The 61,473-nt window shown below is 54.5% G+C and overlaps 4 protein-coding genes and 2 long non-coding RNA genes across 17 annotated transcripts; 2 read left to right on the top strand and 4 right to left on the bottom strand.

Moving 5' to 3' along the window:
* Window positions 1–1,066: 1,066 nt before the first annotated feature.
* On the bottom strand, window positions 1,067–13,944 carry Mdc1 (mediator of DNA damage checkpoint 1). 11 transcript variants are annotated; one of them, XM_013147105.3, is made up of 16 exons: window positions 13,805–13,944; window positions 11,010–11,148; window positions 10,009–10,392; window positions 9,850–9,925; window positions 7,662–8,980; window positions 7,481–7,543; window positions 7,257–7,349; window positions 5,997–6,755; window positions 5,855–5,898; window positions 3,894–5,498; window positions 3,696–3,815; window positions 3,412–3,594; window positions 3,036–3,161; window positions 2,834–2,944; window positions 2,137–2,345; window positions 1,067–1,310 (listed from the first exon to the last, which is right to left on the bottom strand). In XM_013147105.3, exons 2-15 carry the CDS (start codon window positions 11,143–11,145, stop codon window positions 2,178–2,180), a joined length of 5,187 nt encoding a protein of 1,728 aa, XP_013002559.2. In that variant the 5' UTR covers window positions 11,146–11,148; window positions 13,805–13,944; the 3' UTR covers window positions 1,067–1,310; window positions 2,137–2,177. The 11 variants fall into 11 exon arrangements, with proteins under 11 accessions (XP_013002559.2, XP_063095324.1, XP_063095326.1 ...); XM_063239254.1 differs by lacking the exon at window positions 13,805–13,944 and adding an exon at window positions 13,711–13,792; XM_063239256.1 differs by lacking the exon at window positions 13,805–13,944 and adding an exon at window positions 13,772–13,792.
* On the top strand, window positions 1,276–11,309 carry LOC134473765 (uncharacterized). The gene is made up of 4 exons (XR_010044195.1): window positions 1,276–1,384; window positions 2,155–2,325; window positions 8,847–9,049; window positions 11,027–11,309. It is a non-coding gene; the product is annotated as an uncharacterized LOC134473765 (long non-coding RNA).
* A 2,112-nt stretch (window positions 13,945–16,056) lies between the features above and the next one.
* Window positions 16,057–19,455, top strand: Tubb (tubulin beta class I). Its single transcript, XM_003460999.5, has 4 exons — window positions 16,057–16,285; window positions 17,496–17,604; window positions 17,867–17,977; window positions 18,242–19,455. The coding sequence occupies exons 1-4, from the start codon at window positions 16,229–16,231 to the stop codon at window positions 19,297–19,299; spliced, it is 1,335 nt and encodes a 444-aa protein (XP_003461047.1). The 5' UTR covers window positions 16,057–16,228; the 3' UTR covers window positions 19,300–19,455.
* A 1,946-nt stretch (window positions 19,456–21,401) lies between these two features.
* On the bottom strand, window positions 21,402–29,012 carry Flot1 (flotillin 1). 2 transcript variants are annotated; one of them, XM_003461010.5, is made up of 13 exons: window positions 28,908–29,012; window positions 28,708–28,764; window positions 28,544–28,619; window positions 28,366–28,456; window positions 28,092–28,235; window positions 27,884–28,003; window positions 27,705–27,800; window positions 27,368–27,520; window positions 23,019–23,200; window positions 22,893–22,938; window positions 22,545–22,682; window positions 22,188–22,352; window positions 21,402–21,796 (listed from the first exon to the last, which is right to left on the bottom strand). In XM_003461010.5, exons 2-13 carry the CDS (start codon window positions 28,748–28,750, stop codon window positions 21,767–21,769), a joined length of 1,284 nt encoding a protein of 427 aa, XP_003461058.1. In that variant the 5' UTR covers window positions 28,751–28,764; window positions 28,908–29,012; the 3' UTR covers window positions 21,402–21,766. The 2 variants fall into 2 exon arrangements, with proteins under 2 accessions (XP_003461058.1, XP_063095333.1); XM_063239263.1 differs by having other exon boundaries at window positions 28,708–29,011.
* Window positions 29,013–29,236: 224 nt separating this feature from the next.
* On the bottom strand, window positions 29,237–30,161 carry Ier3 (immediate early response 3). The gene is made up of 2 exons (XM_003460998.5): window positions 29,908–30,161; window positions 29,237–29,815 (listed from the first exon to the last, which is right to left on the bottom strand). Exons 1-2 carry the CDS (start codon window positions 30,115–30,117, stop codon window positions 29,567–29,569), a joined length of 459 nt encoding a protein of 152 aa, XP_003461046.1. The 5' UTR covers window positions 30,118–30,161; the 3' UTR covers window positions 29,237–29,566.
* Window positions 30,162–49,206: 19,045 nt separating this feature from the next.
* Window positions 49,207–54,300, bottom strand: LOC134473764 (uncharacterized). Its single transcript, XR_010044194.1, has 3 exons — window positions 53,313–54,300; window positions 52,912–53,098; window positions 49,207–52,789 (listed from the first exon to the last, which is right to left on the bottom strand). It is a non-coding gene; the product is annotated as an uncharacterized LOC134473764 (long non-coding RNA).
* Between the last annotated feature and the right edge of the window lie 7,173 nt (window positions 54,301–61,473).

Here is a 61,473-nt window from a genome sequence, read left to right as displayed (position 1 = left end):
TACACAGCATAAAACTGTTTTAAAGAGTATACAGGCAGACATGGTGGTGCACACCTATAGTCTCAACACTCAGGAGGCTGAGACAGTAGGATCTGGCCACAAAGCAAGACTGTCTCAAAAAGAGGAAAGAAAAAACAGTACCGAGGCATTTAGTACATCAACCATGTGTACAACCACTATTTCTAGCTTGTTCTAAAACATTTCTATTACCACAGTCAAACTCTGGTCCCCTTAAGCAGTCCGCTACCGCCAGTTCTCGGCAGCCGTGAATCCCGTGGTCTCCGGGCTTACCCAGCTTGGTGTGTTACAAGCAGAACTGTACAGCATGCATCCATTTGCATCTGGCTTCTCTCATTTAGCAACAAGTTTTCAAGTTCCTCCTCAAATGTAGCAGCCGTTTCAGTTCGTCACCCCTTTTATGGCTGGGAAAGTCTATTGGGTGGACACGTCCTACCTGTGTGCCCGGCCTTGGTGAACTTGTGTATTGTTCCTGTTTCCCATGCTGCTGTGAAATGCAATGATACAACTTTCATGTACAAGTATTTTAAGCTTTTCTATTCTGTGTATCTATGAAGGAGCAGAACTGCTTCTATGGTACTCATTAGTATTACTTATTTTTTTGAGACAAGGTCTCACTATGCAGTTCAGGCTGGTCTTGAACTTGCAATGACCCTTCTGTCTCAGCCTCGATAGTGCTGGGTTCACAGGCATGTACCACCACGCCTGGCTCACTTTTGGGAATTGAACCTAAGCCCTTTCTATTGAGCTATACCCCCAGATCCTTTTTATTTTTTTTGAGGCAGTTGTCTTTCTAAGTCACTAAGTTGCTTAGTCTGGGCTCAAATTTATGATTCATCTTTATCCACCTCCCAAGTAGCTGGGATTGTAGGCAAGCACCGCACCCATCTCATAACTTAAAGACAAGTGTGGGCCAGGGATTTAGCTCAGCGGCCCAAGTGCTTACTTGGCAAGTGTGAGGTTATGAGTTCAATCCCTGGTACAAAAAAAAAGAAACCAATGTGTGTCTCAAGCTGACAGATGGAAACAAGCACAAACGGCACCAGCCTTAAGGCACAGAGTGACCATTTATTTGTGAGTGGGATCATGCTGAAGCTCATCTTATAAACACTGGGGAAGTGGGTCAGATGTGTAGAGATTTACTCAGCTTCGAAGCTGAAGAAGGAAGCTTCCACCTGGGTGGCGGGAGGGACGAAGACACGCACAGTAGGCACATCCCATGACCTGCGTATCTGCTCGTCCACACATCCCCTCAAGCTCCTGCCGTAACAGCTGCGTCGACGAGGGTCAGTCTGAGCCCATGAGGAGAGAAACGGTGTTGGATCCGGGCGCCACGGGGCAGTGACACTGCAGCAGCCAGCTAGAGGTGAGCGGCACTTAACACTGCGGTAAGTCACACCAAACCCCTGTTCTTTCTGTTCTGAGGCTGTGCCCAGGCTGGAATCTAGGACATCCTAAGTGCTAGGCCAGACTTACCATTGAGCTACCGCCCAGCCTAGGATCGGCCAATCTGAGTAGCTACTTCATTTTGCTGTCCTGGGAACTCAATCCAGGACCTTTGCACTGAGTTATATCTAAGCCCTTTTAAAACATGTATTTTGAGGCCACTCGTGGTAGTGTATATCTTATAATCCCAGCACTCAGGAGGCTGAAGCAGGAGGACTGCTGTGCTTTTTGAGGTCAGCCTAGATAGAATACAAAGTGAGTTCAAGGCTGGCCTGAACTACATCGTGAGACCCTGTCTCAAAAACTTAAAGCAAAAACAAAACTTAAGTTTTATTTTGAGACAGGATCTTGTAAAGTCACTGAGGGCTGTGCTCAAACTTGGTCTTCCTGCCTCAGCCTCTCAGTGCCAGGATTACAAGTGTGTACCACCCCTAGCAGTTAGGACCACTTTAGAATATGTTTTTTTTGGATTTTTTTTTTTTTTTGGTACCAGGGATTGAACTCACAACCTACTGCTTGCTAGGCAGGCACTTAGGCCACTGAGCTAAATCCCTGACCCCACTTTAGAATGTCTGTGACTCTAAATTTTCCCAGAAAGCCTTGGATCCCACCCCTTCCAGCACAAGTGCCACCCGCACACCAAGATCTCCTACAGCCCCGAGCGCCTCTAACCCAGCTGTGTTCTGACAGGAAGCAGAAGCGCACTGGTATTTTCAAGTGGAAGCCGGTTCCTGCGAGGAGAGGACGAAGGCCTCAGGCCTGACCTCCTGCTTCAGGACCCCCGTCAGGAGGAATTCTGCAGACAGGAGGGGCAGACCGGCCCGGGATGCCAGGGAGCAGCGTGGCAAGTCCTGGGGGCAGGTGATCACCACTCTCTGGGGCTGGGGAGATAACGCAGAGAGGAAGCTCAGGGTGAGAAGGGGTCCTAGAAACATCGGACCTAGGGACAGTCTCAGTGCTGCCCAAGGCGAAGCCATCCGAAGCACACTGCACGATCTATCAGGTATTCTTGCCAGAGAAGCTGACCTAAAATGTATTCAAGCTCTTAAAACTAGCCAGGTGTGGCGGTGCACACCTGTAACCCCAGCACTCAGGATGAGGCAGAAGGATCACCAAGAGTTCAAGGCCGGCCTGAACTGCATGTGGAAACCCTGTCACCCCCCAAAAAACAAAGTGAGTTGGGCTTCGCTCCACAGTCCACAGAAAAACAGGTAATCAAAATGCAGTAATGCATGGGCCTTATGCTGGCCTAAAACTTGATTCTTCTGCTGTTCAGCCTCCTGGGTGCTGGGCTTGAGGTACCAAACCCAGCAGTAGCCTTGTATTTTTCCCCTCTCTTCTCATCCCAGCCATCACATGTCAGCCATACCTTATAGGAGCGGGGCATGCTGGGTAAGATGGTGCCGCCACAGCAGCTAATAATCTCTCCCATCTGCAGTGGTGGGGGCTGGACCCCAGGGGTCACGTAAATCTCATAGCCCTAAGGAAGAAGCGAGCCAGGTGGTGACTGCGCTGCAAGGCCTGACTCCGAGACCACTGGGTGGTGGAGTAGGCGGGAGATGGGCTCTGACCTCTAGCAGTCTTCGCTCCCGAGCCCGGCTCAGGGCATCCTGGAGGCTAAAGCCAAAATTCCTCTCCTGTTCAGGATCGGTCACCACGTACTGATCCGGGGGCAGGAAGTGACCAGCCTTGCGGGACTGAGGACAGCTGGCAGTTAGCACCAGGGTTCAGGCCACCCCACCAGGCGCTCCTGCCTGCACTTGCAGAGCGCTGTCGCACCTGAAGCCTTTGAATGGGTCTGGCCCCACTAGCCCAACCCCTCCTCCTATCCTATGTATATGCATGCGTGTGTGTGTGTGTGTGTGTGTGTGTGTGTGTGTGTACGCATGCATGCACACGTGTGTTTGTACCCGCTGTCTTCTCCTGCTTTTTCGACTGGCCTCTCACCTGATGCAGCCACTCCAGGGAGAGCACGGGGATGCCCTTCCCCAGGGCACACAGGAACTTTACTGTCCGGCGGACGCGATCAGTGACCAGGTGAGAGGCCTCTGCCACAGAGCTGGCCAGGCTGCCTCCCAGGGCTAGCACAGCCTGCTCCCCACGGGCATCCAGCACGCCCGTGAAGAGGACCTGGCAGGGTTGGACTGCACTGTCACATGACCCAGGCGACATTACACCTCCCTGCCTCATCCAAGTCCCCCCTCCCCAGGAGCCCTGGGCCCCTCTCCTACTTTGGGGGCTGCTGATGGTTGGGTAGATTTGGTCCTGCGGAGGCCCCGTTTCGGAGCTTCCTGGGGCTCCTCCTCTGTATGTGATCTCTTCCTCTTGCCTGGTTCTGGAGTCACCACATCCTGGCAAGAAGAAATATTTTGGTGGGCATCTCTGACCTTGAAGCTCTGGCCCCGATATGGGTGGTCCCACCTGCTCACCTCTGCCTTCTCTGGCTTTTCTAAAGCAACCTCCTCCTCCTCTTCCTTGGGGACTACTGTCTTGTGGGAGCCTTCTCTTTGGGGCCGCTTTAGGAGAGGGGCTGGATCTGTGCCAGGGGAAGGCCTCTTGCGCTGCTGAGAGGCTGCAGGCTGGGGCTCTTGGGTGGACCCAAAGCTATCTGCTGCTTCCACCTTTGGGACCTGGGGAGCTTGAATAGGTGCCTCAGGAGGCTGGGAAAAGGAAGGGCCCGGGATGGCCTTGAGGGACGCAGCTGCTCTCCGCCTGCCTGCTCTCTGGTCCCCGAAGGATGGCTCAGATCGAGGCTGATGGTTAGTGGCAGCCGAGCCAGAGCCGCGTTTCCCAGCAGTCTTCTGTCTCTGGCCACGCCCTGTGTGAGGGCTGGGTTTCCAGGGCACATGCTGGTCAGTGGTGACAGGAGGCCAGGACTCAGGGGCCGCCCCACCGTGAGCTACGCTCTCGGGGTTGACAGGCTGGCCTGTGGCAGTGGGCGGCTCAGGGTCCCTGGCTGACAACTCTGCTGGCTCAGTAATCTCAATGGGGGCCTTACCCGTCCTGCCCCGCAGGGCCCACCGCGTAGGTTTGGGGGTAACGGGCCGGTCTGCAGAGCTGGACGGCTGCAGCTTGGGGGCTGCTGGTTCAGCTGCTTCAGGGGTCCTTACAGAGGTCCTGCTTGTCCTATCCCGAGTGGCCCGAGGTGTGGGCTTGGGGGTGATGGGTCGGTCAGTGGAGGTAGGCAGCTGCTGCTCAGAGCTCGTTGGCAAGACTAGTTTGGGGCTCTTGACAGACGACTTACGAGTTCTGCCCTGAGTGGCCCAAGATATGGGCTCTGGGGTGTCAGGCTGGAGCTTGGAGGCCATAGGGACAACTGGCTTGGGGGTCTGGATGGAGGACCTGTTCGCCCTGCCCCGAGGTGCCTGGGGTGCAGGCTCTGGGGTATCGGGCTGGTGTGTGGAGGTGGCCGTGTGTACAAGCGCTTCAGGTGTCTGGACAAAGGACTTATTTGTCCTGCCCCGAGTGGCCCGAGATGCAGGCTTGGGGGTGATGGGCTGGCCTGCAGAGGTGGCCGGTTGTGGCTCAGGGGCTGCAGGTTCAGCTGCTTCAGGCATCTGTAAGGAGGACTTGTTCACCCTGCCCCGAGTGGCCCGAGACATGGGCTTGGGGACAACAGGCCGGTCTGCAGATGTAGATGGCTGGAGATTGAGGGCTGTCACCACAACTGCTTCAGGGGTCCTGACAGAGGACCTCTGTGTTCTGGCTGGACTGGTCTGAGCTGAGGCTGAAGGCTGCTCTATGGGAGCAGGAAGGCAGAGTACATGGGCGGCGGAGGGGAGCGCAGCAGATGTCATCCTGCAGCGGGGTCGGTGCCTGCCACTGGGCTTGGGCCGGGAAGTCTTCAGCTCTGAGGACAGGGCGGGCTCTGGAGCCTCCTGCCTCCCAGCACGCCCCGGCCCAGGAACGGGTGGCTCGGAAGACGGCAGTGGAGGAAGCAGGGGCTGAGGTGCGGAACATTTTTGGCTCTGAGAGACAAAGGGGCCCAGGTGTGGGACCAAGGCTTGGGGTGCTGCAGCAGGCAGGGGAGCATCCTGGGGAGAAAGAAGCAAGTGAGCATCGAGGAGAGGGGTGAAGCACAGGTCATTCCTGGTCCACGTTCCAGTGAGGGCCCTGTCCCCGTCCCCGCCACCTCCACGGGTGGGTGCTGTCAAGGGAGAGGAAGAAACACAGAAGAAGGACTCCCCTGCCAGGTTGGGCAGAGGGAGAGACTGCTTGGGCCCCAGGCACAGAGAACACTGGGTGCCAGGGCGAAGGGGTGGAGGCTGGCTAAGGAGGTGGAGAGTAGAGGGTGTGGGCAGAGGGCAGACCAAAGAGCGGCCAGGGTAAGGGCACTAGAGATGCTGGCGGGTGACTGGGCAGTGGGGAGCATCTACAAAGCGGCTCTCACCCTGGAAGCACTCTCAGCAGGGGGCATCTTGCCATCCTCCAGGCCTGGACAGAGAGAAACAGGGACGCTGAGTTCCCTAAAGTCAGGTTTCAGGGATATTGAGGGCTGTACACCACCAGGGCTCCCCACTACCTTCACTTACCTCTGGGCTGCCCGCTGGGGTTCACTGGGGCTTCCCTTGCTCCACCTGACTGGTGCCCCTCCCCGATTCCAGGCTCTGGGCTTACTGGGGCATCATGCCCTTCCCGGGGGCCCTGCCCTTTTGGGTCCCTGTACCCTTGCTCTGACTCTCCTCTCTCCAGGGCCACTGCTAACCCAGCCTCCACCCCACACTCTGCATCCAGCACCCATTTCTCTGCGACTCCCTTGAGAGCTCTTCTCTCGACAGTCTCCCCAAGACTGTTGCTTGCACACATGTATGCATCCTTGGGTGTCTCTGCTTCTTCCTTCAGGCTCCCCCTGGCCTTATCAGGACTCATGCTGTCCACCTTTTTGTGAGACGCTGGTGTCTGAGCAGTTCCAGCTAACACCTGCATCTCCGGCTCTCTGTCCTTTATCCTCCTAGCTAATTTTTCCTCCTCCAGCTGCTCTGTGCTCTCTCCTGCTCGCTGCTCCTTGATTTCCCTCTCTGATGTCCCTCTCTCTGGGGTTACCCTCTCTGCTATTTCTCTTGCTGTACCCCTGTCTCTCTTCACAGTCTGCAGCTCTCTGCCTTCTGTCCCCAACGGCTCCACATGAGCTGGGGTCCCTGGACGCTGATCCTGTGGTGCCACCCTTGGTGGAGACAGATGAGACCTGGGGGCCTGCAGGCAGGTGGCAGTGAGTCGGGGCTCAGGGTGCTCAGACTCTCCCACACAGAATGGCTGCGTGGCCAGGACTTCCCATGGCTCATCCAGGGCATCTGAATAAAGACAGAGCCGAGAGGAATGGGAAGGAGAAAGGGAGACTTAAAAAGGTTACACGTTGAAAAAAGATTAGGAAAACTTGTGAACAACACATCTAAATAAGTTTCTAAGGAAGGATGGAAAATAGGGTGGTAGTTATAACATTTAGCGTTATGAAAACAGCATGCTCTTATATGTGAGATCCCCTCATAGGTTATTTTAATCTAGCTGCATGTGGTGGCACACATCTATAATACCAGCATTCTGGGAGGCTGAAACAGGAGGACCTAATTTTGAGGTCAGCCTGGGAAACAGCAATTTAACAAGACTCTCTCTCAAAATCAGGAAAAGGATTGGGGATGCAGTTCCATGTGACGACCCTAGGTTCAATCCTTAGTATAGTACTGGGAAAAAAGTGACCTAGACACTAAGTTGATCTATGGATCTGGTTTAATATGGGATTTTTTTTGAATGAGATGGAGAAAACAAGAAAGCATGCGAAGTTCAGAGCAGAGTACCTGGGGCCTGAGAGCTGCAGTGGGAAGGGCCAGGCTCCGGGGAGAACATACACAGGAAGGCCTGGGTGGGCTCGTCCTCCACACCTTGGATGGCTGCACGAGGAAGGACAGCTGAGAACAACTCCTCATGTGACCTTGGGCCCATCCCGGCCACAGACACCCTCAGCCCCTCTTGCCAAGGACCGCCCCCAGCACCGGGGCCCTAAAATCCCAGGTGTCCTCACCTTCCAGGCTCTCGCTCTCCACAAAGCACTGGGTGGCTTGAAGGTCCAGATCTTCACAGCCTGCTGGGGTGTGGTACAGAAGAGACAAGAAAAACAGTTTCTTCCCCTTTGCTCCTTTCTCCCCAGTTCAAACACTTGCTGTGTGTTTCTGGGACCCAGGGAGAAACATGGTGACACTCACCATCATGGCTGTCTTTGGAGCTTCTGGTCCTGGTCAAATAGGACTTCTGCTTCCTTCCTGCGGGGGTCCGTGCTCCCCCTCTCTGTGGCAGGGTGGGGTTTCCTGGGGTAACAGTGTGTACCACCTGTTCCCCTTGCACTGCAGGTGCCCTGCCAGGGGTCCCCACTTCTGGAGCCATCTCCTGAGCATCCCCTCCTGCCACACGCTGGATCTGTCGCACAGCTGCCACTGCTGAGGCAGAGTCCCCCTCTGCATAAGCTTTGTCAAAAGGCCTGGCTTCTAGAGGCTGTACAAGCTGCTTTGTGGTGTGGTTTGTCCCCTCCACAGGTGCCTGACGGCTCTCCAGATGTGCAACAGCTAGCCCCAGTGGGGCTCCCTCCTCCACTTCTGTCTTGATGTGCACTGTGGTGGAGGAGGCTTGGCTGCTCTCTGGGTGGGTCCCATGGGAGCGCTTACCTGCTGTCCCACCCGCGTTGCTGTCCCCATGGGGAGGTCTGCTTGCCCCCAGCTCTGCTGTACCCAGGGCTTCAGTCTTCCCTCTGTGAGCACTGGGGAGCGTTTCTTTCCTTCCCACTGGGTGCCTCTTCTTTAGGGCTGAGTTGCTATCTCTGTCCAGGGAGGTTTGGTTCTGTTCCAGAGGGACCTCAGGCTGGGTTCTGGTCCTTTCTGTACCCATGCCTCTGTTCCACAAAGCAGCTCTGCCCTCCTTCAGCCGTGCCAGGGTGAGCGCAGCGGAGACCTCCTCCTCATCATCTGTGTCACTGTTTATCACCAGGGAGTCCTGGCTTCCTGCTGCTGGGCACTTCTGCTCCTCCACATCTGTGTCACTACCAGCTGGGCTCTCCTGCGGATGTGCCATGCCGTGGGCACCAGGGCCTCCTGTGCTTGCTGCGCCTAAGATCAGCCGCTTTTTCCCAAGAATGGCAGCGGGGGTCTCGGGGACGCCCTCTTCCTCCACATCAGTGTCACTGTCCTCAAAGCCAGAAGGCTGTGCTCTTTCCAGGTGGAGCTCAGCTGGCCTGCTGTCTTCGTCCACATCTGTGTCACTGTCCTCTCCAGGAGGGTTGCTCCTTTCTAGAGCCACCCTGTTCTCTGCATCTTTCCTGGCTTCTGTGTCTCTGTCTCTTTTCACTGCAGGTAGAGCCTTTACCAGCCGAGGGTCACGTGTGATTCTGTCACCTCTAGGCTGCTCTGCCTTTGTTGTGGCACTGTTCCTCACTGCTGAGGCCTTCCCTGCTTCGTCTTCATCTGTGTCACTGTCCAAGTTGAAAGCTGAAGATGGTCCAGAGCCACCTAGGGCTGAAGGCCCCTCATCATCACTGCAAGGGATCAGAAAGAGTCAATAGCACCTCCTTCCCAGGAGAGGACAGCCTACTGCTTGAGGGCAGGTACAAGGAGCATTTGTCTTTCTGTCCCTCACAGTTAGTTCTCTACTTGTTGTATCAAGGGTGGTCCACTAAAATGCATCTGAGAGCTGGGCATGCCTATAACCCTAGCAGTAGGGAGTCTGAGGCAGGAGTTCCAGGCCAGCCTGGGCTACACAGTGAATATAAGTCCAGCCTAAATTAAAGGGAGGGCTGGGAATATAGCTCAGTGGGACAGAGCCTACCTGGCAAGTACAAGGTCCTGAGTTCAATTTCTAGTACTCACCAAAAAAAAAAGAAAAAAAAATTACAGAGACAGATCCTGGCTCACACAAACAAATGAAACAGCAGAAATTGGGAATGGTAACACACCTGTAATTCTGGCACTCTGGGAGGCTAAGGCAAGAGAATTACAATTCTAAGCCTAGCCAGCGCAACTCAGACTTAAAAAGACACTGTCTCAAAATTAAAAACAGGGGCCAGGGATCTAGATCAGCAGCATAGCACCTGCCTGGCCAGCACAAGGTCATAAATTTGATTCCCAGTACAAAGAAAATTAAAAACCACCAGGGATAGCCCACTTTGGAGGCTTTGGGTTCAGTCCCCAGTACTGGGAAGGAAAACAACAAAACAAAATACAAAAACCCGCTGAGTGAATGAATGATATATATGGTTCCCCAGCCTACCTTTTAAGATAATTGGCTCTATAAAAAAAAAAAAAAAAAAAAAAAAAAAAAAAAAGTAATTGGCTCTGAGAGACTGACCTTCCAGGCCCTGGTTCTCCCTGCTTGCCAAGACTTAGGAGTCCAGCCTTTGGTGCTCACCTTTCTGGAACCACTGTTGTCAAAGGGGATGATGTGATCCTTGATTCTTTCTCCATACACCTCTCAGAAAGAAAATCTGGCAAGAACAGGAAGGAGTAAATTGACAATTTACACTCATTATCTATCACAAACCCTCCCAACACACAAGCATGCACGCACCTGCCTCCTCCTCATCTGAATCCTCAGCCAGTGGAAGTCTGGAGGCGTGAGCATCTCCCGGGATCCTGGGGGTTTCCTCCACACTGAGAGGACCCCGGGAAGGCATGGGCATGGGCTCCTCCAGGTGACGGTACTGGCAGGGCAGGTCAGCAAAGAGGATCAGTTCATGGTCCCTCAGACGATGACTCACCCCTGGCCTCAGGACCATAGGTGGCCTCAGGATTTGGGTACCATTGAGGCTCCCACAATCCTGAAGAACAGGTGCTTTGTCCCATGCCGAGATTTCAATTACTGCATGTTGTTTGGAAATGGATGGAAAGGGCAGGGCTACAGAGCAGTCAGGCATTCGGCCTACCACGTTCTTCCCAAGGTACAGTGGGAAATCTAAAAATGAGAGAGGTTGAGAGAGGCCAAGGTCATTAAGACCCCAAATGTTGTAACAATAAAGAGCCCCAAGGACCCAAGCATTGAAGAGGACATATAATCCACAGACCACACCCTGTCCATTCATGTGGGATAGACTTAGCTGTAGTAAAGTAGATATAACTTTATGGGGGGTGGTACTGGGGATTGAACCCAGGGTGTTTATATTGAGCTACAGCTACAGCTCTGGCCCTTTTTAGTTTTTATTTTGAGACAGTATCTTGCTAAATGACTAAATTGCTAGAACTGAACTTGTGATTCTCCTGCTTCAGCCTCCTAGGGTACTATGATTTCAGGTACACACCACTATATATGGCTACCTTTTAATCACGTTAAGTGTAAAGTTCAGTGGCATTAAGTATACATTGCCGTACAATCACTGCCACAGCCCATCTTCAGACAACACTGAATCTCTTCGCATTGTGCTACCAGAGTGCAAATCACTCTTAGGGAGTGCAGGGCTCTGGCCTTCTCCATTTCCACTAAAACAATTTTTTTACCTCCTTGAAATGTATTTCTTCTAATACCTTCCATGACAAAGACCCATGTTAACCCTTCAGTACCTAATGCCCCCTGACCTTTTTCTGGTCCATAGGTACTGCCGAAGACACGCAGTCGCCCTACAGGCTCCAAGCTATACCCCAAGGATTCACCAGATTGCTCTGTTTCCTCCTCTTCTTCAGCAGCCCAGTCAATAGCCTGGGTGTCTTCCATGGCCTAAAAAGAAACACATTGCTATCATCCATCTCCAGTTTGTACACTGTGTCAGAAGAGGGTGGTACCTGGAGTAAACCTGGGGAGCGACAGAAGTTGATGCTTCTCTTTCCATCATTCTGTTGTTATGCTTCTGAAATGTTTAAATAAAATTCTGAAGCCAAGTGTGGACACCTATAATCCTGTCTCTCAATTCTGCTGAGGCAGAATTGTCAGGAGTTCAAGGTCAGCCTACATAGTTCAAACCAGCCTGCACTACATAGTGAGACCCTGAAAAAAATCAAACATAGGTAGGTATGGTAGCATATACCTGTAATCTCAGCACTAAGGAGGCTGAGGCAGGAGGATCACCATGAGTTTGAGGCCAGCCAGAGCTACATAGTGAGTTAAAATCCAGCCTGAACTACATATTGAGACTGTCTCAACTTCAACCCAAAATAAGAAACAAATGAACATAATTTTGAAAGCCAGGCTTGGTGGTACATTCCTGTAGTTGCATTTACTTGTGGGGCTGAGGCAAGAGGATCATGTAGGCCCAGGATTTTGAGGCCAGTCTGGAAAACAGCAAAATGCTGTCTCAAAAATTTTTTTGGAACCCACTGACAGAGCCCTGGTCTAGCATCCACAAGGTCCTAGGTTCAATCCCCAGCACTGTACCAATTAACAAAAAAAGTTTTGCTTTTTGCTTTGAGACTATAGGTTTCACTATGTAGTCTAGGCTAGCCTTGAACTCATTATGTAGTCCAGATTGGCCTCAAAATCATGGCAATCCTCCTGCCTCAGCCTCCTGAGTGTTGGGATTATAGGTGTGTGTATGCCCCCATGTCTGGTGAAAAAAAGGTTTTTTAAGAAAACTGCTATGGGGGCTGGGGATTTAGCTCAGCGGCATAAGCACCTGCCTTGCAAGCAGGTGGTCGTGAGTTCGATCCTTGGTACCGATAAAAATGAAAAAGACAAAAAAAAAAAAAAAAAAAAAAAAAAGAAAAGGAAAAAACACTGCTATGGGGGCTGGGGATTTAGCTCAGCCAAATAAGCGCCTGCCTTGCAAGCAGGCAGATAGTGAGTTTGATCCCTGGTACGGATAAAAAGACAAAAAAAACAAAAAAAAAAAAACAAAAAAAAACCCACTGCTATGTACAATATTTCCCATTCTCTCTACATTATTTTTATTTTTTGGTACTGAGGATCCAACTCACAACCTCATGCTTGCCTGGAAGGCACTTATACCACTGAGCTAAATCCCTGGCCCCTCTCTCTATAGTTTTGACATGCTAATTTTCAACTTACTAAATTAATTTTACTACCCATTCCTGGGTTACAACCCATAGTTTGAAAATCATCATCTTAGCCAGGCCTGGTGGTACATGCTTGTAATTGTAGCACTTGGGAGGCTGAGTTAGGTGGTTTGCTGTGGGAGCACATACTGAGTGAATTTAATGCCAGCCTGAATTAACACGGTGAAACCCTGTGTTAAAGAGAATCAAACCACTCCCGACCCCAGTTTTGCTAACAAATGCCAAGCATGTGTTGAGCACTGTTTTGTAACAGGCATAGTAGTCACATGATTGGGCATTTAGAGGACTAGTGTTAAAAACGCTAGGATAATGAAGCAAGTATGTGGATATACAGTAATACACACTGAGGCCTACGCTTCTTTATCATACCACCTCAGCATAATCAGGCTAAAGCACAAAGAACCACAATATATGACTAGATATAGGGACTACACATGTTGAACGTTAATCTATCTCCTTTATATTGAGCCCCCCACCTTTCTGGGGATTGCACTCGGCAGTTTGTATGACTACATGTTCTCAGCTCTTAAAATTTTCAGTGACAGTCTTGCAAAATTGCCTAGGATGGGCTTGAACTTGCAATTTTCCTGTCTCTGCCACCCAGGACACTGGGATTACAGGTGTGATGCCTATTCTGACTGACTCATTCAATCTTTTCAGGAACCTTGTAAAGTACGTGTTATTCTCTACTTTTCCAAATAAAGAAACTCCAACATAAATGGGCTAAGGGACTCGCCCAAGCGCACCCAGATAATCTCTATCTGTTTAATATTCTTTTATGGCTTTCCACGGCCACTGCATAAAACAGAACCCGAATTCCGCTAGAGAGCCTCTGCCGCATACACCCCGCCTGCGGCCTCTCCCGCTCGGGCCGGCACGCTCATTCTTTAGTGGCCTGGCGCCGGGACTCATCCTGAACCAAACACAAAATGAGTCCTGCCTTCGCGGACTGACGAGAGAACGAATAGAGACACACACTCCAAACAGCACGGCTGGAATTCATCCAGAAAGATGCCGCCCTGGAGGAAAACTATGGACAAGGAAACCAGGACACCCGCCGAGAAGTGTCACCCACCCCTGCCCTTCTGTCGCGCCAACTCAGTGGGCGCCAACACCCTTGGCCTCAATCGACGGCCACCATCTTTGACCCCACGTTCGTGAGTTGCCTCAGGGTCAGCGTCTCCCGGGGGCCTTCTTCCTTCACTGGCGCCAGGCAACGAGGGCCTTTACAATCTAAAAACCTCATTTCCAACTTAAAGTTCCCAATTACCTCCGCCCAGTCGTACCCAAGGCACGCCCCCTCCCGCCCTCTGGAGGAGTCAAGATGGTACCAGAGCAGCTGTGGGCGAGGCCCCCGAACTCACCTATTTGAGTCTCCGCGCGCGCCACCAGTAACGGTCGCGTCCTGTGTGGCGCGAGCGCGTCGCTTAGAAAGAAGTCGACCCAATGATTGGCTCCTGTTTCTGTCTTTCACAGCTTCCTGCGCACTGATTGGTGAAACCTCACGAGTCGCGGCACATTCAAAGCTTCCCTCCCCGCCCCCACTCGCTCCCTTTACCTCAAAGTCCAGGCTATTCGGAGAGCCTTAGATCAGTTAACCGCAGCGTATGGTGATTGGTCAACTCCGAGGACAGCCCACCAATGCTTCGCCGTCCAACGCCCACTTCCCGCGCTGAGTTCGAAACCGCGACCAGAGAGTCTGGCGCCAGAGCCGGCTGTGTGTAGAAGGGCTGTACCATAGATGTGGTGCATTGCGTTTGGAACGCCAGAGCGTCCTTCCTCGGTCCTCCAAGACATGGTGTTCGCTGACTCATGAGAAATGCAAACGGTTTGCGGGTTGCAGTCGTGGCTGGAGGCTGCAGCTTGGAAAACAGCCCGCAGGCGTGGCGCTTGAATACTCCTCATTGCAGTGGAATTTCATTTCGCCTTGATTTGGCTTGTTTAGTAGAAGGCACGTCATTTCTTCGTTAGACAGCCCTGACGGACATTTTGAGGTCATTTTCCCTAAATGGACGATCCTTACAGAAAATGTAGGCAAACTGAAAACCGGTTTGGTAAAAGTCCTCACCTTTCAAGGGACAAGGGAAGAATGATAAAATCGTAATTTCATAATAAGACGAGAAGAATGTTAAGAATGTGATGCGTGTTAGAGGAAGCTCTTTCCTAATAGTTATTTCAACCATTTCCACAAGAATCAAATAGGGTGAAGTAGATCTTACAAACGAGATATTTGAAACTGAGAAGTTAAATGCCTAAGTTCCTACAGCTAATGTAAGGCAGAGACAAATGGAAACAATTTTGAGTGCTGAGCTTTTTCCACTAATGCATGGCTGCTTTCATTGTGGGCATGGAACCTACATCACAAGATTCTACTTTAAATGAGTGTAGGAGTCTCACACAACTCCATGTTCCTTTATTTAGGTGACTTACAAATGTGTGTTCATCTGTGTATTAATTTAGTGAGTTAACAATGACCTCGATAACAAATCTGTGTGTAGGCTTAGCACCACTACCTTAAACACTCTCTTTTCAACAAACTGCAGTACCCTAGAGGCAAGAGAGATAATTTGTAATCATTTTGTAGTGGTTACTAGGTTTGTACTGGTTATTGCTTTGGTGGCCACTTAGTAGCTTTGAAATGAGTGAATTCCTGGAAGGAGATGGGTTGCCCATCCAATTTACTCCTTCCTCTCTTTCTATCCTGAGATTCTACACTGGCCACTCCTGGTCAGTAAAATCAGCTAACTCAACGACTACTGGCCTCATTAAAAGTTTCTGAAAGAGGCAGGCTGGAACAACACGGATACTCTTATCAGGTCTCTCACCTCCATCGTTCCCTTTTGTCGAGATGACCAAATGATCTTCACATTCTGTCCTAAGGCCCAGATTCCCTAAATGCACGGAGATGTCTGACTTCACAAATTCTAGATCTCAGATTCTCCGAAACCTTCAACCTATTTTTTGAACAAACCCTGCAGATATATCTATTCTGAATAACCCTTGCTGCAATTTTGTTTCTTTTTTGAAACATTATCTTTGGAAAACCAAGGAAATTGGAAGACTCTGTACTGAAGTTTATACCGTGGGTCACCAAAAGACCAGATGTTGTGTACCAGAGCAGAGTCGCACACTTGTTCGTTTTCGCTGAGCTAAGCTGTACTGTCCTCCAGAGAGCTTCCGCAGCGGGGAGTTTTCAGGGCGTGGCTACCCCACCTCCCAGCTCACGGCACACCCGACTTCCCAATTTATGCATCCCCCAAAACTATTTTTTGTCCGCAAATTTTAAAAAAGGGAAAAAGAAAAACCTTCGCATAGAGGAAAGCAACCTTCTCCATCGCTGTTTTTCATTTAAAAAGCGACAAAAAAGAAAAAACCCAGTACCCCCCCCTCCTAAATTCACTTTACAGCGTGGACAACAATAGAGGACTACAACTCCCAAAGAGGACTGCGCTCAGCGGCTGCGCAGCGACCAATGGGCGCCTGGTACATGACTAACACCAACCAATCACTGCCTGGATCGGGAAGGCTTTGTCTCTCTACCCGGGCGCGGGCGCCGATCTCCCGCCTCCCAGCGCTGCGCACGCGCGCCCCGCCCTGCCCGCCTTCCCTCCTTTGCCCTCCCCTGTGGTCGGCCTCTCAGAATCTTTCCGCCGTCGCGTTCGGATCGCGCTGCTCCAGTTGCGGAGCACGATCCAGCCTTCCAGCCCGCGACCAGCAAAGGAAAGAATCTTACAGATTTTCTTGCCCCGTACATTCCTGGAGGCGAGCAAAACAAGTTAATTTGGACCATGAGGGAAATCGTGCACATCCAGGCCGGTCAATGTGGCAACCAAATCGGTGCCAAGGTAAGACAAAAACCTCCTTTCGCTTATGTTTCGCCTTAGAATGAAAAATCCATAGTTAAGCGGGAAGAATCATTGTGGGGCGTTTGTATTCCATTCTTAAGCTTTGCTCCCCTCCCCCCAAAGATTTTGCCATGTGAGTGTAGTAATCATTTGTATCCTGGACCTAGTCTTGGACAATGGGGAGTTATTTTTTCTGCAGCACATTTTGGGGCAGCGATACAAGGGCTTGTTGGGCTCGGAGCACGGGGAGCCTAACGGTCCGAGGCCAGGAGGAAGCTCCCCGAGACAAAGCGAGCGAGGTCCCATGTGCACCCCCTTTCCCCGCCCTGCCGGGCCTCGGGGCGTCCAGCGGAGGCGGAACGGGCGAGGCCGGGCGCGCAGCTCTCGTGAAGAGCTAGGGGACTCCCGGCGCCCCACGCTCACAAAGGATGGAGAGCCTCGCGCGGCCTCGGCTCCCGAGGGGCGTTCCCGCAGCCTTTTGTGGCGCGAAGAATAATAGGTTCCTTGGACTTTTTTCCTTGCTCCTTATGAGGATCATCTTAGAGCGAGGACTGGAAAAAGAGCAAAGAGAGGAGGTAAACCCTTCTTTTAGTGGGTCCCTCCCCCTCGATGTGGGAGAAAGCCAGTGAGGAGGAGAGTTAGGGAAGGGAAGAAATTCAGAGGCCATGGGGATTTTTTTTTTTTTTTTGCGCGCGCGGCTACAGTGTAGCGGGAGGAAGTGCAGCCGCTACGTTGTAGCAGCCGGGCGGAGCGGGAGCGGGGGCGGGGCCGGCGCTTGGCGCGCGGGGACAATGCGGCGGGGGCGCGCGGGCTCCGCCCTCCGCGCGGGAATGTGGGCCAGGCCCCGCCCACGCGCGGCCCCTTGGCATGGGCGGCGCCGCGTGCGCCTGCGCCGCAGTCACGTGGCCGCATCCGCGGTCTGCTGCGGCTGCCGCGCCTGTCTGCCCCACGCCCTTTGTGCGCCTTGCGGAGGGGCGGTGCCCACGCGCCGATCCGGGCGGAACGCTGTTCCTGAGGATGCCTGTGGGCTCCAGGCTGCCGGCAGTGCACACGATGCTGACCTGGGCCGCGAAATCTGCGGGCTCAGGGATTGCGCTAGGGCGAAGGCGTGGCAGACACACCCCGAGGCCGCGCTGGAGACACGGCGGGCGACAAGGAGGGGGCGGTCGGTACGGTTGGTTGCAGGGGGCTCATTGCACTGCCCTCGCAGTTCTGGGAGGTGATCAGCGATGAGCACGGCATCGACCCCACCGGCACCTACCACGGAGACAGTGACCTGCAGCTGGACCGCATTTCCGTATACTACAATGAAGCCACAGGTGAGGCAGAGGCCTGGGGACTCAGGTTCCTTTGCCTTCCCCGCGTTTTTGCGGGCAACTTTTGTGTTCTTGGGGGGTCCATTTTTCCGATTGAATGAATGCAAAGCCCTGTGCCTCTAAAGGGGGTGGGGCGGGGGAGGTGTCTGGACAGCTTTGCTGCCATCTGGTGGCGGAGCGTGTGTTAACTTGGGGTGTGCAGTTCCCAGGCCCTTGATTAACCTTTTCCAAGCCAGCTTTCACGCATCTGCTCGATTTCCTGTAGGTGGCAAATATGTTCCTCGAGCTATTTTGGTGGATCTAGAACCTGGGACCATGGACTCTGTTCGGTCTGGTCCTTTTGGCCAGATCTTCAGACCGGATAACTTTGTTTTTGGTGAGTTGAACAGAAAATGGGATAGTGGAGGACACAGTTCAGCTTATTTGGGTGGGAAAGAAGGTCAGGAGATTATTTAGTTAGAAATGCAGGGCTGTGTTCTGTGGTGTGGGGTGAAGGCTGGCCCTTTGGTTTAGATTATGGGGAGCCTGCACCACAGGTGAGAACAGAAACTATTCAGGTCAGTGGCAGCAGAGGTTGAAGGGTAGAAATGGCCTGTCTTATATCCCTCACATACTGAGCCTTCTCCCGACCCTATTCCAGGTCAGTCTGGGGCAGGCAACAACTGGGCCAAGGGCCACTACACAGAGGGGGCTGAGCTGGTGGACTCTGTCCTGGACGTGGTGCGGAAGGAGGCGGAGAGCTGTGACTGTCTCCAGGGCTTCCAACTGACCCACTCACTGGGGGGTGGCACCGGCTCGGGCATGGGCACCCTGCTCATCAGCAAGATCCGTGAGGAGTACCCTGACCGCATCATGAACACCTTCAGTGTGGTTCCCTCGCCCAAGGTGTCCGACACAGTGGTTGAGCCCTACAATGCTACCCTCTCCGTGCATCAGCTGGTGGAGAACACGGATGAAACCTACTGCATTGACAACGAGGCGCTGTATGACATCTGCTTCCGTACCCTCAAGCTGACCACACCCACCTATGGCGACCTCAACCACCTGGTCTCGGCCACCATGAGCGGCGTCACCACCTGCCTTCGATTCCCAGGCCAGCTCAATGCCGACCTGCGCAAGCTGGCTGTGAACATGGTGCCCTTCCCGCGCCTGCATTTCTTCATGCCCGGCTTTGCCCCACTCACCAGCCGTGGCAGCCAGCAGTACCGTGCCCTGACTGTGCCCGAGCTCACCCAGCAGGTCTTTGACGCCAAGAACATGATGGCTGCCTGTGACCCGCGCCACGGCCGCTACCTCACGGTGGCCGCAGTCTTCAGGGGCCGCATGTCCATGAAGGAGGTGGACGAGCAGATGCTCAACGTGCAGAACAAGAACAGCAGCTACTTCGTGGAGTGGATCCCCAACAACGTCAAGACAGCCGTGTGCGACATCCCGCCTCGCGGCCTCAAGATGGCCGTGACCTTCATCGGCAACAGCACGGCCATCCAGGAGCTGTTCAAGCGCATCTCGGAGCAGTTCACGGCCATGTTCCGCCGCAAGGCCTTCCTGCACTGGTACACGGGCGAGGGCATGGACGAGATGGAGTTCACCGAGGCCGAGAGCAACATGAACGACCTGGTGTCCGAGTACCAGCAGTACCAGGACGCCACTGCGGAAGAGGAAGAAGATTTCGGGGAGGAGGCCGAAGAGGAGGCTTAAGTCCAGCCACTTCTGGCTTCTCACTTCCTCAGCTGCTTTCAGCTGCCCCTTCAGTTTGTCTGCTGCCACTGTCCTGTTTTTTTTTTTTTCCCCCCGAGAGTGTGGAACAGTGCCTGGCACATAGTAGGCGCTCAAAATAAATACTTGTTTGTTGGATGTCTCTGCTTTCTCTACTCTGACAAACCTAGATCTTTTATCATTCTAGGTGACCCTGTATCTTCTGCTGGAGCCCACTTTTCACATCTGTCTAGTTAATTTCCTTTCAGAACCTCCAAGAAGTTGGGTCTCTCCCAGATCCCCTGTAGAAGCAGCCAGGTGCTGAAAATGCCCAGGGAAAGAGGCAGAGGGTGGAGATGGGAAAGGATGGGACTCTGCGTCCCAGCATAGCTGGGAAAGGGGAACCCAGGCAGGCTGTCATTCACTCCAGGTGTTTCCCGTTCAGCTTCTTGAGATGGGTAAACCGCATCAGGTCTGCTTCACCCACAGCTGCCCAGGGCACCCCCACGCCCTTTGAGGGGAAGACCCCACCCAGTGCTGCTCCAGGCACACTTCCCACTAGCTTCCCATCACCCGTGGATAATGGCGTTGGGTGGAGGGGTTCATGAGTGGCCCTCATTTGGGGGACCTTCTCAGGTGGGGGACCCTCCAGGCTCATTGCTTGCTTTTGCCTTCACTCTTTTGTCCTGTCCTACACCCAGATTTCTATTTTGTGTTGAACTTGCTTTTTTTCATATTGAAAAGAGACAATGCCCCAAGAGCCAAAAATAAACGGGAGTCCAGAAAACCAGCTGCCGTCCGCGTGCTCACTGAGGGGAGGCTGCTGGGGCAGGCAGGGCCCGGGTCAGCGTTGTGCCCTCAAAGCTGGAAAGCCTGTGCTAAGCCCTGTATCCAGAGTGCTGTCTGGCAATGCCAGCTGCATCTCAGCCAGAGGTAATTCAGGATGGCAAATGTGACCCCCATGTTGTCACTGTTTTACCTGCATCTCCTGGGACCAGAGGACTCAGCCCCACTCATGTTCTCTGGCCCTGCAATCTGGTTTTTTTGAGACCGGGTCATTATCTAGTTCAGGTTGGCTTGAGTAGAGTCCTTGCTTCAGTCTGCTGAGTGCTGTTAGTCTACCATCATACCCACCTAACTGGCATCATCTGCAGCGCTCTTGCCTTGAGTTTATTTCTTGGTACTGGAAGTTGAGCTCACAGCCTCACACTGGCAGGTGCTTGTGCCGCCGAAACAAATGGAGATTTACATTTAATACCCAGTGCAGAGCCCACCCAGGATCCCTTTGGGTTTCTGTGAGCTTGGGCCTCTGCTGAGAGCCCAGAAGGTACAACAGGAAACACCAACTCCTTCAAACCTAAAGAATGCACCAGAGGAGCTTTGTCCCCCACGTCCCTTTGTGTACAAAAATGCCCAGGTTTGGTTCTCAGCTCGTAAAGAAAATACCTTTTTCTTTTTAGGGGGAGACTGTCCCCATGTAGTTCATTTGGCCTCAAACTCTTCAGTCATCCTGCCTGAGCCTCCGGATCACAGGTGTATTGTACACCACACCTGGCTGGAAATGCCTTCAGAAAGGCGCCTGTAGCAGGTTTTTTTTTAAAGTCTTTGACTAAGGCACAGCCTAACACTGGGTCACACTTAACATTGTAACACTGTAAGGCTAACAAGCTTACACAGCGGTTACATTTTAATAACAAGTAGAGGGTACTTTTTGTTTTTTAGCACTGGGCATGATCTAGAGCCTCTGTACTGAGCTAGGTCCCCAGCCCTTGCTCACACGGAGGCAGCCTCAGTGCTGGGTTCCAGCCTACAGCACCACACCTAGCTGAGAGGTGACCTACAGGGGACCTGTGCAGGTTAGGTACAGGTCCTGTGCCTTTTTGCACCGGGGGGATCCTGGAGCTCATTTCTGTATTTACGATTGTCATATGGCTGTCACTTCAGTCATTTTAGGAATTATGCAATCCTCAACATTATTTCTAACTTAGCCCACTTTTCTGACCAAAACCACCTTTGGGGGAAAGATGAACTCTCCAGCTCTGAAAGTCCAGAGAGGACTTGTTTTTCCACAGAGTCTGGAAAGCCAATTGGATGTTGGGCCGTGCTGGGGCACTCACTCTGAACTGGTTCGGCTTTATTACTTTTTTCAAGGATCAGTACTTGCTGGCAGCAGTGTGGAAGGCACCTCCAGGCTGCCCTCCTGTCCTGGGGGGAGGAGAGGCATGTAGAGGGCAGGGCCTCTGACTCAGGAACTTGGATGCATGGTGGGTGGGGGGCCCTTGGACACTGGCTGTCCAGGCCATGCGGGTCAGAACGGGCAGCTCCAACCAAGGCAAGGCACAGGCTGTGCGGTAAGGAGGACGAAGGACCCCCTCTGACAACATGCTGAGGAGGTCCCGGGGGACGTGCAGCAGCAGAAGCGCCACTCAGACAACTGCACCTCGAGATGGCACTATTGAGGGCTAGGGGCTCAGGCCATCCTCAAAGGCTTGTTGTTCACCTGGGGAAAGACAAGAGGTGTGACACCTGGGAGGTAGGGTCTCTGCCTGCCCAGCTCCCATGCCAGTCCCCATGCCAGTCCCAGAGGCCTCTGTCTAGTGCCCATCTCAGTCCCTTTCCTCGAACTATGCAGTTCAGGCTGGCCCTGAACTCACAAGGTAGGCCAGGCTGGTCTCGAATTCACAGCGATTCTCCTGCATCAGCTTCCCGTGCTGGGATTGAAAGCATGGGCCACGATGCCCAGCTAGTAGGTTTTTTACGCTGTAAATTACCTGCTCTAAAGCTAGCTTGACTTAAGACAAAAGCTCTTGTGGACACACCCGAAGCAGTTAACCCAGTGACCCCAACTGGCCGACTGCATCCTGCGGCACCCCCACCCGCCTGGGCCTCACCTGGGCAATGCTGACGCCTGTGAGTCTCTCCACGCTTTCGGGCAGGCGGCTCAGGATGTCCAGCACTTCCCCAGTCACCTTGGCAGCTCCCATGGCCCCGCTTCCACTGGACACCAGTGTGATCTTCTTGGCCGAGGTCAGGGGGCCGCTGATCTCTTCTGCCACCTGGCAGAGGACAGACGCTGCTGGGTGTCCATACTCTGCCTAACGCAGCCTGTGCATAAAGCCCTCGACCTACTGACCCTTCCCCGTGGTCCTGGCTGGTCATCCCCATCTGTGATTCATAGCCCTGGCTGGTCTGGTCTCTCAGTCCCCAGCTCCAGTCCCTCTGTCCCGCTACCCACACCAGCCCCAGACCTGAGGCAGCTTCTCCAGCAGCATGTCCAGCTGCGCGGCCTCCTGGTACAGCTGGAATGCTTCTGCCTTCTTGGCCATCTGCTCAGCCTCGGCACGGGCACGGACCCCGATAGCAAAGGCCTCAGCTTCCCCACGCATCTGAGGAGGGGACAGGGTACTGTGCGAACGAGAAGCAAGAAGACGGTGCAAGCCAGGCATAACAGTGCGTGCCTGGAGGCTGAGGCAGGCCAATCGCCCTGAGTTCACAGCCAGCCTGGGATGCGTAGCAAAACTCTCAGAAACAAACCCAGTGCGACCTGTAACCCACAAACCACCTCTTTCCACAGCGGAGGAGCCACCCCAACTCACCCGCACGGACTCTGCCTCGGCCTCTGCCTGCATGATCAGCTGGGACCTGGACGGTGAGAAGAGCAGTTGGGTGAGGGTGCCCAGCGTCCAGGAGCAACAGGGCACGGTCGTGCGAGCCGGTCTCACCTCTCCGCCTCGGCCAGGCGCTCCAGCCGGAATCGCTCGGCCTCGGCGGGTTTGCGCACCCGGGCCTCCAGCTCCTTCTCGCGGCGCGCGATCTCCTGCTCCTGCAGCGCCACCTGCTGGGCGCGCTCCACCACCTGCACCTGCACGCGCTGCTCCTCAATCTGCTGCTTGGTTTTGGCCACCTGCGGGCGGGGCGCGCGTCAAGGCCAGCACGGCACCCCCACGCCGCACCCTTCACGCCAGCCCCAACCACCGCGTGGACTACTGATGGACTGGGGAAGGGGAAGCAAATTCAGGAGGAAAAATCAGCAAGAAGCAAGGCTGGCTCCACCTCTTTCCCAACGCCTGGAGAAGCAGCCCCTGTGATCAGCTTCCTCCAGGGGCTGGAGGGGTCTGCCAGCCCTTTCACTTCCGGGAGTAGAATTTATGGCCTTGCGCTTGCCAGGCCCAGCTTTCATTTATTTATTTATTTGCAGTACTGAGAATTGAACTGGGTGCTGCATCCTCAGGCCTTTTTGCTTTTTGTTTTGAGGCACAGTCTTAGTACGTTGTTGAAATCTCCAGGCTAGGCTCAAAGTGGTGATCTGCCTGTCTCAGCCTCCTGGAATGCTAGAATGGCAGGCCAAGTTCCTTTTCTCTCTCTCTCTTTTTGTCTTTCTGAGACAGGGTCTCACTATGCAGTTTAGGCTGGTCTTGAGCTCACTTTGTAGCCCAGCCTGGCTTCAACTTGCAACCCTCCTGCCTCAGCTTCCCAAGTGCTGAGGTTACAGGTGTGCACTGCCACGCCTAATCCCAATTTCATTCTTATTCCCCAGAGTTCAGGGATCAGAAGACCGGCCCAGCCAGCGGAGGAAGAGGTAACAGACAGGGGGCCGGTCTCCTGGCCCACTGCACTCTACTGGCTCATCATTGTGGGAGGGACTACGTGACCCACGGACAGTGCCGTTGCCTGACCTGGGTCCATCTGTGTGCTCCAGGTGTGGCCCCAGTGTGTGTGCGGTCTCCAAGCTCCCAAATCTGTCCCAAACTGACAGGTTTCCCTGGTCCACCCAGGCTGCAGGGTCCCTTCTCTCCTGTATGCCACCACTTCCTGACCGTTGTGAAACTGAACTCCCAGGGGCTCCCATAGAAAGAGTATGAAAACAGTAATTTTTTCCTACTCTTGCATCTCTGAGATGACTGTCCCTGAACGGTTCAGCTGAGTACAGGCTGCCACAGCAGACCTCACTTCCCAGAGTGATTTTTTGCAGGGGTGAAATCTCATGAAGTCAACTGGGTGCCCAGCCTTTTTTGTTTTTTTTTTTTTACACTTCTTTTTTTCTTTTTTCTTTTTATCGGTACCAGGGATCGAACTCACGACCGCCTGCTTGCAAGGCAGTTGCTTATGCCACTGAGCTAAATCCCCAGCCCCCAGCCTTTTGTTTTGAGATCTGTTCCTTCCTGGATGTTTTTGAATTTGAATTTTCTCTCAGTGCCGGGAATCCAAACCACAGCCTTGTGCACTCGAGGCAAACCCTCTGCTCTGAGCTGCTTCTCCAGTCATCTCAAACATTTTACCTTTACTAATTTTCCCATTTGAAAACCCATTCTGGGAAATTTTGTAGTTTTTCACTTCCAACTTAAGTTCTGTTTTCCATGTCTGCCATCTTGCTAGTTCCTTGTGTGCTGTTTTTGTTTCTGTTCTGTTTTGATTTCCTGTGTGTGGACTCTTCATGACTGTTTTCTTTTGGTGCCAGGCACTGAACCCAGGGCCTTGTGCATGCTAGGCGAGTACCTGACCACTAAGCTACATCCCCGCCCTTTAGTGAAGCTAGGTCTCACCAGACTGCTCAGGTTGGCCTTGGCGTGATCCCCCACCCCCAGCCTTTCATGCAGCTTGGGCTAAAGGTGTGCAACACCATACGGCAGCTCAGCGCGTGTCCTTTGATTTCTGCCTGGCTGTGGTCTCCCTCCCATGGTTTTGGGCTCATGGTGAGCAAGGCCTGGACACGGAAGCAGCTCTGAGGCTCTGGGGTGGCTGCTGGGCTTTGGGCTTCATTCAGGATGACTCAGCAGATCTGTACAGAGGAACCTCTAGGTCTGGATATCTGCTTATGCACTTTGTGGTGGTGGGGACTGAATCCAGGGCCTTGGCTCTGAGCTACATCCCCAATCCTTGTTTATTTATCTGGGACAGGGTCTCGATACAAAGCCCAAGCTGGTCTTGAACTTGCAATCTTTTTGCCTCAGCCGGGATTATAGGTATGAACCACCACACCTCACTTGATTTTTTTTTTTTTTTTTTTCTTCTGTAAGTGGGATCTTCCTAAATTGCCCAAGACAGGGCTCAAATCTGCATTCCTCCTGCCTTACAGACTGCTGGGCTTTGTAACAGGGTTTCATTAAATTGCTCAGGCTGGGATGAAGTGTGTAATCCTTCCTCAGTCGCCCAACCTTGAACCATCACATGTAGCTCAATTCTGAATCTTTAAGCCTTTTTTCTGAGACAAGGTTTTACTAGGTAATTCAGGCTGGCCCTGAACTCTCTAGGAAGCCCAGGCTTGCTAGGATCCTCCTGCCTCAGCCTCCTGAGTGCTGCGTTTATGGGGCTGCACCACCATGGCTGACTCTGTTCCACCGTTAGCAGTCTTAATGTATCAGATACTGCTTTAATACTCACAAAATAAGGATTCATTATCAAATATCTATTTTGTACCTATAGTGTGCCAGGACTTGTTTTGGAGGTGAGGATTAAGTATGAATGATACACAAAAGATCGTTGCTTCTGTGGAGCTTATGTTGTAACACAGGAAACAGCCAATGAAGCCAGGCATGGTGGTGCAAGACTGTAATGCCAGCTACAAGAGAGAGGCTGAGGGAGGAAGGAGGATCCCAGGCCTGAGGCCACAGCAGAATTCTAAGCACAATGAAAAGCTATTAGAGAACATTAAGTGGGGCATGCCATTGCCCAGTCTGCACTTTTATTGGGGACCAGTCTAGCTGACTTGTGGAAAATACACTGGCAGAAGAGAGGCAGCCAGGCTGAGTGGTGCTGCAGGCCTGTAATCCCGGCACTTTGGGAGGCTGAGGCAGGACGGGATGAGATCCACTGCAGCCTGAATTACAGAGCAAGCCCTGGTCTCAAAAAACCAAAACCTGAACAGAGCCCACCCAGTCTGATCCTTTGACTTGCAGGTAAGGAAAGCCACGCTAACAAGGTTAAAAACTGCTCTGGTTTGGACTGGTGAACCTCAAAGGGCCAGGTTTTCATGCCTTAGTTGCCAAGGCTGTGCTGGTGGGAGTCATGGAACTGTTAAAAGGTGAGGTGCAGTGAGACGGTCCTGTGTTGTGGGGCGTGGCCCAAAGACCGCTGGGCCTGGCCTTCCATGCTGTCCTCGTTGCTGGGTCCTGGGCTCAGCTGCTCCACTGTGCACTGAAACCACGACTCCAGGCAGCCCTGGTTGTAATGGACTGCACCCTCCAAGACGCTGAGCCAGAGTGAGTAAGGCTTTTCTACTTAAATCTCCAAAGACCTTGAGTACTGTTACAGTGACAAAAACTGACTTCACAGGAGCCTTATCGAGTCTGCCCAAAAGCCAGCGATTTCCACCCTGGTAATGGTCTACTGTCCATACAGGTCACCTCAGGATGTTGTTACGTTACACATTCCGATTCAGTTTGGTCTGAAGTAGAATCAGTGCTCCCTAAAACTCCCTGTACTGGGGACTGAACCCAGGCCCTTCACACTGATCTATGTTTCCACGACTCTTTTGTTTTTCATTTTGAGGCAGGGTCTCCCTAAATGTCTAAGTTACCCAGGCAGGGCTTCAAACCGTCCTGCATCAGTCTCCCAGAGTTCTGGGATTATAGGCACCCACCACCACACCTGGCTAATACTTATTTTTTTCCAGAAATACTGGATTAGGTTCCTATGAACCTCTGATCATAATATATTTATCTACCAGTCAATATATGACCTTGTTTTATGTGTTTCTGTTTAGAGATCCTATGTAATATGATCAACTCACTAAAGCATCTCTTGGCAGACAGCCTTTCAAATCAGGCCTGAAAAGAGGTATTGGTGGGCTCTCCACGGACAGGGCACTGTGCTTGGGAGCCATGCTGGTGGCTGGGTTTTGTTTGCTGTTTGTTTTTGGGTTTTGAGACAGCATCTCACTGTATGGCTCAGGCTGACCTTGAACCTGTGATCAGGCTGCTACTCCATCAGGCCTGCCTACGTTTTTTGTTTTTTGCATCTCTCCTTATGTGGGGGAGATAGGTCCTCACATAAGGAGAACCAGAACAAGCTCAGAACTGGAGAAAAGGAGGTGGCCTGAGAGGCGAGGAAAGGGGCGCTTGGCGGCTCCTACCTGAAGCTGATAGGCCAGATCGGCCTGTGCTCGGCGGGTGTTGACCTCGATATCATATGCAGCCTTCTTCAGCTCATAGTCCCTCTGTGCCTTAGCCATTTCAATCTCACTCAGGTACTGGGCAGAGACCTTTTCCTGCTTGGCCTTGGCCTCCTGTCGGTGCACGATTCAGGCAGGAAGTCAGGGTGGAAAGGAAGCCACTGCTGTGCCTGTCCCCAGCCTTACCCCACCCAGCTCAGCTGTTTCCCCATCAGCTCAGCCCAGCTGTGCCCTCCTGTTCCATCCTCATCCAGTGGCCAGCGCATCTGTGGTCACCAGGTGACCCCATCTCTCTCACCCGTATCCCGGCATCCCTCTTGGCCTCAGCTTCCCCGATCCGAGCGTCTTTTTGGACTTGTGCTGTCCGAGCTTTCCCCAAGGAGTGCAAATAGTCCTACGGGGAAGAGGCAGAGGCCAGAGTCCTGAAGATTTAGGAGCTGGGAGGAGAGTGGCCAGGAGGGGGCAGCCCCATCTTACCTGGTCATCGTGAATGTCCTTCAGAGTGTAGCTCACCACGCTAATGCCCATGTTGACCAGGTCAGAGGAGGCTACTTTGAAGACCTGCTCTGAGAACTTCTGCCTGTCCTTGTAGATCTCCTGGGACAACACAGCACAGGAAGAAGGCTCTTAGCGCTGGACTCGGCTGACTGTCCGCGGGGACACCCCGTCCACACCCCCAGCCCACCTCCACGGTCATGTGAGCCATGATGGCCCGCTGGTGGCCCTCCAGTGTCTCCAGCGCGATGTGGGCTATCTCAGCCTCGGTCTTCCCCAGGAACATTTGGCAGGCGGCCGCCAGCATCTCCTTGTTCTGCCCCTGGATCTTCACCTGAAGCCAGAAGGGAAAGAGAGTCTGGGCGAGGGCTGGGGGGAGAGGGGGCATCTGGGGAGTGGCTGCTTCTCTTTCCCATGGCAGGAAGAAGACTGAGCTGCAGCTTGGGGTGGTGTAGGGAGGGCACCTGGGCAATGCCGGTGACGGAAATGGGCACCCCGTGGCGCGTGTACACCTTCTCGCTCTTGACGTTGAGAGTCAGGGTGTTGAGGGAGATCCTGAGGGCAGAGGGGCGCGGCCGTGAGGACCACGCAGAGCGGCGAGGGCCTGGCCGCCTCCCTCTCTCTCCTTCACTCCCTCCCTACCTCTGGATCTTCTGGATGCAGGGCAGGACGAAGACGCGGCCTCCGGCCACCATGACAGGGGGGCTCCGGCAGAAGCCTGCGGAAGGGGGCGCGAGGACAGAGTTGGGTGCAGGCCGCGAGCCGTGGGCAAGGGGCACAGCGGCCAGTGCCGGGGGTGCACTTACCCGAGACCACCATGGCCTCGTTGGGGCCGCACGTGAAAAACATGGCTCAGAAGGGAGCTGCAAGACACAGGCTGCGCCGTTGAGGGCGGTGCTGCGGCGGCCGCCGCCTCCCCGCCAAGCCTGCCTGGACGGTCTCCGCACGGATTCCCGCCTCCGCCCCGGCTCGGCCCGGCTCAGCCCGGAGCTCGCGGCCCGCTCACCGTCCAGACGCGGCCTGGTCCGGGGCAGAGCGGCCCAGCGAGCGCCCACGACCTCCACAGCCACCGCCCCCCGCCCGGCCGCGCCCAGCTGCTGCAGCCACGGCCCGCCCCTTCCCAGCAAGCTCCGCTCGGGCCCGCCCCGTCCCCACCTCCAGCCCTGCCCCTCTCCGCCCCCACTCGCAGGACCCGGAGCCCTGCTCCTCCCCGCCCCGCGTGGCGCAAGCCCGGGCGCCTGCTGCAGGATCGGGCCGAATCGCAGGCGAGGACGCGGCTCAGGCGCCGGGAGGGGGAGCAGGCGAGTCGGCGCTCGCAAGGACTCACGCAGGACGCTCGTGTAAACCATTTATTTGTGTTCACAGAACATACTGTAGGGCGCCCCGACCCACGACCCCCTGCCCTCCCTAGAGACCGCGGGCTGAGGGGCGAGCGACGGCGACACTGGTAAATCCCGAGATCGGCGTCCGCCGCGGGCAGCGCCGCGCATAACTTACAATAAATATTACATAATCCCCCGCCACTCGGAGGATCCATAAATACACATAAATATTAATCAGGGGCAGGAGGAATAAGTTAGTGTTCGTCCGGGCGCCGGTCCCACTGTGGGACACGCTCGCGCGCTTCAGGCCGCCCTGTGCCTGTGCGGAGCCGGCTCCCCGCGCTCAGAAGGCGGCCGGGCGCGGCCGTAGGAGGGCGCTCAGTTCCAGTGCGTAGTCCGCCGGTCGCGAGGTCAGGTTCAGGGGCTCCAGGGCTGCGTGCGCGGGGGACTCGGTGCTGGGCGCGTCCTCCGGGACCAGGGGCTCCGACAGGCCCTCCTCTGCCAGCAGGACCTGGCAGAAGACCACGGCGAGCAGGACGAACAAGAGTCTCTTGGCCGTGTTCGGCTCCTCGGCGGGCAACTGGCGCCGGACCTGCGGGAAGACAAGGCGAGGGAGGAGGTCAGGCCATAGCCCCGACGCGCAGGCGACCCCATGGCCCAGGCGGGCGTCCCGGCGACACTCACCGCTCGCGGGTACAGGACCCGGCGACTGCGCTTTCTGTGTCCGCGGGAGGCGCTGAGACGCCCTGCGGGAGAGGCCGCGGGCTCTGGCAGGGGATCGAAGGTGAAGATCTCCGGGCCTGAGCCGCGCCGGAGCGCCGGGCTGGATGAGGGGGCGGGGGCCGGCGACCGCAGGCCGGTCAGAGCGGGCAGCGAGCTGCGAGAGCGACACATTGTACGCGGGTAGACGCGACCGGAGTGCTGTCAGGGGGCGCGCCAGCAGCTTAAATAACCCTGGCGGGGGCGGGGCCTCGTGACCCCGCCCCCGCCGCAGGGGAGCGGGGGTTGGACCAGGCTGGAAATTCCGAGGGTTGAGCAAGGGGTGGGCGGGGCTTGGGCCGGGGAGTCTGACCAGCCCATGCGGAGGTCTCGCCAACCCCCTCGGCTGGCACGTGTGAGGACCTGTGGCCGGTGGAGCGGGGGCGCACCTTTTGGATATGATTCGGCCGAGGATCGAGGGAGCCTGGGCGGGGGTTGGGGCAGGTGAGCTGGCGGGAGGGTTTTATGGCGGATACCTGGGGTCTGTTGTAGTACCCACTTGGTGAGTCGGGGAGCTATTGGAAAATGCGTTCCCAGTGTGTAAGTGCACAGAGAAAACGGGGTGCGATGGAAGGCATCGCGGAAACGGCCTAGAGGACTAGGAAAGTCACATTACAGGCCACAGACAGCCCTGCCCGGTGATCACACATGAAGTCTTGTGCACACGAGGCACACACATGCCACGGTGTCACACGCATGGCTGATGCGTGGGGACAGCCACACCCTTAGGTATGAGGAGGTGGTGTCCACACAAAGCTGCTGCGGAGAATTGTGAGCTACAGGAGGTTAGGGGTCAGCCATGTCGTGCTGGTGTTGTGTGAGTTAAATAACACAATGCGTGTGGAGAGCTCTGATCGGTGAGGGATTGTACAGAGTGTAATGATGGCCATTACTCAGCACGGAACTGACTCACTTGCATAGCTATCTGAGGGCCAGCTGTGCATAGATGTGGGATTTAACGTTTCTTTTTGAGCATTCATCTGTGGCAGGTGCTTTGTTAAACGTAATTTTTTTTCCTGTATCGAGAATTGAACTTGGAGCCTTTGCACTGAGCTTCGTCAACAGCCCTTCTATTTTTTGAGGCAGGGTTTACCTGAAATTGCTGAATTGCACACACTAGGTTTGGATTTGGTGATCCTCTTGCCTCAGCCTCCCTGAGTGATGAGATGCGTGTGTGTGCGCATTACTTATAAGCCATGGTGCCTGGCTTATAAGTAATGTTGGAGCCCAGCACAGTCTGTGTCCCTGTGGTCTCTGCGACTGGATGGGGGACTTCTTGTGCCCAGGAGTTTGGGACCAGCCTGGGAACAGAGCGAGACCTAGCTTAACAATGACGGCGCAGTACTGCGGGTCTATGTTGCTGAATGCGGCAGGCGCGATGCGCTGTCACTTTGGCTTCCGAGGGCCTTGTTCTCTGGTGTGAGGTAGGGGGTTAGGGGCCACATAACCAGGAGGGCTGCCCTCAGCTGAGGGCCTTAGAGAGCAGGTGTGAATGTCCAGGTTCCTCGGGAAGTATGGCATTTGGAAGGACCGTGAGTAGCCAGTGAGATGTGATGAATCCAGACCAGAAGGAGGACTGAGCAGAAGAATGGGATCCGCAGGGCCTGGAGCTGGAAAAGTACAGGGTGTGTTTGGGGATGCCACGTTCACACTGCTCTCAGAGTAGGTTTCCCAGAAGGGAGCAGAGGGAAGTACTGACGGCAGGAAAAGGAAGAGTCTGGCAGCGGGGAGATTTGGGGGTCACCCTGACCTGGTGATGGCAAACCTGTCGGAGGCTGAGTGCCCTGGCTGCAGCTCCAAGCCCACCTGTTTATGGCACAGTGTCAGCATGGCCATGAGCCCTGAATACTGAGGTTTTAGTTCAGAAAAATCAACTCATTCATTAATATTTGTCTTAAAAGAAAAACACAACAACAGAGTTTTCAATGATATAGTTTTTACCAAAAGGTAGTTTACATTAGGTGTCACTTTGCTTGTTAATGTGACCTTTGCCTTTGTGTGTGTGCTGCTCATTGGTCCAGCCTCGGGTCATGTGGCCACAGAGTGGGACACAGGGGATGTATGCTACAGGTTTGTTGCCACCAGTCTAGACTGGGGAGCTCGTGGGTCAAAGGATACGATGCTGGGAATGCCTGTGATGAGGGCGGTCTGGGTCCAAGCCGGGGAGACCATGGCTTGGGACGGGAGGCTTCTGTGGGGGCTCGCATGAGAGGAACAGTGACGGGAGAAGGTGATTGAAGCCACTGCCTGCATCAGATCTCTAGGAGTCGGCAGCGGGCTGGGCATCCTCACTAGAGGAGGGCTGGTCAGGTCTCGCTGACACCGAGAGGGTGGATCAGAGCTGACTCCTGGGCCCTGAGGTGCATCTGGCCTGATGCTGCAGCATGTAAAGCTTGTGCTTCGGTGTTAAACCTGGTGAGCAAGGCAAGTAACATCTGGCCTCTTCTGCCAGAGGCTGTCACCCACATCTCTGTGGCCCCCCTAGACCCACAAGTGGTGCCTTGTGGGGAGGAGTTGCTCAGTAATCTTGTTAAATGAAAGGTTAAAAAGCAGGACATGCACATGGTGGGTAGTTACACTCTCCCTGGGTGTTCCCAGACTGAGACAGGGATACATTCCTCCAAATCCCCAGTACACATTTACAATGTCTTCAGAAAAGCTGCAACAGTTCTTACACAGACATCATACAAGAAACAAGAAAGCATTTTCCAATAGCAGTGGGAGGGCCGGGGATAATCCACTGTCCTGGAAACTGATACACCGTTGCTGTGTATACAGTTGCTACCTGGGTCCAAAAGGTCCTTTATTTACACTTGTTACTCCTGTATAAAACACCAGAGACGCCTGCTTTTTACACATCTCTTCTACAGACAAAAATATACTTTCCATGTCTGTCTTTCATGCCCATTCTTAGATTTATTGTTTGTTTTTTGAGACGAGGTCTCGGTATGTATTCAGACTGGCCTTATACTCACTGTGTACTCCAAACTGCCTTCACTGCCTACGAAATGAGCTCCTCCTGCCTCTGCCTCCTGAGGTCTGGGATTCCAGGAGTTGCCACCACGCCTGGCTCATCCTTAGATTTCTACCCAAGCGTAGTGAAGCTTCGAGCTCCGGACAGCTGGAGTCAGGCTACACTGCTGAGACCACCGCACTGCTGGCGCATGCAGGCAGAGCCGTGCACACACACTGGGGTGGGGGGTGCACACACACTGGGGTGGGGGAGATGCGCCGATGGATGGAAGAACACTGTGGCAGGAGAGCTGGGGAGGGATCCGGGAACGCACAACTTGTTTATAATGGAAAATTCTGCAGGCATCATGCAGGGGATGAGAAACAATCTCGTTTCTCCCACATCTGTCTTTGTGGCATCTCAGATCAGGGGAGGGCTGGACGCACAGCTGGGCTTGCTCCCCACTTTTTCGCTGATCTCATCCCCCTCCTGCACCCCTCCTCCTGCCACCCAGATGCTGGGGAGGGGTGGGCCTGAGCTGAGGCCAGGAAGGCCAGGATGATACCAGCAGCAGCTGGACTGGTTCCACTGCCCCGGCCCAGTCCTGGCCCTGGCCTTCCGCCCCCTGTGCCCCTGTTTCCGCGTCCCTGGAGATCGGCCAGCATCCTGTTTCCTCCCATGGACCGGATGTCTCGGACTTGTCCCCTACCTCTTAGTTCTCCTTTGTTCTCTTCACAGCAATCAGAGAATTGCGTGTGTGTGTGTGTGTGTGTGTGTGTGTGTGTGCGCGCGCGCGCGGTGTGTTGATGGAACCCACACTCCTGCCGAGCACGCGCTGTGTGAGTGACTTTCAACCGCAACCTGTTTCCGATTCTTTTTTGCTGTTCCTTCCTCTGCCTTCCCAGATGCAGGGGTGCTTTGCTTCATTGGGCTCTTACGGCATCTCCAGGGCTTGGCCAGGGCCCTAGGCGGGATTTCACAGTCCTGATCCACCTCGTCCAAGGAGCTGAACTTCACTTCTGGAGGTGCCTGTGTAACCCCTCGTTCCTCTTCAAAGAGGAGGCTGCGCTGTGTGTATTGGCTCACTCCTGTAACCCAGCACCGGTAAACTGAGGCAGAAGATCGCCACGAGTCTGAGGCCGACCTGAGCTCCGAAATGAAATCAAGACCAGCCTGGGCTACATAGTGAGACTCTGCCTCAAACACAAATCAAGAAAGGCTGTGGAAGGGTGGGATCAGGAACTTGCATGCTGGAGACAGGCGCTGCCCTTTGCCCTGGCCAAGCCCCTGGCACAGGCGTGCTGCCCTCTGGAGGACTGCAGCGTTGCTGATCCTGGCTGCAGTGGGGGGCAAGAGTGGAGAAGAGGGGAGATAGATGAGGAGGGAAAAGGGGGTCCAGGAAGTGGAGCCCTTGGGAAAGGCCTGCAGGTGGGGAGATGGCACCCAGGTGCTAGAGCCAGGGACAGACTGCTGAAGGCCGTTGGCTGCTCCTGACTCTGAGATAACTCAGGTTTCAGATGGGAAAGAAGCGGGTGGCAGAGAGCAGAGTGGACTGCAGTGGTGTCCCGGACATCTGGCTTCAGTTCCAGCTCTGCTGTTCATTGGCTGCTGTACTTGCTACCCAGGGGTTACCTCTCAGAACCCCCTTCCTCGATGGACAGATGGACACCCTGGCCTGCAGGTTATGGCAGGCGCTGCTCTGGGTGCTCCTACCTGGAGCGGGGGAGGCAGAGGGCAGAAAGAGGCCTCAGTGCCAGCCTGACCAGTAGCACCCCACGTCTGCCACCATGCCGTCCCTCAGTGTCTCCTCTCGGCCCATTTTGTGCTCTTTGTTTACTCTGCAGAGGCTGGGACTTGTGCATTCCTGGTTCCCTTTCAGCCACCCTCCTGCTCCCTGAGCCGCCCAGCTGGAACAATTCTGGCCAGAGGCTTGGGACTGGTTCCGCTGCCCCACGGTGAATTTTAGCAGAGGTTAATCAGTGACCCTTTAAAGATGTTTGTTTAGGCCTGGGAGGGCTAAGCTCAGCGCCTTCTAGTTTTCCTTGACGCAGAAGCAAGGATCTTGGTCACAAAGGGCTGAGGCCCCACCCCGGCCACACTAGAGGCCGCAGGGGAGGGGGCTGGCAGCCTTCTGCCTCCTCAGCCTTCTTGTGCCTGCTTGGGGCCCCCAGGCTCTGGCTTCTCCCTCTGGCCTGTCCTTCCCTCCACCAGGACTTCCTCCTTGTTGGCTGGCGGGGACTGTGCCCGTCTGAGGGTCCAGGTGGCTCAGAAGCCCGGCACCCAAGGCCCTTCACGTCATTAGGTCGATCATGTGAGCTTGGCCTGCAGCTGTGTGTCCTCTCCCAGCCAGCTGTCAGAGATTTTAACTGAGATTGATGTGGAGGGAGAAAGACTTCCCCTTTCGCCCACTCTGTAGAGCCCTGACCCGTGTGGACCGATGACTCCATCTGTAAAGTGAAAGCCTGAGGTCAGGCGTCTGATGCCGTCTCTTCAGAAACCCCAGCATTCAGCAGCTGGATGCCGCCCTCCCCCTTCAGAGCAGCTGCCAATAGCACTTGTCTTGCAAGGCTGGGGGTTTTAGGGGGCCGTCCCCTCGGTGCCCTCCGGAGAGGCCCCAGGCGGGGGCGGGCGGGGATCTCGTGTTAGGTTGAGATTTGATGGCAGCCAAGGGTGAGCCCACGGTGGTTTTCTGGGAAAAGTAGATGGCACATGTGACTCAGAACCAAGTTAGGGAAAAGCAAGCTCATTCAGTCGCCTGGCTGGCTCCAAGTGTGAACTCATGAAAGAGGAAGCCGGCTGGCAGACGCAGCTCTGCTTTCCTTTGGGTTTTCTCTCTACCGTCTGGCCGGCTGTGTGGATTCCCAGAGCGTCTGGGCCTTCATCCGTGGCTGTCTCCCTGGCTCTGAGCTGCTCTGGCCTCTTGGTGACACTTTCCGTTTCCCTGCAGCTGGCCACTTGTCTGCCTGGGCTGGAAATACTGCCTGCCTGCAGGAGAGGCGCTGCTCCCAGCCAGGAGAGGCCAGGAATGACGCACACCTGTGTCTCTGCTCAGCCATGCTGAGGCCGGGGCCTTGGTGGGTCCCCGAGCACTGCTGACCTGGGAGCCTGAAGGAATGGGCCACCTGCTGGCCTGGGATTCACCAGCTCAGACAGAAACCAGAGCCCAGGATTTCTGGGAGTGGGCTGCCCTAAGGTGGCGGCAGTTTCCGGTTGGAACCAGTTTACCCAGTACTTTTGGAGAGTTTGTTGCCACAGGGCTCATCTCATGTGAGCAGAAATAATTATAGTAAGGGACTCCCCCACCCCACCTTGGGGTCCCCCCAGCCACAGCTGCCATGGCAACTCCCACGGCTCCAAACCCTGGCAGGGCCTATGCTGGGCCCCGAACCCCGATCCAGACTGGCTCATGAGCTCTCTGTCTCAGCTTCTGCCACTCTGCATATGCCCTCACACTGGCCACGCTGGGACCCGCTGGCTCTGCTTCCCGCTCCTCCCTGCAGACCCAGGCCTGCAGCGCCAGGCAGAGCTCTGCCCAGACTCTCCTGGCTCATCGGTGTCCTGTGTTACAATCGTCTACCTGTTTACCTTTCTGATTGCCTGGAGGGGCGTGGGCCATTGTAATGTAGCCATTTGGGTGCTGGGGTCCTTTTGACAAGGCCTAAAATTTATTAAATGGTCAGCATTTTAGGGACAAAGGTGTACCATGGTTCAGCGGTACAGCACTTGCCTTGCATGTGCAAGGCTTTGAGTTCAATCCCCAGCACTGTAAAATAAATTTAAACATCAGCAGTTAGAGCTGGGAGTTGTGGCGCATGCCTGTAATCCCAACACTCAGGAGGCTGAGGGCAGGAGGAATACTGTGAGTTTGAGGTCAGCTTGGGCCACATAGTGAGACCCTGTCTCGAAAAAGCAAAACAAACACAAATAATCAATTTTAAAATATAGTTAATTTATAAACAACATTAAGCTCATCTGACTACCTACCTTGGCCCTTGCATGTATATTTGGTAGTAGTTGGTGATGTCTCATTTTTTAGAAGCCAGGTGTACTGGAGTGTGATTTATGTGTGGGAACATGGCTCATGGCATTGACTGGGTTTTTGGCATAGGGCAGCATGCAGCTCTCACGAGTGCTTAGCTTGTGCTCTGAGCCACCTGCACCCAGCGCCCCACTGCAGGCCCCCCCATCTGCACCAAGCCGCACCCTAGGCTCGGCCGTGGCCTTGGCGGCCCTCCAGTGTTGCGCTGGCATCTGAGTCCTGTCCTTCAGCACTGTATTATCACACAGTAATTCATCCCGTCCCTCTATGACTCAGTGGTTCTTTGAGTTCTAAATACCCCATTGTGTGAACAGACCACAGTTGGGTATGAGTGGGTTTTTCTGGCTCCAGCTGCTGTGAATCAAGCTGCCGTGACAGTCCACATGCAGCCCTTTTTGTGCATACATGGTCTCGTTACTCTTGAGTGTACAGCTCTGGAGGAGTGAAACGGGAGTTTGTGACTCGGAAGAAGCCACTGTGTCCCCCTGCAGTTCTCCATTTCACACCCAGGCCTGACCTCTTTGTGAGACTAGGTCCTCTTACAGCCTCCTTCAGATCCTACCAAGCTCATGGAGGCCGCCTGCAGGGACAGAGGTGGCTGGATGCAACAGCAGCCTGTCCCCTGTGAACGCTGGGCCTCGAGAGCCACAGCACTGCCAGCACCAGCCGCAGCTCTGACTACTGCCCAAGCCCCTGTGGTCCCCAGCCCTGCTTCACAGAGGCACAGTGAGGCCACCCAGGCAGCTTACACCCTGAGGGTCGTATAACCACGCTGTATCCAGGTCTTGCTCACTTGAGTCCGAGTCCGCAGTGGGCGGCCGGATCAGAGCTCAGCCGCTGCAACTGGACTCCCGGGGCTCACATCCACGTGCCCACCTCTCCTTTGATTTTCCTGGTGAAGCTCTGAGAGGAGGAACACTGCTGCCTCTCCTTGCAGGCTGGGGACACAGTGGCTGTGCAGGGCAGGGGAGCGACAAGCAGGGGTTGGCGTCCTGGAATTCTGGCTCTGGAGAACAACTAACCCCAGTACTTTCCAGCCTCTTGGCAGCTGCGTTGTCCAGTTACCAGCTCCCGGCTGGAGTGACAAGGGTCTGAGCTCTGACTCTGCAGGGGCTGAGCACATAGCCTGGGATCCGGGCAGTAAGGTTAGACTGGCAAAGCCTGAGCCACCCCCGGCTCCTTCCCCCAGGGCAGGGGGAGTCTCTAAAGTTTTGGGGTCTTCTCCAGACTGCCTCTGTTCCTCAAACTGATCCGAGTCCTTTCTGAGGAGACGCATCACTGAGGCACTCAGAGACTTTGGTTGATGAAGAATCAGTGAATGAAAGACTCTGAATTTTCTTAATTTACAGGAGCGCCGGGCTGTTTTAATTTTAATTAATTAAAATACAGTAAAATTTAAAACCCACCCCCTCAGTTTATCAGTCACCTTTCAGGGGTGCACGGGCCATATGGGTCAGTGGTTGTGTGGGAAAGGTGGGGTGTAGTACATTCCCACACCTACAGAAGGCTCTGCGGGATGCCGTACGGTCCTGTTCTCAGTGAGTGGGGTGGATTGTGAAGGATCCAAGTTGGACGGGGCAAGAGAAGTCAAAAGGCTGCTGGGAAAACTGTGTAGGCTGATTTTATTTATTTTTTTAATGATTTTTATTTGTATTTCATTTTTTAAGGACATCTTCAACACACAAGATGAAGGGATTTTGAACGGAGCCTTTATGTGGCCGCCCCTCTAATAAACCTTAACCATTAACAGCTTATCTAACTGACTTTGTCACATCGATGCCTACTCAGGTTACTCCGTAGTGTGGGTCTTTGCTTTAATAGACATGAAAATTAAAACTAAAGCTAAAGCACACAGAGGAGAAAGATGTGGAATGTTAGAGGTGAGATAAGAAAAGCGCCCCCAGCTGAGGTAGCCACGGGGGAGTGAACCCTGAGGCGGGGGTTCAGGGCACCCCCAGAGTGGGTTAGCAGCTGTGGAGGGCCGCTGGGGGTGGCCTGGTTGAAGTCACCTTGATCCTGGTGTCACAGTTGTAGAATCTGTGACCCATGACTCTACCTTGCTCTGGACACCTCGGGAAGGGTCAGGATCGGATCCTCGGTGTTAGATTACATCACAGAAAGCTGGGTAGGAGCGGAAACCACTTCCTAAGAAATCTCACTGAGAAGCGGAAACACATTTCTGATCTTATCCATGACCTACACTTCTACGAAAAGGCAGCTGGGGGATCGAAGGGGAACTCAGGCCAGCAACTTCCCTCACTGAGGTGCTCTGCCCCGGTAATCTCAGCGGCCCCCTGGCGGCCCTGCTGGACGTGGAAGTATGGCGAGAATCCGTGGCCACAGGCCGTGGGCTGATCCCGGCCAAGCACTAGCTGGCCGCTTGTCCAGTGCGTTCCAGTTGAGAGCAGCAAAAGGTAGAAAGATGGATAAAAATATAGGTCTTTAAAAGTCTGGAACCTGGGTCAGGGAAAATAAGAGAAAAAGGCGTAGAATGCACGTGTCCGCCACTGTATCCGTCATAACATGTGTGTTCTAGCGGCACCGTGACTGCGTCTGTTGGTGCAAGCAGCTTAACAAGCACTTTTCCTCGTAGGAGGACCCAGCAGATGACCATCGTGGCTGTCCATGAACGGAATGCTGACGCCCCGCCAGGCGCTCTGGGAATGCAGAGCAGGTGAGATCATCGTGAAGTGGGATGGGACATTAGGTGGAGGCGGAGAATCAGTGGGAGTCTGGGTGACACAAACCTGGATTCCACTCTCAGTTCCCCTTCTAGACACTTGCCGGTCTCCGGTGCCTGCAGTTTTCCATGAGGTAACCAAAATGTCATTCTACTTTCTCGAAGAGAAAATGCTGAGTAGGAGTACTTACTGATCTGTGTTCTCTCCGGCTCTCCTGCCAAATGATCCACACGCTAAAACAGAAAAGGAAAGCCTTCCCGCGTTTCACAGTGATTCTGTAAGCAGAGGAACTTGGATAAGCTTGGCGTGAAATGGGTCGAGTTGTCTGTATTTACTCACCCTGGATGAGTACCGGGTGGACCTAGCCCCGCGTAACGCTTGGGGCTGTGCAATGTGAGCTCTGCCCTGATTACAGGGAAGCTGCCACCGGCCCTCTGGCGGGGCTGGCTCAGGTCGGCCTCACATCACTGCTCTGGCTTTTTTCCAGGACCGACTTAGAAAGGCTCGTCTCAAACTTGGGGCTCTTGGCCTCTGCTTCCCTGCATTTTCCTCAAGCTTTCACTTTTCTGGCCTGGCACCCTGGTTTCCGTGGACTCAGCCACAGAAGGGCGTCGGGCAGGGCCTGATCATCCCCAGAATCAAAGGAAGGCTAGAGAACCAGGCTCAGGAGGAGACCCGGGAGCCAGGAGGCTACACGGGGCTGGGGGCAGGACTCGGCTGTCCTGTCCTGTCCTGTCCTGTCCTGTCTTGTCCTGTCCCAGAGCGCATGAGAGACCGTCCGCTTCTCCCTGCTCCCGGTTGTGTTCACCACTCAGAGCCTCCCAGGCAGAGTCTGTTCGCTGGGTTTGGGAAGGAGGAGAGGAAGAAGGAACAGCTCAGCGGTCAGCTTTGTGAGGCTGCACTGGGTCAATTTCCCAAGAATCCAACGTGTGTTTATCAGAGGAGGAGGGCGTGGACACAGGACAGTGGAACTCTAGAAAATATTTACAATGTTCATGTTTTCCATTCCTGACCGCCATTTCCTTGTCTTTCAGATACCCACAACATACTCTGATTTCTCTTACAACATGTAACTTTCATCTTACCAAATATCTATGATAGGAATAACTTGATTACCTTCCAAGGTTGTAAAAAAGATATATAAAAACAGATTATCGGTTCTGGAATTTCTTTCTTGAAAGCATGAATGGTTGAAGAAGTTTGGCTTCACTTCCCCTCAGGGTTAGACCCTAGGATTAAGGAGTCGTGTGTGTGTGTGTGTGTGTGTGTGTGTGTGTGTGTGTGTGTGTCTGTGTGTCTGTGTGTGTGAGACCAGCCTGTCACAGCCTGGCGTGGGGCAAGGCCCTCCTGGTCTACCGGTGCTGTGCCCACACTGGCTGGAGAGAGCAGACCTGACACAGCCCTGGCAGCTTCCAGTTGGCCTTAATGGGGATGTTTACACCACAGAAATCGGAAATAATGCAAATCAAACCCCGCAGCGGCTGTGGCGCATTTCCTGGCCACTGTTCGTCTGCTCCTTTCTTTCCTTCACAGGATGCGAGCAGAATCACGGAGGCCGGGGTACTAGTCATATCAGGCTTTGCTGCAAGCCACAAGGATGCCCACAGCACAGTGGCTTCCTCCATGCAGCTTCCACTCTCTCTGACAGAACCCAGGTCCCAACCCGGTGGACGCTTGGGGCTTGGGCAGGGACCCCGCTCCTGCCTCTCCCTCCTCAACAACCTAGGGTGGCGGCTGGAGCGCCCCCTCCCAGCCGTAGGACAGAGGGTGACAAACCTACTCCTCTTCCTCCGCAGGCTGCCGCCAGAAGCCTGGTCCCCTGCTGGAGACCCTGCCTGGCCCAGCTGTGCAGGGGACACTGGGGACCTCCTGGGAGGCGTGGGCCGGGCCAGGCTGGGGTGATGTCCATTCCACAGCTGGTGGGTGGAGGTGCAGGAAGGAGAGACTCAGGAGAGTTTGTGCTCTGGAAGAGCTGACAGGAATAGAAAGTTAGAAATACTGATAAATGAGGCTGAGTAAACATGCGGCAGGCCAGGGCCCAGCGAGGGTCCAGGAAGGCACACAAATGAACCTTCATCTCTGGCCAGCAGACCCGAGGTCCTGGCTCCCGCGGGGAGCTGCAGCATCCCCGGCAGTTAGGGGATGGGTGTGTGCAGCACGCAGCAATGGGGAAAGGAGAGCGAGAGGTAGCAGGGGTCAGAAAGGAGCTGTTTCACAGCCGTGCGGAGGAGACTTGTGGGGCCATGGAGAGGAAGACGTGCAAGGCAGGAAGCTGCGGGAGCGTGTTAGGACCAAGGGGCGGCTCAGGGAGACTGGGCTCCCAGAGGGGGGTGCTGGGCAAGCTGGCGAGGGCAGGTCAAGGGCTGGATCACCACGAGCAGAGCTGGGGCAGGGCCTCTGCACAAGCAGGCTCCAGGGCTGGGACATAGTGCGGAGGCAGAGGGATGGTCTAAGGCCCTGGGCTCCATGCCAGTCCCGCCACGAGGTTCTCCGGCTTGGCTGGAGGATCAGGGTGGGGAAAGGGAGGAGCAAGACGAGGGGTGCAGGATGGGCTCCTGTGTGGGCCCTGGGGAAAGCAGGCCTGCAAACTGCAGCTGGGCAGATGGACCCTGCCTCAGTGTCACCAGCGAGGGGCCCTGTTTGAGTGTGGCAAGGAAACCAGGAACTGGTACTGGGCTGGTGCAAAACGGGGGGCACAGCACCGGCGGTCACTGGATAATAGATTTGGGGGCGACAGGCGGTGCGCAGGTGGAAAGGGAAGGCGTGGGCTCTTGGGAAGCCACCAAAAGGCAGAGCGAAGGGCTCTGCGGAGGACGTGGGAAGGCGGGCAGAGGATGAGGAATCAGAGGAAAAATGCAGGTGGGGATCAGAGGAGACGCTCACCAGCGTGGAACTGCACTGCCGCCAGGACTCCAAGTCTAGAGAAGTTGAAGAGCAACGATGTCAAGAAAGGGTCGGTGTAGTTTTGTTTCTTTGTGTTTCAGCTTGGGCTGCCAGTGGCCCTCAGGCAGGCGCCCAGTGGCACAGCGTGAGAAGCCTTAGCGAGGGCTGGCCGTGCTCTCGGGCGCCCAGCGCTGACTAAGTCTCCGCTCCTTCAGGCACTCAGCTCTGACCTCGAGTTACCTGTGCTCCAGCTGCCTGGTGCTGCCCATTAATCCCCAGGACTTGCAGCCCGAGACGGCCTTCATCATGTGCATGGGTCCTGGGGTGAGGACTGGCTAGAGGCCATGGGAGCGGCTGCTGCTGGAGCAGCGAAAAGCCAGGCCTAGAATCATCTGAAGGCATGTTCACTCCAAAGCCACTGGCTGGAGGCCACTGTTCTCCTCCCTGTGGTCTAGTCTGAGTTTCTATTGCATAATAACAGGGCTGGTGAGAGGCATGAATTGGATGCCTTTTTCTCTCCCAAGGTGCTGGGAGACAGACCCAGGGCCTCACACATACTCTGCCAAGGAGCCACCCCAACCCCTTTTCCTTCTGCCCAGTTGGCAGGAACAGTCACAGCCCTACCCAGATTCCAGGAGGGTACGTGGCCCCCACCTGATGTGCCAGTCATGTGACAAGGAGAACCCTGGGGTGTCCTTTCTTTGCAAAATACAATGCCCCCAGCCAAGGAGGATGCATTCCATGAGCCCGGAGCCTGCTTGCAGCGATGGTACCAAGCCCTACCTGCGCTGTTCTCCCCTTGATAATATTTAATTTACATATTAGGCACACCAAGAGATTAACAACTGTAACTACACTGAAGTAGCGTAATTATGATACATTGTAGCGAGAGCTGTGACAGTGGCCTCTTCCTTTCCAAAGGGCGCTCGTTCTCCCTGGGTGATCTGTGAGGACACCACGCTCTGTGATGAAGTAAAGTGAAGAACACGGCATTGCCACGTGACGTCAGGGCCTACTGATGTGACCACGGATCAGCGGGAAGGCAGCTGCTTCTGGGGAACTTGGAGCACAGGGTCACGGGTAGGGTATACAGCACGGATACACTGGACACAGTACTGATTCACATCCTGGTCTTGGCAGAGTGGGAGAGCACAGGATTTCATCACGCCCTTCAGAACAGATCACGATTGAGCACTTGGGCATTGTTATTTTTGGAATTTTCCATTCAGTATTTTCAAAGGCTGCTAAAACCACAGAAAGCAAAAGTATGAATGGGAGACTACTTAAGATAACTGTGGAAGGACTCCTTTTAGGTCTTTTTTTTTTTTTTTTCACATATGCTCGTCATTTGGTCCTAAAGTAGCTCTCATTACCATCGTACAGTTCAAGAAACTGAGGGATAGAGGGACAAATGGCCGACCCACATAACTCAGCCAGTGCGGCATCTGTCATGCGACCCAGGTCTCTGGCTGATTTTGCTTTTACTGAGCACCTGCTGCCTCCAAGCAGCGCACACAGTCGCCAGGGGCTGGGCTGTTTCTGCCTCCTGCATCCCGCAGGCAGCAGCACCGGCCCACCACAGCACTGTGGACAGAAGCCCTGCGGCCGCTTGCCAGCTGGTCCTGTGCTTGATGACTGACATGAAGTGATTACATGAAGCTTTCGCATGATTTTGCTTCTCTTTTCTGGGGAACAGACAAGGGCTAGCACAGGATCCTAATGCCAGATTCAGCTTCCTGGCCCAGTAGAGGGCCGGAAGCTGCCACAGCTGCTCTCAGCTCCCACCCTGAGTGGGCAGCACAGGTAAGGGTGGGGAGCCGGGGAGCAGAGGAGCGGAGGTGAGGGGCACAGCCCAGGAGGGCACACCAAGAGGATAGCCTGATGTGCACAGGAAGACAGAAACCCAAAGGGGGAAGTGTCACTTCCTGTGGGTCTAGCTCACAAGGACAGCGGTTGGCTCCCAGCCTCTCCCCGTCACCTCCCAGGCTGATAGAGCTTCCCAGTGTGGGGGAGGGGACCGTCAGGGCCAGGGGCGTGGGTGGCGGCTTATTCTTATCGATCGATCGATTGATTGATTGGAAGGAGGGTTAGGCCGCTGGATCGCCAACGCCCAGCGGGCCTCAAGTTTCCAGACCTGCCTGAGCCTGGCCCTTGCCATGGAACCCATCCCCAACTTTATCTCTAACATCTCCCTCGCTCAGGGCTATTTGGAGATTACAGACGGAAAAGCCTTTGAAACCACACTTTCCACTTCTGTTGTGGGCAGGAAGCAGGGGCTCTTCCGCCCCTGGGTGCCTAGGAAGTCACAAGGGCTGCTGCCTGTCCGGCTTCCATCGTGTGCCTTCCCTGCTAGGACTTTTAAAAGATTTGAGACAGGGTCTTGCTATGCAGGGCAGGCTGGCCTTGAGTTCACTGTGTAACTCAGGTTGGCTTCAAACTTGTGGCTGTCCTCCTGCCCCAGCCCCCCCAGTGCTGGGGTTCCAGGCGTGTGCTACGGTGCTTGGCCGAAGCAGGAGCTTCTCAGCTGTGGTTTCTCCTGCTCTCCCCTCTCTGAGTGCGTGCCTCCCTGCACCGCCTGCAGGGTGGCTCTCTGCCTTCTCCCCAGGCCTCAGCTCTATCTTATGTGAGTCACTGAAGCTTTGCTCCCACCACACAGGACTTGCTCAGTGCTTAGGTTACCAAGCTCTCTGGAATGCGCCCTCTCCCTCGGACACCCTCTCTCCCCACATCCTCGATTCCTTTGCTTAAACTAATAATGTTTTCCCGCTTCTGTTGATTACAAATGCTTGTTGTGGAAAATTTGCAAAACAGGAAATGTATACAAGGGCCTTTCTGGAGGATCCCAGGTCTTCCCTCCACCCGAAGGGTGCTTTCCCCCTGTCCCCTGGCCTCTGGGTCCCCGAGGTCCTTCCAGGGACATCTGCCATCTCCTGCCCCACAGCCAGAGATGAGGGACTGCGTGTGTCCTTGGGTTTAGCATCTGTCTTGGCTGCTTGACTGGACACAGGTTGACACGGGCCTTCTGGGGCATTCTTGAGACAGGACAAGGGGAACACAAAGCAGATAAAAGGAGACAAGAAAATGGAACTTTCAAGGTTGTATTTTAAGAAAAACTCCAGCTTCAGAACAAGCCTTTCTTCCTGCTTCTGGGGGCTGCCTGGCGCGTGCCTGAGGGACAGAGAATGCCATCCTGGTCGCCGGTCCGGAAGACACCTCGCACTGTGCCCTCTGCACTGTCTCGCCAAGCATGGGCTCCCCCCCCCCAGGTCGCCTGTGTCTCTGTCCCCAATAAATCCTCTCCTCTTACAGGTGCGTCCTGGAAATTGTTTTTCTGTGACGGTGTCAGCAGACCCGGGAGCTTATCCGGAAAGGGTGGGATGTGCTCTTCCTTTCAGCCCTGGGGCCTCACACACCTAACTGGGGACCTTCTAGAGCACTAGTGCCCACCGCGGTACTCTGTAGAGAAAGCTCCCTGTGCCTCCTGGTGGGCTGCTGCCTTTGGAGCCCTGGGCCTGGGGTTTAAAGCCATTGGTTTCACACGTACAGCTGACCAGCAGCGCTGGGCTGGCTCCAGGGCAAGACGCAGAGGGAGAGCCCAACTGTTGCTCCGGGGAGCCTCAGTCTTCCGAGGGACACAGATCGTGGAAAGGTACCGGCTCGCCTCCGGCAGGAGCCAACCAGGAGCATCCAGGGCAGAGGAAGCATGGAGGGGTCACATCACTGCTTTCCTCTGTCCTTGATAATGTGTCCTGCATGGAGTCAGGGTCACACGATTGGGCTTCACGGTGCTGTCAGGCCCCACCTGTTCCGCGAGGAGGAGCCACTAAAGCAGTCAGAGCTTCGAGGCAGCTGGGCCAGAGCCCGCGGCTGTCATCTGCGGCTGGTGGAGCTGACATTCGGACCTTGGTCCTTGGACTTCTAGCCCAGGCTTTTCCCCTCGGGCCTCCCCGGGCTCTGAGGTCTTCCCTCCTGCTCCCACCCCTCTGTGGGACTCTGCCTCTAAGCGAACTCCGCTGGGACACCTGTGTGTTTGGTTTTCTGTCTCTCCCTCCCTTCCTCCCCCTTCCCTCCTATCAGTCCTTCTCCTCTTTCTCCTTCTGATCAAACTCAATGCCTCACATATGCTGGGCAAGCACCCTCCTCCCATTGGGTGATGCCCTGGCCATGGCTGACACTTTCAAGTCTGTTTAAACATCGGTTTTTAAGAGAGAGGGACCCTGATACCCCGTTGAGGCCTCTGACCTTGTTCCTGTGACACCCTGGCCCCTCCAGTTTTTTTGAGACAGGAGAGCCCCAGCTGGCCTCCAACTCTCTCGGATCCTCCTGCCTTGGCCCACCTCCCAGTGCTGGTATTCCAGAGCTGCCGCACCAGGCTACAGGCTACGTTAGCTCTGACTGTACCCTGCAATGTCCCCTGCTCTGTGCTGTCCTGGGTTTCTCGGGCAGCGCGGCACCTTCTGGTCTCACTCGCAAGGAACCCTCAGAGGGCTCCTGTGCACTCCTTTCCTTAAATTCTCTCCGGGCCGCGGTCTCCCCTTGGGAAAGGGCCCCCGGTTACCAACCATCCTGGAGGCCTTCCCAACAGGCCTTGCACCAGAAGCGACAGCAGGGAGGTGACGCTTTCTGGCCCTGTGCTGGTCTTCAGCTCCTGGCCTTTGCCCTGGCTCTTCTCCATGCTGTCATGGGTTCCTCAGCCCCCAGACACAGGCTCAGAAAGAGGTCTCTCTGTACACCCTCTACCTGCCCCTTAGCTGGCAGAAACTGGGTTTCCCTCCCGGGGCAGGTGCAGAGAGTCTGACGCCTCTGTGGGGCCCAGGGTTAGGGCAGCAGGAGGAAGGCCAGCTGCTGTCCCTGCCATCTGAGCTTCTTTGGTTTGCTTTGGTTTTGCGGTCCTGGGCGGTACCCGGGTCTGGCACACGCTGTGCCCCAAGCAACACCCTGGCATGGCCCCTCAAGTGCCTGCCCTCCTCAGTGCCCAACACGCATGGCTGTGTGTTCCACAATGCCCGTCACTGCAGCTTCCATGCACGAAGAGGCCAGGGTCGGGGCCCCTGCATAGCAGGATGCGTCAGGGTGGCACCGGGAAGGGCACAGGGCCCTGGGCCTCAGCCTGCAGCTCGAGATCTACACTTTCTGGCCTGTGAACGGGAGTAGGTGGCTGGGGACTGTGACTTACAGCCACGCGATCTAGAGCACAGCACAAAGCTCCTGAGGTCTGGAGAGGCACAGAAAGCGGGCACCTGCGTTCAGCCCCTAGGACCAGAGCACAAAGGCCGGCGGTGGTCTTGGGCTAGGTCCTGACCCATGGGACCCAGGGCACCTGTGGGACTTGTGGCCCAACATTGTATCTAGCAGACAGGACTGGGCTGGCGCATGCCCGCGGCATCCCCACTGAGGAGCTGGTGGCTCGATGGCCAACAGGCAAGGCTGCCCCTCTCCTGCAGCCACAGAGAGGACTCACGCTGTGAGCGGGGGGCCAAGGGGCTGAGTCAGGGTCGGAGTCACTTTCCTGTTCACCTCCTCAGCAGCCATATGTTTATTGAGACAGATTCTCACTAAGTCACTAAATTTTGGATTGTTGTGGATAGTCACTGAACTATTCAGGCTGGGCTCAAACTTTCAGTCCTCCTGCCTCAGCCTCCCAGTGTGCACGGGGTCACCGCTGAGGCCCTCACTGAACAGAACACATGTGAAGGCCAATTTAGCATGGTTCAGTGCTGCGGCAGCCCACGGGGAATCGCAGCGGAATAGGAGGCTGCATTCCCCCACCCAGGGAGCTGGCCTTGTTTCCTTGCTTTAGACACAGCAGGAGGGGCTGGGCTGGTACCTGCAGCAGGCAGGGGCGTTGGGGAGGCACTGGACAAACCCCTCTGGGCTGAAAAGACAGTGAGGGGACGGGGGAGCAGCCGGCTAGCTGGTGACTCTGGGGGCTCTGGGAACTCAGAGAAGGAGGCGGACCCGTGGTGAGCTGGCCTGCTCCAAAGCAGCCCAGACCAGACAGAGCATGGGCAGCGGAGGCCCTCTAACCCCAGCTGGGCCAGGCTTGTGCCAAACACTGGGAATCACAGGTGCATCTTGGGAATCGGGACTCTGACCCCCAAAGCAGCTCGGGGCCACACTGGAGGTGTGATGCTCTCCGAGGAGCTCGATTGTTTCTCTTTCCTGGCTTGGCACATGCTCAACCACAGAGCCTGTCCAGGCCAGGACAGCTTCGGGCTGCTCTGTTCCAGTGACACCTCCTCCCCCTCTTCCGCCTCCTCAGATTATCTCTGGTCTCCTTGTGCTTTCCTTTGTTCCTCTATTGGCCTCCTGGTCTCTGGATTGAGGATTAGAAAGGCAGCACAGCTGAGCTAAGCGCAGGGCTCCCGGAGCAGGGGCAGGCGAGGGCTGGGGTCGGTGGGTGCCTGGCCTGGCCTGGCCGGGATGACTGGGCCCAAGCTGCAGCCAGGAGGTCTAGGCCCAGGCCGGGTTTGTCATGGAGAAACGGGGCCCCTGTAAACAAAGGGCCGCTGGGCAGCAGCAGAGTCATGGGGACGTGGTCACAGGGACTCACATAGGGACCCCTGATTCAGGACTGAGGAGGAGCCGAGCGGCCATGGTGTCTGGGGAGCAGGACTGGCTTTGCTTCATTTTGTTTTTGATTGTTTTTATTTTAAACCATGGAACAGATGCCTTTTGTATTATAAAAATGTACTTATAATTTTCAAGTGACAGCAACAATAAACACAGCCGATTGCTAAATTCTTCAACTCTGGGGCAGCCGGGAGCTGCTTTCCGAGGAGGCAGTGAATGAGACCCAGGCCTGGGGCTGGACGCTCTGCCCACCCGAGTGCTGGTACCTTGAGGCCACACTCAGAGGGAAGCTGCTGCCTCCTGCACAATCTGCATGGGGCCTGGGTCCTTGACCGGCTCCTCTGGCCTCTGTGTAGGAATGTGAGGACCAGACGTTTCTTTTAAATACAGTTTTAAGGCCAGGCCCATGGCGCATACCTGTGACCCCAGGACTTTGGAGGCTGAGTCAGGAGGATCCCCACGAGCTTGAGGCCAGCCTGGACTGCACTCGAGACCCCACCTGATTCATGTGGACGGGACCATGTGTGAGACCTGAGGCAGCTGTTTTTCTTTCTACTCAATGTGATGCCTCAGAGGATCGACTAGGAACTTGTATTCCTTGGAAATTCAGGGTTCTTTCTGTGGGTGGGTGGGTGGGTGGTATTCCGTGGGATAGGCAGGTTAAACCATCCACTTTTCACTGTGATTCACTTTTTGGCAAACACTCATGAGTCTGCTACGCACACCTTGTGTTCGTGAAGTTTTGCTTCTCTCAGGGATGCGTACAGGGCCGTGGTTTATTCCTCGATAGCCAAGCCTGGGCCCTCAGAGGCAGGGCACATGGGGGGCACAGAGGCTGTTGAGGGGGGTGTCTGTGAAGGTGATGAGGGCCGTGCCTCCCTCTCTCTGCTCGGGTGGGTTGAGATGGGAGCCAAAGTCAACCTCTCCTCTTTAATCCACTGGCACCCTGGCTCTCAGGGTCTTGAAGGTAACTATGACTGTCCCGTAGGAGGTGTGTGCTGTGGTGTCTCAGTACGATCTGTAATCCCAGCACTCTGGGAGGCAGAGGCCAGAATGTTCCAAGAGCGAGCCCAGCCTGGACAACTTTAGCAATTTATCGAGACACTATCTCAGGATAAAAATGCACCGGGTGCAGCTCAGGGCGAGGGCCTCGAGTTCCATTCTGGTGCCACAGAACCAAACAAAGCAGGTGGATGCTTACAAAGCACTGCCATGCCGTGGTGAGAAGGCTCCACCAGCAACGGGAGTCCTGGCCCTCTGCTCCTGGAGCGCTTGGTGGCTCCAGGGTGTTATTTACTGTGGCCACCTTGACACACCTGCCGTGGCAGTCACCGTGGCTTTAACGTGCATTTCCCGGAGGCCGAGGTTCGGCATCCTCCCTGCCCTTCTCAGCTCTATGCTGAGCGTATGTCTGCTCCAGTGTCACTGTTTCTGGGGTGGTTTCCAACTCCTAGGCCCATGCAGCCCTTCTGCCTCAGCCTCCCAAGCTCTGGGCCCGTGGCTGCACGGTGCCACGCTTGGCCTTAGCCTGCTTCTCGGTCGACTTGCTGCCCACTTGCTGCTGGGTTTCGAGCGCCCTCTGCACCCTGGGCGCCCGCCTTGGGCCCCGCTTTGCCAGTGCTTTCTCCCTCTTCTGTCCTCCTCCTCCTCATGACAGCATCTTTTGCACAGCAAATACTTTTGCTTTGAGGAGAGGTTTGCTCTTTCTTGTTACTTACCTTTATTGAGATGTAACGGAAGCCCCTCGAAGGTCCTGATGTTACCGGGAGGTCAGTGAAGGTTTGCACTCTGCTGCCTGTGTCGCTGCTGTCCGTGGCACACAGTGACCGCAGCTCCCGCCTCCTCTTTCCCTGCTGTGCACAGCGCCCTCTTTCCTGCCTGTGGCCTGACCTTTTGATTTCTTTGACCAGATGGGTTTTGCCTGGAAGATCTTAAAGACTGTGTTCCAAGTGCTGGGACCTACTGCGTGGTCTTTGGAATTGGAAGCTTTCTCATCTCTTGGAGGGAGATTTTGTTGTTGTTTTGAATCAAGGTCTCATTATGTAGCCCAGGCTGCCTTCAAACTCTGGAGATCTCCTGCCTCAGCCTCTCTGGTATTGAGATAGCAGATGTGTGCCCACCATATCTGTTTTTTCTTGAATTATTATTTTGTATTAGTGCGTGTTTGCACTATGTAATGACTACATTCCTGTGGGGAGTGGGATATGTGCACATAACATGTCTCAGTTCTTTTTTCACTCCCCCCCATCTCTTGGTCCCCCTTCCATTTGTAAAGGATTTATTTCCCTATTTTCCATGATCTACCTTTTATTTTTCCCTTTATATTTTGGGTTTCTCGTATAAGAGAAGCCATGAGATATTTAAGCTCGTGGGTCTGATTTATTGCATTTACATCATGGTCTTGAGGTGCATCCGTTTTCCTACAAATGACTCAAGCTTACCCTTTTTATGACAGAGTAATATTCTGTTGTGTGTAAAAACCACATTTTCTTTGTCCATGCATCTGTTGATGGACACATAGAGAGCTTCCAAGATTTAGCTACTGTGAATTATGCAGCTGTAAACATGGGTATGCGTGGATCACAGTAATATGATGAGTTTTAACTCTTTTGGTAGGATACCATCAAAGGGGAATGTCGGGGTTGAATGGAATTTCTAGTTTTAGGGTTTTTTTGGGGGGGATGTACCCAGAATTGAATTCAGGACCCTGCACTTGCCAGGCAGGTGTTTGTACCACTGAGCTCTATGCCCAGCCCTCTAGTCTTAGTATTTCGAGGACTCTCAGCACTGATTTCCACAGCGGTTATACTGGGTTACGTCCTACCTGCAGTGTAGAGGGCTCCTCTCTTCCAGGCCTCATCAGCTGTTCTGATTGGATTTCGTGTTGACAGCCGCTCTGTCTGGAGCAAGATGGACTCTTGGTGTTGATTTACGTGTATTTCTCTAGTGCAGGTGAGAGTAAACTGTTCCATGTATTCATTGGCCTTTATCCTTCTTCTGAGAAGTGTCTGTTCAATTCAGTTGCCAATTTTTTTTAACTTCTTTATTCTGGTACTGGGGATTGAACTCACGACCTCACGCTTACCAGGCAAGTGCTTGAACCGCTGAGCTAACTCCTGGCATCTCCTTTATTTCTATCATTTGTTGGTTCTTGATGTTATTTCTTGTATACTTAGGGTTCTATTCAGAAATTCCTTGCCTACGCCTATGTCTTAAAAAATGTTACCCATTTTATCTTCCAGCAGGTTGTTCCCACCTTAACACTGGGACACCTAAACCGTTCTGATGTTAGTCTAGTGCATGGCAGCAGATCTGGGCCGGTTCGTTTTCGTGGCCCCTCCACCGTCTTGGTGGAGGTGAACTTCCCTCCATGGACATTTCTGGCCCTTTTGTCAAAGCTCAGACACGTGAGTGCGCTGGGGTTGGTTCTGCATCCTCTGTTCTGCCTGTGGGTCCGTGTGTCCGTCTTTGGGCCAGGAGCAGGTTGCTGTTGGTTTGATTTATGTATTTATCACTGGGGTTCATAGCGTAACTCGAAATCTGGGATTGTAAGGCCCCCTGCCTTGCTCTGGCTTCCCAGGGCTGCTGCTGCTGGTTTGTCTCCGTTGGTCCACATGAGTTCCAGGCTTGCTTTCTGTGGCCGTGTCCCCAGCACTCCAGGAGGCTGAGGTGCAGAGGCTATTTCAAAGTAGAGGAGATTTTTAAACTTATACTTTTAATACTAAACACATTTCTAACACTGTTCAAGGATGAGACCAGGAGACACTGCCTGTGCCCAAGTTAGAGAGCTATAAACTTACCGAGCCTGACACTCGGGCTGTCAACGGCGAGGTCAGTGTGGCTCAGCCAGCGAAGAAGTCTTCTCTTGCCCCCGAGCCCTAGGGATCGCTGCAAGGAAACCTCTGCTGGGTTGCTCAATGGGTTCTCCCTCTGTGCTGCAGGACAGTGACCTCACCTAGCTGCTGCTCCTGGGAGAGTGAATCCTGCCTAATAACAGGTGACAGTTAGTGACAAAGGTGTATACAACCAGCCGAATGTGATTGTTATGTATATCTAAAACGTATTAATAAAATTGAATTAAAAAGTAAAAATAAAACACAGCTGGGGGTGTAGAACGGGGCGAAGGCCCTGGGTTTGACCCCCTTTACCACAAAACAAAACAAAACAAAAACCAAAGAAACAAACCAACAAGCAGCCTCACCTGGGAGAGCGGAAGCTCCTCTCTCACATCATCCCTGGTCCCGCAGGAACAGACAGGCCTGGCCGTCAGCACTTCCAGCCCCCTCTTCCGGCCGCCCACTTCCAGGGCTTTTATCCACCTGCCCTGGCAGTGGCAGAAGTGCCCTCAAGGAGTAAGGGAGGAGATGGGGAGCCAGGCCCCCACTCTGGTGGCTGCTTCTGGGGCTGGGCATCAGCAGGGCGAGGGTAGTGGGGGAGGAGCAGCTGTGCCCTGGGGCACCGGATGTGGGGACCAGGTTAGGTGGGGCTGGGCCACAGCAGGGGCCCACAGGTCGGCTTTAGAAGGGAGGCCTCCCTCAGACCCATGGACGGCAAGGGCTCCTCAGGGAAGTCATTTGTTCGGATCTGAGTTGCTCTGCTCTGCCTGCTGCGTGGACAGGGTGGGGCAGCATCCCTTGGTGTGGGGTCTCCTGAGCGGCCTGCATGCCCTGGCCTGCAGAGTGGACAGGGGCCCTGGGGGACATTCCTGCCCCGCCTCATGGTGACACACTGGTACTCACTCACCCCCACCCCCAGACTGTGGTACCGGTATTGTGTGGGTCTGTCTCCCTGCCTCCCCCTCGCTTCCTCAGAGTCCTGGGGTTGGGCCCAGGGCCTTCACAGTGAGCGCTCCACCTGCCCAGGACTGGGCTCCGGCCCAGCAGACTTTGCATCACCTCGGCCTCAGGCTTCCGAATCCTTCCACAGGATGACCTCACCCCCTCCTCAGTAGTGGAGCCTGTGGTTGCAGCCTGTGTAATAATAGTGCTATGAGGTAAGTATTATTATTCATAGTTTTTAAAATCTCCCAAAGAGGCCGGTGGTTTGTCAGAGGTCAGAAACAAGGGCACAGCGGGCTCCTACTCAGACTCTGGAACCTGCCTGCATTAGCACCCGGGGCTCCCATTGCAGATGGCCTGGAGCTGCACTGCCTGGAGGCCGGGTGCCCCCGGCTGCTGTCAGTGGCCTCCTGTCTGGGAGAATGCCTGTGGGATCCGGGAGAGTGCAGAGAACATGTGGTTGGCATGGATCCCCTCGGGTTGGGCAACGGCTTCCGCCAGGGGGAGGTGACGTCAGTGCCCAGCCCGCCAGGCAGCCCAGGAAGCTGACTTCCGGCCGGCAGGCTCTGTGCCAGCCCTGGCTCCTGGAAAGCTGCAGAGAGAGGAACTGAATGACCAGATTTCAAGGAAGATCTCAGTCTAGGAAATCAGCTAATAATGTGCGAGAGGAGTTCTGGGGCCCTGGGCAGGGTGAGCTGGGCCTTGAGGGGGGCGGGGTAGAGTCTTTCGGGGGCAAGGAGGTAGGACCAAGGCCAGGGAGCAGGCAGGGGGCTGACGACGCGGTGACTAAGACTAAGTCAGTGGAGGGTGGAGGGGAAAGGTAAGCAAAGCTGAGCAATCTGGAAAAAGACACGCAAGAGGAAGACACAAACACCGAGGGTCACACACAGGCCAGAAATAGAATGTTGATCCCAAGCCTCCTGTACTTTTCTGTGGATGCTGGGTCATAAACAAAACAGTGACACAGGAACAAAACCAGCTTCCAGCCTTTGCTCTCCTGAATCACAGGAGTTCCCCAGCTGGAGCCGGGCATGGGCAGGGTGGTCCACGCCTGGCACCCCGGGAGGCAGAGGCAGCAGGAACCCACCCCCGCTCAGCGGGGCTTAGCAAGATCCTGTCTCAAAGCAGGCAAGGAGTCCGAGTGCGGGCCCTGGCCTCAGTGCCCAGCACCTCTAAAAAGCAGTGGATTGGATGCGAAACACCTAAACACTAGAGAAATTAATTACAGTAGAAAATTACCCCCTCCACGTCCCCATCTGCAATCCCGTCCAGGCCTGGGCCCTATGAGCTAAGAACTATGATGTCTTTCTAAAAAAGTGTGATAAAGTATATGTAAGCTTTATATTTCAGTCGGGGATGGTGGCACACACCTCGTCTTCCTCAAGGCTCCGTACTAAGAGCCAGCACCCCACTGCCTTCGCCTCAGCTCCCGGCAGGCAGCATCTACTCTAACCCTTAGGAATTTACTACACTCCGCTCACAGAGTGAATAAATTTTATTTCACTTAGAATAATGCTTTCAGATTGCATCCACATTGTAGCAAGCGTCCAAATCTCCCCCTTCAGGCTGACTGATGCTTCAGTGTGTGTGTGCCCCTACACTTGTGTGTGTGCCTGTGTGTATCGGTCCTTTTGTTTACCCATCCATCTATCAAGGGACACAGACCACTTCCACCCCCAGCAACTGTAAATAACGCTGCTGAGCTGGGCGTGGTGGGTGTGTCCTTTAACCCAGACTTCAGAAGCTGAGGCAGGAAGATCTCCATGGGTGTGAGGCTAGCCTGGGCTACACAGCAAATCCGTCTCAAAAAATAGATGAATAAATGTGAAAAACGCTGCTATGTAGGGCACTTTCATTTGTACAGTTCACGTGTACAAACACCACTCAACTTGTTCCTACTTTTAAATGACAGCTTTTAGTGATCTGTGGTTCACCCTTTAGTAATTTCTAGCTTTTGCTTTGGGCATGAGGTCGTGCTGGTTCTCAGACTGGCCTCAAAATCGAGACGCTTTCCCTCCTCAGCCTCCCGAGCAGCCAGGACTGCAGGTGTGGACCCCAGCTCACTTAAAGTGTTTTGCTGGGGATGAATTTAGGGCCTTTGCACTGAGCTGCAGCCCCAGATCTTTTCTACGTTGTGTTTGAGACAAGAGCTCTCTAAGTCTCTAAGTTGCTCGGCTGGGCTTGAACCTGTGGTCATTCTGCCTCACCTCCCAGAGTGCTGGGGTTACAGGTGTGCGCTCCATGCCCAGTGATAAGTCACTCTTTATGTATTTATCTATTTATTTTTGGTACCGGGGATTGAACTCACAACCTCGCGCTTGCCAGGCAGGCGCTGTGCCACTGAGCTAAACCTCTGACCCTTTGATTTGTCTTTTGAGACAGAGCCTCACCATGTAGGCCAGGTTCACCTCAAACTTGCAGGAATCCTCCTGCCTCAGCCTCCTGAATGGTGGGATTACAGGCATGGGCCACCATGCCTGGCTTGTGCCTTTATATTACTGAATTATAAGAATTCTGTATAAATTTTAAATTTATACTGATCCATGAATTTTTTAATTTTGTTGACTGTATATTTGGCATCATAGCTGACAAGCCATACCTAATTTATGATCACAATGATTTATATCCACATTTTCTTCTAAAATCTAATACTTTTAGCCCAGTCAGGTCTTAGGTACAGGCTGGGGTTTTTTGAGATACAGTCTCACTATGCAATTCAGGCTGGCTCTGAGCTGCCTGGATTTTAAAGCCTTTTGGGGCATATGTGTCTCTGGTGTGAGACGGGGTCTACCATTCTTGTGCATGTGAGTATCCAGTTTTCTTGGTGTCATATGTCTCTTCACAGAGTAAATTGTAAGTTCTGCAGAAATGGCCTGTGTCTGGTTTTATTTACCGTTGTCTCCCAGGGTTCATTTAGCTCCCTGATAAACACATACAAGATGCCCAATAGCTAGGCTGCATGAATAAAGACCCAAGGAACTGAGACTCGGAGTGGTCAAAAGACTCACTTGTATTAATCAACTAGAAAATGGCCACATATGATCTGTACCGGTTAGATTTCCACCACTGTGATAAAACACCTGAGAAAAATGACTTATAGGAGGGAAGGTTAACTCGGCTTCTGGTTTCAGGGGCTTCAGTCCATGGTCAGCGGGCCCCATTGCTGCTAGGCTCGTGGTGCGGCAAAAGCAATCATGGTGGAAGGGCATGGAGCCAAGGTGGGGAGGGGCACTAGGGACCAGGTGTATCCCCCAAGAGCGCCCCTCCATGACCCACTCCTTTCAGCTAGGCCTCGCTTCCCGTTCCCGTCATCTCCCCCTGCAGCCATCAAGTGAGGATGCATCATGGACTAACCCACGGCTGAGGTCAGAGCCTCGGGTCCCATTTCAACCACACCTCTAAACCCTGCCCTGGGGACCCAGCTGTGCACGCACAAGCTGTGGAGACCTTCCAGACCCACACGATGCCACGGTCCCAACCCAGGTCTCCTCCTTCCTTTCCAACACAGTGTTTAGACTTCTACGTTCCTCAGACTTTCCAGGGTTATCCAACGCTCTGGGCACAGGAAACCAGATCTCTCTGTTCCCCTTGCCGCCTTCTCCCTGAGTCGTGGCAAGGACTCCCTCGCTGGTGAAGCCAGCTTCTCACACGCTGGAGCTTCTGTCCCTGCTGCCTGTGGCCCCTCCTCCCCCACCCCATGCGGGAACAAAGATTCCACTTCCTTCTATGGTGGTTCTGCTGTTGGAAAGTTCTCCTTGAGATCTGACCAGCGCTCCTGCCATAAATCCTCAGGAGCATTTGTGTAACCGTTTATGACAGGGCCTCGTTTGATGTGGGAGGCCTTTCAGAAAGCTTTACAGGCTGTGTGCTGCCAAAGTGGCCGTGGTGAAGCCCCAAGCCCTGAGGACAGTGGTTCTGATGCTCCACGTAACTTGCCATTGAGAGAATGGAAACCTTTTGTTTCTCTTATAGTTCAGGGTGGCCTTGAGCTCATGGGGATCCTCCTGTCTCAGCTTCCTGAGTGCTAGGATCAGGGGTTAGTACTGTATTTTATGTCCTGTTATAATTTCAATACCGTATGTAAGAGTTGTACAAATAAAAGCAAAGTCACCAAGCCAGGGTTTGCTCTGACTGTGTCTTTGTGCAGAGCGTTGTGAGTAGATAAATTCCTCATTTAGCAACCAATTTACCTAACCTGGTCTTAGGAATAGAGCTCGGTCGTTGAAGGAGGAACGGCTTATCTGTGGGACTTCACCCTTACAGGGATCCTCAGGTAAGCTTTTTCAATCTGACCGCAGAGCTGGACTCTGAAACTCACCCTAAATCCACACAAATTTGAGCCCTGTGCTCTCTGCAGCCTTGTGTGGAAGAGGCCAAGGCTGGGTCCCTGCCCTGCTTCTGGGCATCTGTCGCCCGCTCCTTCTCAGGATGGACATCCAGTGGCTGGGAACAGTGGGAGATGAGGACTTCCAGGACCTCAGGGCACCCTGTGCTTCTCCCCAGGGGATGTGGGATGCTAAACCATGGAAATGGTGACCCCTGAGATTGAGCATGGCCCCCTTACCGGAGCCCTTCTCATAAACCCTCCCAATGCCACATTAACCTGGAGGCACAGCATGAGGAAGACAGTTCCACAGGAGTCCCAAAGCAGCAAGCCTGGGAAGGACAGAGGCCAGGCCAGGAAGGGAGGAAGCAGGGATGTGGGTGCTGCACATGCAGGGGTCCTGGGACGGACCTGGGGCAGGGCTGGGGCTCACCAGAGTCCTTTCCCTCAGCTCAAGTGATGCAGAGACCCACGAACTTAGGGGGCGCAATGCGCTCTGGTGACGGGAGGTGGAGGACTGTGTTTCCCACCTGGTGATAGTCAGGGGACCCTCTCACTGCCAGGGAGCCCACTGCAGGCCCCTGCAGTGAGCTGGTCTCAGAGCTCCTGGGCTCTGGTTCAGAGCAGTGGCGCCCAGGACAGGAGAGTGTGGGAGGGGACACAGCGTGGAGCAGGTGGAGGAGGCAGCTCTGCCTGCTGCCAAGGTGTCCCTGTCCCCTGGGCTGAGAGTAAGCATAGCTTGGCAGTGCTTGAAGCAGCTTGTCAGGGCTTCCTGAGGGCTGGGGAGGAGGGAGGACAGGTGAGGGAGGCGCCCCATGGCCTCTGCAGGCAGACCCGGCCCCCTCCTTGGGGCCCTGGGACATTCAGGTCCCTTTCTGAGTCCAGGGCCTCTGTGGGAGGCTGCAGCCCCCAGGCCTGGCTGGCGCCCACGTGCCCACTCCACTTCATCTCATCCCCGGCTGTGTGGCCGAGTCCTCCTTTGTCTCTGGTGACTGCAAACTCAGGGCAGAGGCAGGTGAGGTCGCCTGTCCTGGGTTCGGTAGCTCTGCTGAGCCTTGGGAACAACCCCGCCCCTCCCTCATGCATGGATGCCCAGGACGGATCCCACACTGCTGGGACACTCAGGCTGCCCATTCCTCCTGGGAACCAGGCTGCACCAGCTGGCACCAACTGCAGGTCAAGGATGCCAGGCCAGCATCCATTCCATCCCGTCGGGTGGAACTGGGATCCTGTGCAGGAGCAAGGTTGGGGCTGGGGTTGTTGGGGGCTGCAGGTGGCATGGGTGACACCGCTGTGCCCAGCCCTGCTCCCTGCTCCCATCGGGCACACCTCGCTGAAGACGCATGAGGGCTGGTGCAGCTCAGTGTGGGCAGCTGGGACCCAGCTCTACATGGGTGAGCAGGGCGCTCACTGCTCCGGGCCAGCAGGCCCAGGTGCCAGCAGCTGGCAGGGCGCGGGCTCTGTTGGCCGACAGGACACAGATGATGGGCGGGCCTGGTCGTGGGGTAAATGCTGCCTCCCTTTGCTGGGCGTGGAGAGCAGGGCCCACAAAACTCTGAGGACAGGCGAGCAAGGGAGTGAGGGAAATGACACCCAGCAGCATGGCTGCTTCCACTGACCAGGCCTCCTGATTGCTGTCCTTGTGCGGGCGTGAGCAGGCAAATGGCCTCCTTTCCCTGGTCTTTGTTCTCTGTAAATTCCACTTCCTGGCATTGTGAAGATGGAAGACAGGCTTGGCAGATTTCTAGGATTCTGTACTTTGTTGTTGTTTTTTTTTTTTTTGAGAAAAGTCTCACGACATAGTCCTGGCTTGACCTTGAACCCACTATGCAGCCCAGATTGGCCTCAAACTCATAATGAATCTCCTGCCTCAGCCTCCCGAGTGCGGGATTACAGGTGTGCCCAACCACACCCGGCCAAGTGTGGGTATCATTTAACAAGAGTGGAATAGTAAGTCAGTCAGAAGAGTACGCAAGTCATGTACTCGGAACCACCTCTGTCTGCAGGCTCTGAGGCCAAGAACACTGGGCCGAGGCTCGGCTCCTGGAGAGGAGCTCTGTGCTGAGCACGGAGACTGTTACAGGCCCCCTGCCTGTCATCTTGTCTCACAATGGCAAAATTTTACTTTTGTGACTGGCACTGGGGATGAAACCCGGCAGGGCTCTACCACTGAGCTACCTCCCCAGGCCTTCTAAGTTTATTTCAAGACAGGGTCTTGCTAGGTTGCCCAGGCTGGCCTCAGCCTCCTGAGTTGCTGGGCTTGCAGGGTGCATCCCGGCACCTGGCCAGCAGAGAAACCCATTCCGGGGCGGGTGGAGCCTTCCAGCTCCTGAAATCCACCTGTACCACTTTGGACACTTCCATCCACCACGTTTGCAGGAAGGGGTGACCCCTGCTTAACCTTTACGAGAAGCACCAGAAATCTTTGTAAAATTTTCAGCGCAATGAAGCATAAGGCTCCGGGTTTTTTGGGCTTTTCCAGATTTTCCCCAGGTCTTCTGGGCCTTTCTCAAATCTGTGTCTGTGGAGCCTGCTGCTTCCTGTTTGCATACTCTTACCGCAAGTTAGCCGCTGTTCCTACTTTCACTTAAGTTTTGTATTTTACTCTGCAGAAAGTTGGAGTTGGCGGGAATCTTTTCCAGAAACGGTTTCTCACATCTCTTTCCAAATCCCTGCAGTTGCAGTGGGTTCACAGGATGGAGCTGCCTCGAGATCAAAGTGTCAGAAGCCTCCCGTCATCCTGCTAGCGCCATGGCTCGCCCAGATTTCTTCACACACCATGACTCCTATTCCTGGCCTTTCTTTTGGGGCACTTTTCACAAAGACACTGTTTTTAATATTTTCTGCATGTTCCCGACCCGGGGACCACCCGCCAGGAGATACACAGAGCAGGGAGCTGGGCAGACCCGGGCTCATTACCCCCGCGCCCTGAGGCCAGCACTGTTCATGCCATGCCAGGCAGAGTGCTGCCCCCCCAGGGGGGCTCTGGGTACAGTGCAAACGATCAGAAACGTTTGAAGACCCTGCCCATTTCCCAAGCAAGGTCCAACAACCCAGAGATGAAACCCAGAGATGAAACCAGGTGCCACACAGTTGCCTGATTTGCTGCAATAATCCAGACACACCTGGTGCCGGGGTGAAGTCCTGGTGTTAGCTGTGCGCCTCTGTGGTGCAGGTTTTAGGTCAGCTAAAGAGTACCCCGCCTGATGGCTGCTCCTTCACTGGCGACAGGCAGGACATATGATAGCTTCGTGTCTTTG

The sequence above is a fragment of the Cavia porcellus genome, unplaced genomic scaffold, assembly GCF_034190915.1.
Source record: "Cavia porcellus strain 051 isolate PalLab524CR breed Dunkin Hartley unplaced genomic scaffold, mCavPor4.1 scaffold_28, whole genome shotgun sequence".
NCBI classification, from domain to species: Eukaryota; Metazoa; Chordata; class Mammalia; order Rodentia; family Caviidae; genus Cavia; species Cavia porcellus.
Note: the sequence above shows the minus strand (reverse complement) of the source record. Positions and strands in the feature narration are given on the sequence as shown.

Excerpts from the sequence above, each read along its gene's own strand:
- Tubb (XM_003460999.5), top strand. The coding sequence starts at position 16,229 with ATGAGGGAAATCGTGCACATCCAGGCCGGTCAATGTGGCAACCAAATC. Across the intron at positions 17,605-17,866 it reads ATACTACAATGAAGCCACAG|GTGGCAAATATGTTCCTCGA; the intron begins GTGAGGCAGAGG and ends GATTTCCTGTAG. Across the intron at positions 17,978-18,241 it reads ACCGGATAACTTTGTTTTTG|GTCAGTCTGGGGCAGGCAAC; the intron begins GTGAGTTGAACA and ends ACCCTATTCCAG.
- Flot1 (XM_003461010.5), bottom strand. The coding sequence starts at position 28,750 with ATGTTTTTCACGTGCGGCCCCAACGAGGCCATGGTGGTCTCGG. Across the intron at positions 27,801-27,883 it reads AGGACATTCACGATGACCAG|GACTATTTGCACTCCTTGGG; the intron begins GTAAGATGGGGC and ends TCTTCCCCGTAG. Across the intron at positions 23,201-27,367 it reads ATCTGGCCTATCAGCTTCAG|GTGGCCAAAACCAAGCAGCA; the intron begins GTAGGAGCCGCC and ends CCCCGCCCGCAG.
- Mdc1 (XM_013147105.3), bottom strand. The coding sequence starts at position 11,145 with ATGGAAGACACCCAGGCTATTGACTGGGCTGCTGAAGAAGAGGAGGAA. Across the intron at positions 5,499-5,854 it reads CTGCTGAGAGTGCTTCCAGG|GATGCTCCCCTGCCTGCTGC; the intron begins GTGAGAGCCGCT and ends CTTTCTCCCCAG. Across the intron at positions 3,162-3,411 it reads CCCTGGAGTGGCTGCATCAG|TCCCGCAAGGCTGGTCACTT; the intron begins GTGAGAGGCCAG and ends AGCTGTCCTCAG.
- Ier3 (XM_003460998.5), bottom strand. The coding sequence starts at position 30,117 with ATGTGTCGCTCTCGCAGCTCGCTGCCCGCTCTGACCGGCCTGCGGTCG. Across the intron at positions 29,816-29,907 it reads GGGTCCTGTACCCGCGAGCG|GTCCGGCGCCAGTTGCCCGC; the intron begins GTGAGTGTCGCC and ends GTCTTCCCGCAG.